At 48.5% G+C, this 71,348-nt stretch overlaps 1 protein-coding gene across 1 annotated transcript; it reads right to left on the bottom strand.

The window, feature by feature from the left end:
* Positions 1-15,896: 15,896 nt before the first annotated feature.
* On the bottom strand, positions 15,897-42,979 carry Lemd1 (LEM domain containing 1). Its single transcript, XM_051204037.1, has 6 exons — positions 42,885-42,979; positions 42,195-42,317; positions 39,103-39,173; positions 31,213-31,296; positions 17,497-17,573; positions 15,897-16,338 (listed from the first exon to the last, which is right to left on the bottom strand). Exons 1-6 carry the CDS (start codon positions 42,964-42,966, stop codon positions 16,131-16,133), a joined length of 645 nt encoding a protein of 214 aa, XP_051059994.1. The 5' UTR covers positions 42,967-42,979; the 3' UTR covers positions 15,897-16,130.
* Between the last annotated feature and the right edge of the window lie 28,369 nt (positions 42,980-71,348).

Below are 71,348 nucleotides of genomic sequence, written 5' to 3'. Positions count from 1 at the left end.
CATGCAAATGAGGGAGCGTATCAAAGGGTCACCGCTTTAGGGAGGTTGAGAACCACTGCTGTAGTCCCTGACAGGCATCTTTATTCTAATATGATAGAATATTAGTGGTGAAACAGGCCATCGGGAGCTGCTTTGCTAAACACATTTGTAACGTGTATGGTTTTTCCGCCCGCCGCCGCTGGTCTGGTCCCGCCGCCACGCCGCCAGCCCCAAATAATACACAGAGACTCTGTATTTGATACAATGCTGTTGGCCCGGTTACTTGTTTCTTATCGGCTAGCTCTGCCTTAATTATTAACCCATTTCTGCTGATCTATGTATTTCTCTTACCGGGGAGCCGGCGGCATACTGTTTTCTTCAGACTCTCCATCTTGACTCCTCCTTCCTACTTCCTATTTCCTCCTTGTCTCCTAGTCCCTCCTATCTTCCTTTCCTATTGGCCAACAGTGTTTTATTATTAACCAGTATGAGAAACATATACAGAATGACATCTCCCATCACACATTGGGCCCATAGATAACTCAAAGCAGGATGGAACCCTGGTGTCTGTGACAGCGGATGTGTGGGACCACACCTTGACCAAGACTGATCACTTATCCTGCCCTTACCTCTTGTCCCAATTTCCCTCCACTTAAGCCTAAAGCACCTAGTATTACCTCATTGAGTCCCCAGATTCCTTTATTTGTCCCTCTTCCCACATATGCATTAGACCTCCTTTCTCCACTTTCTACTCCTAAAACTCTTGCTATAGTAGCAGCTACTGCAATTACTGATCACTTTATGTGATGCTCTGGGCTGGGCACTCTATGTGATGCTCTGGGCTGGGCACTCTATGTGATGCTCTGGGCTGGGCACTCTATGTGATGCTCTGGGCTGGGCACTTTATGTGATGCTCTGGGCTGGGCACTCTATGTGATGCTCTGGGCTGGGTACTCTATGTGATGCTCTGGGCTGGGCAGTCTATGTGATGCTCTGGGCTAGGCACTCTATGTGATGCTCTGGGCTAGGCAGTCTATGTGATGCTCTGAGCTGGGCACTCTGTGATGCTCCAGGCCTGACGGCAGTGTGGGCATACTGGCTTCTCAGGAGCCTCAATAATAACACAGACATGTCTTCCCTGCTGCCAGCCTAGCCTGATGTTTTGTTTACTTGTTGGTTTTGTTTTTTCCAGTATCAAGCTGCGAGCTGGAGAGGGATAGATGCAACTGACCAGGAGTAGAAAGCAGCTCCCAACAGCTCAGGTCCTCTCTCAGGAGAGGAATGTTCCTGAGCCTTTTCCTGCCTGTCCCCACAGCAAAGGCAGGAGTATTGGCCCTGGCTGGGGATTCAGGCAAATCATCCAACAGCATACATTCAAACACTCTGGACAAGTTATAATCAACTTTTGTTATGGCTTGGGGCCTGTGCTTCTCCCCGGCTGGTGACTGATTTGGGAAGTTCTGACGCCTTAGAAGCAAGGCCTCTCTGAAGGAAGTACATCAGGGAGCAGGTTTATAGTTCAACCTCACTTCCTATCCTTTGTCCCGCCCCCACTTCCTGAACCCCTGAGATGTGAGGAGGAGAGGAGCCCTGTTTCAGGTTCCTGCCACCATGTTGGACCGTGTCTCCTCAACCACGCCTGAATCAAAGCCAGCCCTGCTGTTGTCTCTCGGATAGCTCTTCAGGTTATTTGGTCAGAATAACCAACACAAATGTTTGTGTCTCTGCTCCCCTCACCGTTTTCTGAGGCCCCAGAAGAAGCCATCGCTGGTCGTCATCCCTCCAACCTCCTAGCCACGCGTGGTACAGCAAGTCCTCCGTCAGTTGCCACAGGATGGAGTACAATTGAGGAAAATTGCTACAGCTTCTGAAGCAACCAACTGTACCTGTCAAAAAAGAAATTGCCAGCTGTATGAGGTGTCACCAGGTAAAAGGCCCACAGAGATGTAAGTTAGGACTGGATGAAAGCAGGCCACACCTCCCCATCACTGCAGGAGTGTGATGGTTTGAACGAAGATGCCCCCATAGGCCCATAGGGGGCACTGTTAGAGATAGTGTGGCCTGCTGCCTGTGGGTCAAGATGTGGAGCTCTGAGCCCCTTCTCCGGAATCATGTCTGCCTGCATGCCACCGTACTCCCTGACACGCAGATAATGGACTAAAGCTCTGAACCGTGTGCCAGACCCAATTAAATGTTTTCCTTTATAAGAGTTGCCATGGCAGGCTGGGCGGTGGTGGCACACTCCTTTAATCCCAGCACTCGGGAGGCAGAGGCAGGTGGATCTCTGTGAGTCTGAAGCCAGCCTGGCCTACAGAGTGAGTGAGTTCCAGGTCAGCTGGAGCTTTAACCCAGAGAAATGCTGTCTCAGAAAAAGAGTTGCCATGGCCATGGGGTCTCTTCGCAGCAATAGAAACCCTAAGACAAAAGATTACCCAAGAGGCAGATCTGTCCATCTGAGTAGCTGGGCCCCACGGGAGCACATTTAAAAGGAACCTTCTGGTGGCTTTTATGTGCTGTCACTGAAGAGTAAACGGAAGCCTAGCCTGGGAAAAATCTTCTTTCTGTTCTCTGGTTTGGGAAAACCTACAGCAGACTGATAGATGACTAAAGACATGTTCCCAACGCTGTTCCAAATGGCCTGCTTTCTCAAGTAATGTCCTTTTCCAGAAAGTTGCTAGCACATGCAGAATGCTACCCATGTCCTGTCACCAAACTGCAGTATCAGGTTTATGAGGGAAATACAATAGAGGCAACCTCTGGAATCTGCAGGGCTGCCACCACTCAATAAAAGGAACCCCCCCAACACACACACACACACACACACACACACACACACACACACACCGTGAGCTCGCCCAGTGAGATGTATTTATCACTCTTGTCAAAATCAAGAAAGAGATCATGTCTGACTTCTGAATTTAATAGTGAGGACAGACATGGGATACAGTGAGAAATGCAAACAATCAGAGGCATTGAATGTGATGAGTGACAGCAAAGGATTTCCTTGGGTCTCCATGAAGAAACCCTAGAAAAGAATGCTATTAGTAGAACTCTTGTGAAAATGAGTTTGGAACTAAAAAAAATGCACACAAGCACCTCAGGTCTCTGATGAGTTCTACTAGAACAAACCGTGCCGAGGCCACAGTGCCAAGTAAGTCAACCCTGACTGGTCTGGCACGTTCTGGTTGGACAGTGTAGAAAATAGAGGTGAGGGATTTATCCAGGTACAGTTTGTCTTGGCTACTGGATGCATGGGAGGAGTATGTAATGAGGGGCTGGCAGAGAAGGAAGAAATCTGATTGCTACCTATACAGAGATGGAAAACTTAGGGTCTATAAATAGAATCTAAACTGCAGGTGCATTTGTTTTATTTGTTTTTTCGTTTAGTTAGTTAGGTGCTGAGGATGAAATCCAAAACCCATGGCTGCGTGAATGATGCGTGTGGGATAAGTACTCTGCCAATGAACTGTATCCAACCTTCCCTTTAAAAAAAAAAAAAAGTTCATTTATTATGTATACAGTGCTCTGCCTGCATGTAAGCCTGCTGGCCAGCAGAGGGCACCAGATCTCATTGCAGGTGGTTGAGAGCCACCATGTGGTTGCTGGGAATTGAATTCTGGAAGAACAGCCAATGCTCTTAACCTTGGAGACATCTCTCCAGCCCTGCTTGTCTTTTTTTCCTTCCTTCCTCCCTCCCTCCCTCCCTCCCTTCCTTCCTTCCTTTCTTCTCTCTGTCTGTCTGTCTCCCCCCACCCCATCCTCTCTTGTAACCCAGGCTGCCCCCATATTTACTATGTAGCTGAGAGTGACCTCAAACCTCTGGCCCTCCTGCCTCTACCACCCAGGCACAGAGATCACATGTTTTTGTTTGAAGAATTAATACAGGTTTGCTGCTGTGTGATAGGGGCATGCGTGTCACGATCACAAATAGAAGTCAAGAGAGAACTTGTTTGTGGGAGTTGGTCCCCTCCTTCCACAGCGTGGGTGTTGGAAATTGAACTCGGGTGCTCAGGATTAGCAGCAAGCACCTTTACCCACTGAGCTATCTTTCTTGACCCCATTTTAGGCCATGCTGGGGGTCAAAGGTAGAGCTTTGTGGATACTAGACAAGTGTTCTTCTGACTGGGTCATAAATAACCCAACCTTCTTCTTAAAAAAAAATTTTTTTTTTATTTTATGTGCATGAGTGCCTTGCCTGGGTATATGTATGTGTACCACATGCCTGCCTGGTGCCCACAGAGTTCAGAAGAGAGCATCAGATCCCTGGAGACCGTAGTGGCTGTGAGTCATCACAGGGATGCTGGAAAACAAACCCAGGTCCTCTGGAAGAGCAGCCAGTGCTCTAAACTTCTGAGCCATCTCTCCAGCCCCTTCTTATTATCTTTTATTTTGAGACAGGATTTCACTCAATTGCCCAGGATGGCCCTAAACTTAAATTCTTCTGTCTCAAACCTCACAAGATTATGGGAGCTATGATTACAGGCTGGCACCACCAGGCTCAGAGTTTCTTTTTGGATTTTTAATTGTATCGATTCAAAAATATCAAATTTGAGAACTTGCATCTTATGTAAATACTCAGAAACTTCCTTTTTGTTTTTCAAGACAGGGTTTCTCTGTGTAGCCTTGGCTATCTTAGAACTCGCTCTTTAGACCAGGCTGACCTTAAACTCACAGAGATCTGCCTGCCTCTGCCTGGGATCAAAGGCATGTGCCTGGCCAGAAATTTCTTTTTCTCTTGAAAACCCTGTGTGTTCCTACACTGTTGAAGCTGGCCTTGCCACCTCCTCTAGAGTCAGTCACGTGGTGCACATTGGATTCGATCATTTATTCACACAACTTGCCCAGCTCCTGTTGGTGTTTGGGTCTGTACTGAAGCCCTCAATACTACATGAAAACACTATGAGCAGTTGTTTAGTTTCTTTTCTTAAAATGTACATAATATGCAATTTTCTGTTTTTCCATTTAAGAGTTTATTTCTGGAAGCTGAGCACACCACACCTCCATCCCTCAGTGTTCATCCTCTGAAACTGAAACTCTGCTCCTGGCAAACCACAATTCCCTAATCCATGCCAGCCCAACATCTCCGTGACTGGCACATTTCACTCTTCCTAACAGCCCCTGAGTTTATCGTGAGCTGGTGTCAACCCAGAGAAACCCTTCATTCTCACAGGGAGTGGCTATGGAGGATTGGAATCTGGGTCCTTAGATTTCCCCGCCCAGAGCACCCTGCCTTCCTCCACACCGCAAGAATGGCTTCCTTCCCTCTTCAGTAGGGTGAGGAGGAACAGAGTGCTCCTACCAGCAACAATACCATCATCCTCACTCGCAAACATGCTGAGTGCCCTTCTCCCTCTGAGCCCCTTTAAGGGGCTGCTCAACATCCTTCTTGGGAAAGGGAAAGGCGCTATCATCTAGTCAGAACAGTAACGGATATGATAAGCCATTTCTAACCCTCATTCCTTCTGTCCTCTCCCCACAGCGCTAGGTAACCTGTAACTCCAAAGACAATTTTAAGAACTGCTCTCTAGGAACGGAAACTGTCACGCTAACCCTTGTTGCCAGGCAATGGAGAGCAAAGCCCTCATCCGTGCCTATGCCTAAAATTCTTGCCCGTGGCTCTCTAGACATTGATGAGTTAGCTTGCTCTGCATTTAGGTGACCTCGTGTGCAGGAACAATTTTGGAAGCTGTCTTTTTGTCCTTTCTCCACAGAAGAGCAGCCCTGCGCCAGCCTCTTCACATCCTGCTTATGCACGCCTCTTTGCCCAAAAGGCCAAGAAGGAAGTTGTTGTGAGCCCAGCAGCAGGTCGCCCCAGATGACCTTCGCAGGTGCTTCTCTTGTGAGACAATGTTTACTCACACAAACTGGTGGTTTCCCTCTGAGTATCTGTAGGGGCCTTTCCTCCAAATCAGTCAGGGACTCGTGTGTGTGTGTGTGTGTGTGTGTGTGTGTGTGTGTGTGTGTAGGTGCATGAAGATGCCTTGGATATATTTCTGTGTCACTTCTCAATATTGTTTTTGAGTAGGGTCTCTCACCGAACCTGGATCTGTTTAGCCCAGACTGGCTGACCATTGAGCCCTCTGGAATCCTCCAATCTCCTCAGGCCCTTGGTCCTGGAGTTACAGCTGTACCCACCATACCCAGCTTCTTAGGTGGGTGCTGGGAGTTGGAATGCAGATCCTCAATGCTTGCACAGGAAGTACTTTACACTCCCACCCCAGGCCATCTCCCTACCCACCCCAAGCTAACTCCCTAACCCCCAAGCCAGCTCCCCATCGTGGTACTCTCTTATCTTAGTCTTGGGGTAATTTCTGGCTTCAGAAGAATAAGGTTTAATTTTACTTCTGTTCCTCGAATCAACAAGACTTTCCTTTTTTAGTTGTATTTTCTTTTCTTATAGTCGCAGGGATGGAAGCAAGGGCCTTATGCATGCTAAGCAACACTGAACCATATCCTAGCAGCTCAACAAGAATTCCCCTTAGGGGACTGTGGGGGTGGTAGGGAAGGAAGAAGAGGAAGATTTAAAATAAAGCAAACACAAATAACCTTACTGGGTGTTGAGGCTCACCAGCAGCCTCTATAGAATCTGGACAATGTGGTCTGACACTTCTCTATTTATGACCGGTAATGAAAATAACTTGGTTCTTAACCAATTATTTTAAAAGGTAGCATAGCATCTCTGTGAATGTCAAAAAAGAAAAGAGAGAAGGAGAAAACCAAACAAACAAAAATAGAGCCTTTAAGAATTTCTTCCATCTGCCAGCCTGCACATTGGCTGGATAAAGATGTAAACAGCACAGACATATAGCCCAGGCCTCATCGCCCTACACGGAGCCCACAGGCCCGGGCTCCTGTGTGCCTTGCAATGGGCTGGATTCGGCTGCTTTGGCCAGTAGTCCCCACACCCGCTCACCGTCAAGGCAATCCCTCTGACTGGGTGGCCCTGAGATTGGCAATAGCGGCGACCTTTACAGACATGAGCACAACCAAAGCCCTGGGGATGAGGGCCTGTTCCAAGCTGAGGATGCAGGGTGGAGGCCACCAGAATGTCTCGCAAGCCCTTTCTTTGTTTGAAGGCAAGATCCGGGTCGTAGTCTTGGTTTCTAAAGTCTGTTTGGGTTGGAAAGTGCTCAAAAGGGCTCTCTGGAGTGAGTGGGAGTTCAGCCTGACAGGAGAAACTGGTGAGACACAGTTCTGCACCCGGGAGCTCCAAGGTCTGCAAGGAGACAGAGGGGCAGTCGGGACTGGAGAAACCACCCTCTCACCCATGCCTAGGAGGCGGCCCTGAACAAGAAACTTCCTCCTATTGCTGAGAACCCAGAATTCTCAGTGCCAAGGCTTTCTTCAGGGTCACAGCTGAAGGTAAAATGGGGTTGGTCCTGTCTGGTACCCACCCGAACTCCAGGTGTGCAGCACGGAAGGGGACATAGTTAAAAACACGCACCGCCTAGGTTGGAAGCGGCAGGTGGCTTGGTGTTCTGTGTTGTTTGAGATGGGGCGGATGCCTCTTTCCTCTAGGGTTCCCCCGGGAGTCTGAGACAGTGTGCCCTGTGGGCATGGCAGTGCAGAATCATTCTGAAAGTAGTCCCCCAGGAGACCCTGAGATAGCGGGAGCGAGGCCAAGGCTGCTGCACATCTGGGAGGCCACCCTTTTGGCTGCACATCTGGGAGGCCACCCTTTTGGCTGCACATCTGGGAGGCCACCCTTTTGGCTGGGTTAGACTTTTTTTTTTTTTTTTTTCTGTCCTGGGCTTATTTAGCATCTAGTGTGTGGTTCTTCCCATCCCCTACACTTGACTTTTCAAAATATCAAAGAGATGAACAACATCCATGGGTGTAGCTAGTACCGTTACAGTGTGGGGAGTTTCTAGACCGGAGAGCAGCAGAGAAGGTGGTTTTCCCCTGCTTCACCCCGGGGCCAGCCAGGATGAAAAACATGGATTCTAGGGTATCAGTCAGTGCTGTGCCTGAGTATCTCTCAATCACAAGGGAGAACAGAGCCTGCAAAAGAGGGTTGTAAAAGACATGGGCGCTTAGTAAACATCCAAGGCACAAGGTCCAGGAGTGGGGGGGGGGTGGGCGAGATGACATTCTTAGAGTTCCCTGGACTGAAGGGTTATAGGTGCCTCCTCCCCACCTCCCTGGTCATCCAGTTTCATTGCAGCAACTTGTAGCTGCTTGCTGCTGGTCCCAGGGTCCCCTGGAGGGGGGGGGGGCTTCTTCCTGCTCGCTCACCAGCAGTTGTCACCACCACCCGGCAGGATCCCTTGAGGCCCTCTCTGCCCATGGTGGAGATGCTGCCTCTCCTGGATCCTGGCATTGCCAGAGCCCCACATTCTGAGAACTGACCCGCATCCCCCAGGCTTTCAGCTACAGCTCCTGGGGTTCCCTCTTGTGAGAATTCCCCCTGTCTAGGTGCCTCAGGGGTGGATGGAAATTGACATAAAGACAACCAGAGAGACATGGGTGGCTTAGGGTTCACAGCTTCTGGGTCCTCAGAATACAGCAGTGTGCTGCTGCACGTGGTACTGCTGATTCTAGAAAGTTCTTTGCCTATGCTTCGGCATGTTCCAGTTTACCCTGGTGCAGACCATGATGACCTTCAAGACTCCATGATCTGATTCTTACCTTCCTCCTTCCTTAGCGGCCACGCCTCACCACTCCTTCCGGTACAATCCCTCAGTCACCAGCGGCTGTGGTGTGTACTCTGCTGGGCTGACGTTTCTTTTAGCGGGTCCCACCCGCTTTCACCCCTTTCTCATCCCTCCACCCTAGCCATGGTTTCATTTTCTTCAAGAAGTTCCCACAAGCCGTGTCTGTCATGACTATAACCGGCTCTTCTCCATCCCAGCACCACTGTGTTCCTTGAGAGCAGGGTCTGTGTCTTGTTTTGTTTTGGCTTGTTTTTTTTTTTTTTTTTTTTTATGGTCACCTTATTACAAGCACACAGGATTGTAAATCAGTTATTGAATCTGTGTCTCTTGGGTGCCTCCCACAGACAGGCTCGTCCCCCTCTGGAAGCTAGTCTTGGCATACTCAGGCTTCTGAGAGACTTAGCCCTCTCCTCCCTCTATCCTGAGTCCTGTCAGCGTCTATTAGAGATGGGAAAACCCAAGGTGTTTTTACTGTCACAAACCATGCCTCTTCTGACGGCTGATAAATGAGTTTCCTCCCCGTGTGCCAAGCAATTCTGAAGCCCGGCAGACACCAGCTGATTGTCCTGATTCTGTCTGACACTATCTCCCTGGGGAGAGAGAAAGATTCCACAGGTGACAGCTCAGTGCAGGCCAACCTCTGTGCTTCTGCCCAGCTGGGCTCAGTAGCAAGGACTCACGGGCTGCTCACTTCTCACTTGGGCCTGCAGGTGGGCTATGGGGATCCAACCACAGGTTAAGAACTTGGCATCCCCCACTCCATTTTGCACCTTTCTTCCTTGCCCTGGGCACTTCTGTTCGTTCACCTTAGATTCCAGGGACAACAGATCTGCCTGGGAACATCTTGTGACCGGCGTGTCCTGGAGTGGAAGCTACCCACCCCCAGACAGCCACGGCTTTCTTCAACAAGGCCCACCTGAGCAATTCTGAGATAATAATCAACCAGTCCACAATGTGACTGAGGCTAATGAGGCATTTATGCCTTCTGTCCCCTTTCTGTCCGAGCCTCTGTGCAGACTCAAGTCCCTACCTGCTCACCATCACTGCCCGTTTGTTTTGTTGTTTGTTTGGTGTTGTTTCTTTAAAGATAGGGTTCCACTCTGTGGCCATGACTGGCTTGGAACTTGCTTTTGCTTTGTGCGCCAATTATTTAGCTTTTAGGCAAGTAGCTGAACCTGATGTTTTTGCTATGCACCCTCAGGCCAGCTGGGGCATCTCAAAAGAAACAGCACGCAGGTTGAGGGGAGAGGTCTGAGCTGCTGATGGCCAGTGAAGAAGCTCTAGAGTGACAAATCGTGAAACTAGGTTATGTGCACTTTCTTTAACTGGATTTCTTTCCAGGATTCTGACGTGTAAGAACCAACTGGTGCCTATGCAAATACGCATGCCCAAGCTCTGGCCCACATGTGTGCACCCATGCACATGCCAACACACACACACACACACACACACACACACGCCAGCTTGTTAGGGGTGTTTCCTTCATTCTATTTATTCCTTGTCCCCTACCCCTTATCTGTAATTCAGAGGGTGTTAAAGCCATAAGCTCTTTCCTCCGATCTTCCTCAATGCTCTGGATTAAATATAACACAGAACTGGTGATGAGCTGCAGATAATCCTTTGTGCCCCGCCTTAAATGCTGGTCTGTTAGCCTGAGCGGAATGCTGGGACATGCTGACCTGTTTAAATGTGCCTGAGAGGGGAAGTGTGGATTGAAGAAATAGACAAGAGACAGAAGATAGAGTCCAGAGGACATCCAGTGAATACTGTGATCAGCCCCAAATTTATTGCTCCAAGTTCTTATATACCCCAATCAAAAGGGGGAAGGCAAAAGACTCCCTTACCATGATACAAGGAACAAAGGAATGTAATTACTCCTTAATACCCAAAACATCAAGTAACTACACCCTAAGTCAAATATCCCGTTGTTTAGATAAGACATCCATTAGATACACCTTAGGCCAAGACATACAGCAGCCACACCTTAGGCCAAACATCCACCTTGAAGGAGCAGTAATAGGCTCAAACTCTCTGACCTTAAGTCAAGATGGGACAGAGCCACTCCTGTGGGCCTCCTCAGCAGAACTTGTTGCAACACTAGTAAGGTATCAGGCCAATGTCTATGAGCCAGCCTTCCTGCTCCTCTTCTTTTTTTCCAAGACAGGGTTTCTTTGGGGAGTCCTGGCTGTCCTGGAGCTCACTCAGTAGAATAGGCTGGCCTCAAACTCAGAGATCCTCTTCCTCTGCTGGGATTAAAGGCACATACTACCACTCCTGGCTTACATTTCTTTTTTTAAATTGTGTGTGTGTGTGTGCTGCCTGTATGTTTATCTGTTCATCATATGCATGTGGCACCTATGGAGACCAGAGAAACTGGAGCTGCAGACAGTTGTGAGCCACCATGTGGGTGCTGGGAGTCAAACCTAGGTTCTCTGGAAGAGCAGCCTGTGTTCTTAACCACTGAACCAACTCTTCAGCCTCTCTTTTATATTTCTTACTTCATGGTCATAGAATAGCAGCTACAAGCATCTCGTGTGTGTGTGTGTGTGTGTGTGTGTGTGTGTGTGTGTGTGTGTGTGTTGTCTGCATGAATGTCTGTGTACCGTGTGTGCAATACCTGTATTAAGAGGGCGTTGGCTCTCCTTGGGACTGGGGAATTGAACCTAAGTCTTCTGAAAGAGCAGTAAGTTCTCTTAATCACTGAACCATCTCTCCAGCCCCTCAAAGTTTCTTAATCGCAATGAGATGTGTCCCTGGGCACTGGGTGAGTATAAAGGACTTTGGAACATTATTAAAATTGCTATTATCATTAGTGATATGTCCTAAGAGTTTATTTTGTGATCACTCATATTCATTTTCTTGTAAGAAAGCGAGGTTGTTGGGGATGGGGCTATTTGAGTCATTAGCAGCTGACCTCTCCCTTATTGCCCAAGCTGTATTGAGCAAAGGGACTGTTTGTCTACCCAGACCACCCTTAAGCTAGCACCAGCCATCACTGCATAAATGCCTTCGGACAGCTATGCAAAAGACAGCTACTGAGAGGCAGAGCCTCAGTTTGTGTCAAACTTGTGCAATCACAAGCTGGAAGAACCATTTCTAACTTGGCCACAGGGGGCACATTCACCCAGTGGAGGGATTTCTCTGACTGATGGGAAGATCACGATTGGTCCCTTAAAGACTGATTAGTACCACACCAAGCTGTAACTGGTCTAAACCATCCACTCCTGGAAATGTAAGCAGACTCCTCAAGTTCACCTAGTGCACTGACTGGGAGACATTCCCATGTTACCTACCCTGATAGAGCAGTTTCCTGGGAATAAAACATCATCCTGGAGAGGGCTCCTTAAAACTCAGAAAGTCCTAAGTTGAAAGGTCCCTTTAGGAAGGAGCAGGGAGGCTCATATGAAACTCAGGAAGTATACAAACGTCACTGCACAAGATTCAAGATATACAAGCAGCAAACCGAGCTGGCAGGTGGTGGCCCATGCCTTTGATCTCAGCACTTGGGAGGATCTCTGTGAGTTCGAGGCCAGAGTGGTCTGCAGAGTGAATTCCAGGACAGCCAGGGCTACACAGAGAGACCCTGTTTGGAAAAGCAAGCAAGGAAAGAAGGAAAGACGGAAGGAAGGAAGAGAAAGAACGGGAAAGAAAGGAAGGGAGGGAGGGAGGAGGGGAGGAAGGCAAAAAGAGTAGGAAGGAAGATGATTAAAAAGAGGAGAAAGAGGAGGAGGAGACGAAGGAGAGGTAAACCATAGGTAGAGAGAGGGAGTCGAACTCCCTGGAAGACATTGACCCATCAGCTGTCTGGGCTCTGCTCAGAGTGCTCCAGGCTTGCAGCTTTCCTGGGTCTGTCTCTCTTGATGGGGTGGGCCACACCGGATACGAAGATGCAGCAGGGCACGGTGGCAGTAAGGACAGCAGCAGTCTGACAATGGAGGCGGCAGTGTGACAATAAGGAGCACTAGCCGCTCTTGGACAGTGGCTTGAAACCAAAGACTTCCCACCACCCCATGGCTTAAAAGCTGGAGATCTGCTGCCCTTGCCTGGGCAGCACAGTAGAGCAGACCCTGTTGACAGCCGCAAGGGGGAGCCTATGCGGAGAACAAGAGCATGGAGATCTGGCCCCGCCCCTCATCTGCTTACGGTGGGGGGCGTGGCAAGGGGGAGGTGCCTCCCCACCACCCCACCCTACCTCCACCATCCGCAGTCCCTCACTGCCTGTGGCTGTGGGAGAGCTGGTCCTGAGCTCCTAAGAGCTGTCCCTCTCTGGAGAGTGGCCCTTGTACCTCACCTGGGCAACACCTAAGTAGAGCTGGATCTGATGGTGTAGTTGAGGGAGAGCTGAGCCTCAGAGCATGAAGCTGGAGAACAGGTCCCACCCCTTGCTCGTCCTCTACTGCAAGGGGTGAACTAGCTGAGGCAATGCAGGAGGGCTCATCCTGGTTGTGAGAACAAGGGAGAGCTGGCAGGCTGAGCAGTCCAGCAACCACCGCGTCCAGACCCAGGGCTATGTGTTGGCCCACCCCATCTAAGATCTGCTGGGACATGAGAAGGGGCTGGTCTTACAGACCCGAAGCTGTAGGGTTTCCATGACACAGGACAACAACGGGGCATCCCAGAGGAGTCCCAGGGAGGGCCCGGCACTGAGAGCGTAGCGGAAACCACAAATGATCGTTGCAATAAACACTTGCAAGCAAAGATGTCCAGACTAAAGGGTACATTACAGCTTCCATAATGAGATGATTCTTTTTTCTTTTAAATTTCATTTTATCTTATCCTGGTGGGGAGGTTGCAAGGGCAGATACAAAAGGATGGGGAGATGAATGGGATCAAGATGCATGATGGGAATCCACAAAGAATTAAAAGTTAAATTAGGAAAAAAAAAAAAAAAAAAAAAAAAAAAAAGCTGATGCTCCATAAGGGGACTTGGACACTGCCTAGTACTGTGTGAGCCAATGGAACCTGGCACTGCCTCTGAGCTCCAGGCTCCCAGATACAGCGGCTGAACAGCTTGATGAAGTCTGCTAGCCTCAGAGGCAACCACAGTGGCTAGCCGCTGTCTCCCATACTGTCCGCTAGGCGTGGGAACAATGTGCTACCATGAGAACCTGTTTCTGGAGCTGGGACCTTGGCTTCACAGCCCAAAATGCGCCCACTTGATTGTGGAAGGGCTGGGGGAGGACTTGACAGGACCACTTGGCAGCTAAAATGGTGTTTGCCTGCAGAAGCCTGGGACCCATCTGACAGTGCTGGTAAGGTAATGCGGCCTGGAACCAACCGGCTGATCTACCCAGAGATCCTATCTGCTCATAAGCATCCCACCTCTGGGATGTCCAGGTCTACACCGAGGCCCAGCTGCCGAATGACCCTCTAGGTATTTGGCTACCAAATGCTTTCCTAACAAAGGCAGCCGCGGGCAACTGAAGGAGCTTCTGGAAGTTCGACAGTGGCCGAGTCTTAAAGTGGAAGAGAGACAAGAAAGTGGAGAGCCGATTAAAGCTGTGATGCAGCCCGAGAGGAGAACATGCAGGCTCCATCTGCAACAAGAGTCCCAGAGAGCTGTGAAGTCATCCGAGCTAAGAACCTCAGAATGTGCGGCGCTCAGCCGAGGGACCTGACACTTAGGCTAGCACATCAGCTGCTTCAGGAGACACAAGCTCCTAGAGGCCAGCACCTGCACAGCTTTCCTCCTCCCATCACCCACAATTCTTCTCTAGGCAGAGCAGAAGTTGCCAGCTAGGTGATAACAAGAGTATTTTCTAGAGCTGATTCCTTTGAGTAAGATCCTGTTTACTTATTTCCAATAATCTTACATATTTTAAACTCCAGACTTTTATGGCAAGAATAAAACTTTGTTTAAGCAAACTTTACTATAGAGTTTCATATTTCTTGCAATATACACAGTATATACAGTATGTAATTTTTTTGTGGGTCAGGCATTGGTGGCCCACGCCTTTAATCCCAGCACTTGGGAAGCAGAAGCAGGCAGCTCTCTGTGAGTTGGAGGCCAACCTGGTCTACAGAGTGAGTTCCAGGACAGGCTCCAAAGCTACACAGAGAAACCTTGTCTCAAAGAACAAAAAAAAAAAAAAAAAAAAAAAAAAAAAAGGAAATTTCAGTTAAGTGCCTTCTATGATAACCTGGGTGTTAATGTCTTAGATTATCCCTTCATCTCTAAAAGGCAGTATGTTGGTTTATTAAACTAGTCCCCGTTATTATCCATTTGTATAGGGTTTGCTTTAGCAGCCATAAAAACTGCTTTAGTACCTCTTCCTCTCTGACCCTGGCTGGAGTCCAGATGTCACTCACCGGGCTTGCTAGACCTCTTATCTGCAGCCCAACCATCCTCCCCTCTCCATGGCTGCTCCACCCCAACCGTGACTAAAATGTGATCTATGGCGTCCTCCAGCCCCACACCCACTTACCTCTGTCCCTTACTGTGTTCTCACAGATTTTGAGTGTCAAATTATTCCCGAACGAAAAACAATTGTGTAGCTACTTCTGCCTCCAGATAGAAACATTCCCTCCTGGAGGGACAGGAGGAAGGCTCATAAAACTCACAAGGCAATTTTAAAACTCACAGGAAACCTACAAGGCTGTGAGGACCCGCTCTGAACCAAGAAGCAGTAAACACTCGCTGCAGAGAGGAACCTCTCTGCTGGAGATGCCTGCACGCTCTACAGTGTGGTGATATTGGACTCCAGAAGCATGGCCTTCCTGAGCCCTCACCATGCTCCTGAGGAAGGCTTCACTCACGCACCTGTAATAATCACAATAAACTAGTTGGTCCCAAGCTAGACTGGATCCTCGGGTTTTTGTTTTTGGTTTTGTTTTGTTTTGTCTTGTCTTGTCTATCTTCTGTGTTCTAGCTGGGGCAAACAGACACTTACTTACATCTTCCCAGGAAAAGTCACAGAGAAAATGTCACCAACAGAAAACGGAAAAATCATCCTCTTCCCCAAAGGACTCTAATGAAAACCAGAGATGAAGTCAGGTGTAGTCAGTCACTGGGGGGGGGGGGGGGAGAACCCATCTGACGCTGACGGGTTGCAGCCGAGGAGGAACCGATTTGTGGTCTATCAAGGTCACTGTCATGGCTGTGCCAAACTGGAAATGTCACCACTGTCTGGATAGCTGGACACATTTTATTAAGAACGTAATTTTCTTTGTTTCTATGTTCTGTACTAGCAAGTGGTCCATTATAAGAATGGGAAGCCTCTTTTTTTGTGGGGGGAGGGGAGAAACAAGGGAGGGGGGAGGGGGCCCAGGCAGTTCCCTTTACAGAAGAGCCTCTGATGTGTTAGCACCTTTAATGATGGCTTACTTGACTCACAGACCATCATGTACCTAGCTGCCTGGTTCTGCCCTTGCTCCTCCACCTAGCTGAACCCAGATACAGCCCAGGAGAGCCAGTGTAGGGCGGGGAGTCTTCAGGGCAGGGGTTAGGGGGGGCTGCCTGGCTGTAGCCCTGGCCCTTCTGCTTTGCTCCTAAAGGGTTTAACTCAAGAACGGCTTCTTTTCTATAGTTATGTAGACGAACAATACAATGATGAAAATGCCCAGGATGGCCAGCTTCAAGCTCCATGGGAAGCTGTTGCCAGGGCTCTGGCACAGAAGGCTGCTCTCCGGGTTCTGGGTCTCTTGGCAGAAGTCCTCTTTGGTGACACACCTGTGACCACTCCTCGGAATGGGTCTTGCAGCACACCTGAGGGGACATTTCAGAGGCTCCTAAGATTGTAATCAGCTGCTTCCTGATCACTTCTTAGGGAAATGTGTGCAACCTGGTGCCCCATGGGAGCAGCCCTAGACCCGCTGAAAACCTGTGCTAAGATCCAAATCTATCAACCCATGTCAGCCCAAGGGATGGCTCTCAATACAGCAGAGCATTTCCTTCCACTGCTAACGGCCTTTGAAACACTCAGTGCTGGCAAAGTCTGCCTCCAGGGACCTTGGGTCTCTGGTTCCCCAATGGGAAGCTTTACACGTGACACAGAGTCTTAACAGGCCCTGTCTTCCTGTCTGCACAGACCCAGCAACACCATTCCAAGTAGACATAAAAGTGTCTACCATCTTCCTTAAAAATCAGCACTAGGTTTAGCACTAGGTACCCGCCTGTGTAACCTTTGACCTGAAGTTCTGGCTAATCTAATCCTGCAAGACTAATTAATGTCTCCTCAGAAGTTAGAGAACGTTAACCAGGGAAGGCAGAAGGGTCAGAAGTTAAAAGTCATCCTTAGCTAAAGAGCAAACTCAAAGCAGCTGCAATACGTGTGACCATGTCTTAAACACCCCCACCCCCCAAAGAAAATAGTTATGGAATTTTCTAGAACATAATGAGGGTTGTTGTTTGGTTGAGCCATTGGTTGGCATTTGGACCCAGGACCTCACGCTCTCCCACCGAACTACACCTTAGACCCCACTTCTGGCTAATAAACTCACCTATAGTCTAGCTTTTATCAGAGCCATGTTCCTTTTAAAATTCTAGCTCTTATCCAGTTTCCAAAACACAGCCAGATGACTACAAAGGACAGACTTGGGGTCTGGTCTATGTTCCTTGAGACTTTTGATACCCTGTCAACACCCTCCCTCTTCCAACACCGGTTATTTTAATCACCAAATATGAATGATGAGATACAGACTTTGGCTTTGAAATTATGCCTTTCACAAGTCTGTCTTCTTTCTCAGCCGGCTCTCCTTAGGTTCAAAACCTTCACAGGCATCTGTATAATGAATCCCACCTCCCAATAATACCTATGTCTTCTTATGTTACCAAAGGTGTTACCTGAGGCTGGGCATGCAGTTCAGGGTAGAGCTCTTGGCTAGCATGCCCAAGGCCCTAGGACACAGTAATATCAGGCTTTACCTGCCTCCCTTTGTGGGCTTCTGGCTCAGGTAGTAGATGTCTAAGACTCTTCTTTTATTAGTAGAAGCCTCGGGTCTCTGATATAAAAAGAAAATACCAACAATAATTTATTTGCAATGTCCTGTAACTTGGTTTTTATGTCGGAAAAAAAATCAATCTGAAAACTGGCCCAAGTTTAAATATTTGAGTTTGTCTTTCCTGGGTGGCCACCAAAAGCGCCATTTTACTTCAGTGACTCACAGGACAGTAGACACCTGGGTGACTTGGTCACGTGGTGAAAACACCATTCTGTTACTGAGCATTAAATCCATTTCCTGTCTTTCCTCTTCTTTTCTAAATTGTGGCTTGGAATTTTGTTTTTTGTTTTTTTTTTTCTTCCACTTAAACAAATAAGCATGTCATTTCTATGTAAATAATTGAAAATATGTTGTCTGTAAACAAATGCTAGAAAAACAACGTAGGAAATGAACCATTTCTCTTTAAGAGATTTTGCATAACTTGGAACAACTAAGTTTTCTTTTTACAAAGACTTACTTTCATTTCTGTGTGTGTGTATGTCTGTCTGTCTGTCTTATGTGTACAGGGGCCCAGGGAGGCCTGAAGAGGGTGTCAGATCCCCTGGAGCTGGAGTTATAGGTGGTTGTGAGCTGCCAGACATAGGGTTCTGGGTACCAAACTCAGGTCCTCTGCAAGGGCAAGATGTGCTCTTAAACACGGAGCAATCTTTCCAGCCCCTGTCTTTGTTTTTTAACAAAAAAAAAAAAAAAAAAAAAAAACCTTTGGGGACTAGAGAGATGGCTCAGCACTTAGGAGCACTTAACATGTGTCCTGTAGCTCTAACCTAAAATATGTTATAGTATACTTAGCCTGTGTTCTGTGGTTCTAACCGACACAGGTTATAGTGTACTTAACTCGTGCTCTGTGGCCTTAACATACATACATTGTAGTGTACTTAACCAGAATTTTTATTTATCTACTCAGAAAACATTTGTTGTGAGTTTTTTGGGGGGCATAATTTTTTATTTTATTAATTTATTTTTTACATTCCCATCCCAGTTCCCCCTCTCTCCTCTCCTCCCGCCCCCCCTCCCTCCACCGCCTATCTCCTCCTTGGAGAGGGTAAGGCCTCCCCTAGGAAGTCTACTAAGTCTGTCCCATCATCTCATTGAGGCAGGACCAAGGCTCCTCCCCACCCCCACACTCCTGTGTCCAGGCTGGGCAAGGCGTCTCTCCATACAGAATGGGCTCCACTAAGTCAGTCTGTGCATTAGTGTTAGGTCTTGGATCCACTGCCAGTGGCCTCACATACCATCCCAGTCACACCATTGTCACCTATATTAAGGGAGTCTAGTTCCGTCTTATGCAAGTTTCCCATTTGTCAGGCCTGAGTCAGTGATCTCTCACTAGCTCGGGTCAGCTGATTCTGTGGGTTTCCCCATCATGATCTTGACTCCTTTGTTCATATTATCGCTCCTCCCTCACTTAGATTGTACTCCGGGAGTTTGGCCCATTGGTTAATTATGGATTTCTGCATCTGCTTCCATCTGTTTCTTGAAGAGGGTTCTAGCTTCTCTGGAGTTATGGATTGTAGGCTGGGTATCTTTTGTTTTATATCCACTTTGAGTGAGTACATACCATATTTTTCTTTCTGGTTTTGGATTACCTCATTAAGATGGTTTATTCTAGTCCTGTTCATTTGTCTGAGCATTTTAGGATGTCATTGTTTCTTACTGCTGAGTAGTACTCCATTATATAAATATACCACATTTCTTTATCCATCCTCCAGTTGAGGGGCATCTAGGCTGTTTCCAAGATCTGACTATTCAAATAATGTTGCTAAGAACATAGTTGAGCAAATGTCCTTGTGATGTGAGTGTTCCTCCTTTGTGTATATGCTCACCAGTGATGTTGCAGGGTCTTGAGGTAGGTTGATCCCTAATTTTCAGAGAGGTCACCATACTGATTTCCACAGCAGATGTACAAGTTTGCACTCCCACCAGCAATGGAGGAGTGTTTGTCTTTCTCCACATCCTCTCCAGCATAAGCTATCACGGTGTTTTTTATTTTAGCCAATCTGATCAGTGGTTTTGATTTGCATTTCCTTGATGACAAGATGTTGAGCATTTCCTTAAGTGTCTTTCCACCATTTGAGATTGCTCTATTGAGAAGTCTCTGTTTAGAACTGTAACCCATTTTTTAATTGGATTATTTGGTAGTTTGATTTCTAGTTTCTTGAGTTCTTTGTATATTTTGGCGATCAGCCCTCTGTCAGATGTGGGGGTTGGTGAATATCTTTTCCCATTCTGTAGGGAGCCGTTGACCGTGTTCTTTGCTTTACAGAAGCTTCTCAGTTTCAGGAGGTCCCATTTATTAATTGTTGCTCTGAGTGTCTGTGCTACTGGTGTTTCATTTAGGAAGTGGTCTCCTGTACCTATGTGTTCAAATGTATTTCCCACTTTCTCTTCTATGAGGTTCAATGTGGATGAATTTTATTGAGGTCTTTGTTCCATTTGGACTTGAGTTTTGTGTGTGGCACTAGATATGGATCCATTTGCATTGCTGTGCTGTTAAAAATATTTATTTCCTTATCTTCTTATTCATTTAACATGTGTATATACATTCCTGAGTATGTGAATACACACCATGCTTGTGCCTTGCCCAAGGAGGCCAGAAGGTGTTGGGTTCTCTGGAACGAGAGACAGTTGTGAACCACCATGTGGGTGCTTGGGACTGAACCCAGGTCCCCTGGAAGGGAAGGAAGTGTTCTTAAGCACTGAGCTAGCTCTCCTTTTGGTGTGTTGTGTTTTACTGACATGTCAGGAGGTCTGTGGCTACTGAGACCACACACTATCCAAACCACAGTCATGGAAGATCCTGTGTAAGCACGCCATTGGTTAGATCTTGGTCAGCTGGCTATCACGGCGCTATGTCCTGTTCCTCTTGTCCCCCTAGAGCCCTGGGACTTGAGAAAGAATAGGCTTCCCACCACCGGTGCGCTGTCTGATGTACAGGACAAACAACCAATCACTGACCAAAAAGGAGGGCTGGCTACCCCAACAGAACAATAACCCAAGGCAAACCAAGGGGACCGTAAGACCAGAGAGGCTGGGCATGGGTGTGTGGCACAGGGGACAACAAAGGGGACAGTGGCATCTAGAGGTTCCCAGGGCAAAGCACCTTGGTCTCTGAATACTGTCAGGATGCTCACCGGCACGTCTAAAGTGGTGACTGGACTGTCACAGACCCATCTGCAGTTCCAAGGGCTTTGGCCTGGTAGGGCCAGGTGTAACGGCTCCACCTGGTTGTGAGCATGGGAAGGCTGCAGTCTTCGGCCCCTCCCTCCTCTGTCCTTCAAAGAGGGTCTCTCAGCAGGGGCCCGGATGCAGGGTCTGCCGCTGTGCTTCCGTCTGCTCATGGGACTGCTGGTCCTCCCCCCCCCCCCACCTCCTAAACACCGGTTCTCAGGCACGGTTCTCAGGCACAGTTCTCCTGCAAGGTCCCCCACACACAGCCACGTGTGCCCAGCAAGAGCTATCTTGCGCTGTTCCCGCGGGTACTGGAAAATCTTTTTGTTGAGCAAATTCCATTTTTAAAAGCCTTTGACTTTTAGGAAGAATTTAAACACACAGGAAAGTAGACAATCGTGTAGCGAGCCTCCACACGCCCGCCCGTCGCACACCACTTTTTTCTTGAAGATAGAAATAGGAAGTTTAAATAAAGCACTACGGATAGAAGTCTACTGCAAAATAAAATTACAGGATTTCACGGCTCTCAGGCAATCAGATACTCCCTCCTTTTTCTTCCTGTCCTAAGTAGTTTTAGCTCGTTTATTCCTTTCCTTCCCTTCTTGTTGAGATGACAACTTGCAATGTTGTCCAGAATGGCTGGATCCCTGGAGTCAAGCCATCTGACAAGCCGGGACTGCAGATGTGGATCAGACACTAGTCTATCCCAGTTTTAGTTTGTTTTGAGACAGGGTCTCTCTCTGCAGCCATGGCTGTCCTGGAACTGACCATGGCCGCGAACTCACAGAGATCGTCCTGCCTCTACCTCCTGAGTGCTGGTCTACCTTATTTTTAAATAAATTGATTTGATATGTAGTACATATACACACACATATGTGTATCCCATTCACATATAGGGTTCTGGTGATGTAAAGGGTAGACTTTTTTTTCCAATATAGAGTAATTATAGCCTGTCCACTTGAATGTGTAGCATCAGAACCACGACTGAACTACCAACAATGTTGTAAAGACTATCTCAGCAGAAGGGTCGCCAGTATGTCCACTGGCAAACAGTAGGAAATCTTTCACACACAGCAATGTCAGCTGTCCACACACTACATCCTCATACAAATACGCCTAGAAGAAAAGAACAAAAACAAAACAAAACCGAGCTTTGTAACAGTTGGTGTCTGTAGCTGATTTATATTTCCTCCCCCCACCCCCAGACAGAGTTTCTCTGTGTAGCCCTGGCTGTTCTGGGACTCACTCAGTAGATCAGACTGCCCTGCAAACTCAAGAGTTCCGCCTGCCTCTGCTTTCTGAGTGCTGGGATTAAAGGTGTGCGCCACCATGCCCAACCTATCCATGCTTCTTTTCCCCCCATGGAATCAATAAGGCAATCAGAGCCCAGTGCTGGCCTGGGCGTGGTGGTACACACCTGGAATGGTAGCACACCGGAGGCTGAGGTAAGATGATCAAGTTCAAGACCAGACTGGACTACAGACAAAACTTTTTTTTCCCTTTCTTTCTTTCTTTCTGATTTATTTATTTATTTATTTATTTTTGACAACAGGGCCTCTTTATATAGCCCTGACTGTCCTGGGACTTGGTCTGAGTTCCAGGCTGGCCTAAAACTCACAGGTATCCACCTGCCTCTGTCTCTGAAGTGCGGGCCACCTCTCTTGCTGGAGACTTAGCAAAACAACCATAAAAGAGGTGCAGAGCAGGGGGAGTGTGTGGTCTCCTTTGCTTCTCTGCTCTACGCCCCTGAATTCGAGTCAGAGAATCCTGCTTATCAGGAGCCCAGCGCTGGCCATGGCTGTCATAGTAAATACAAGACATCAGAGACGCGCTGATAAAATAAGCCATGCATTCCCTCTGTGATACTAGCTGCATAAATAAACTCAATCTCAAGGCTAGCCTATGAGGAAGGGGCTTCCACCAGGCTTGCCCACACACAGAGGAGGAAACGGAAGCATGTCAGCAGCTTGCTCTGGCTACATAGCTGGTGAGGTCATGGTACTGGGAAGCAGCCTCAGCCACACAGCCAAGTCCTTGCTCAGCATTACTGTACCAGACAGTAAGACCGTGTAGCTCCATTAGGCAGTTGAAAACAGTATGTTCTGAACAGCTATTATCTTCGGGATTCGGTGTCCCTCCCTTCTCTTATTCCTTCTAAGATCCCAGGAAGTAATTATGGACACTGTTTTGTAGATGAAGAAATAGAAACCCAAGACGTTAAATGATTTGCCCTAACACAATCAATAAAGGGCCTAGTTAGATCTTAAAACTTGGTTTTCTTCTTTCTTTGTTTCTTGTTGTTGCTTCTGTGGCACTAAGGACGGAAGCTGTAGGCTCAACTGTGGCACTAAGGATGGAAGCCATAGCTTCGAGCATGCTGGGGAAAAACGTTCTGACTGAACTCAGCAGCCGCTCTGATGTTCACATCTTAAACCCAGATATTTTAAGGCTTCAAACCTTTGAAGGCTGTTTTTTTCTACTAGAAAATTTGTCATTGAAAACACATCAGAACATTTCTTTAAACTTTCCATTAATTAATAAGTTACCACATCATTATTTTCCAGTGGGAGCAATATTTACAGCTATTAGTTCTGTTCCTAGGCATTTCTGAAATTTCTGAGAAATAGTCTTTTTCTCGAGACTTTCCCTGGCGAACTTCTGGCTAATTCTGGCCTACTTCAAGGATGTCATGTTGACTCTGAAATTGGATTGTATATGAGACACTGAATCACCCGGTGTTATTTTCTAATTGCAAAACACTGGGTCGGCAGAATGAACAATAATCTATTCTCATTAAGTCTTTTGCCCCGAGGGAGTCACATTTGGGGCTGGAGAAATGGCTTGGTGATCATGAGTAGGAACTGTTCTACCAGAGGGCCTGAGTTTGACTGCCAGCACCCATGTCCCAGCTATCAGTAACTCCAGATCAAAGTCTCTAGCCTCCATGGGCTCCAAGTGCATGACCCCCCTCACCCCAAGACACACAATTAAAAATAAAAATAACTCTTAAAACTTACACTTGTTTTTTGTTTGTTTGTTTTCTTGAGGCAGGGTTTCTCTGTGTATCCCTGGCCATCCTGGAACTTGTGCTGTAGATCAGGCTGGCCTCGAACTCACAGATCTCCCTGTCTCTGCCTCCTGAGTGCTGGGTTTAAAGGTATGGGACACCATACCCAGATTATGCCTTGATGTTTTGAAAACTGGTCTAACTTAACTAAAGCCACCACTAATTGTCCACAGAGAAGCACAAGGTTGCATTTTCAAATGCTTTTTAGACCTTGGACGCAAAGCTAGTCAAAAAGTTCATGGGCTGACACCTCCAATCACAGAAGTGAAGAAAGGAGCTGGACAAATTTCTGCCCTTCCTTGTTCCTGTTTTTCCAGGGACTTCTTGCCCTTATGCTTGGTTTAAGCTGCTCTAGGGCTTGGACATGGCAGTTGCTCCAACTGAAACATGACACAGTTCCTAGCCACTCTAGTTCATCAGTGCTCTGTTATGTACATGGTTTATAAGTAGAACTGGACATTTACACAGATGGTGTAGCAAACCTGAAGTTATGAGCAGTTCTCAGGAGGAACAACAACAAAATGTCCTTCTGATTTACAGCACTTTAAAGTTAGGTTAATGGCGTGCAGTGGTGGTGCACGCCTTTAATCCAAGCACCCAGGAGGCAGAAGCAGGAGGATCTCTGTGAGTCTGAGGCCAGCCTGATCTACAAAGAGAGTTCCAGGACAGCCAGAGCTACATCGTGAGACCCTGTCTCAAAATTATTGGATTAATCCCAAATCCCTCATTCACTAAAGAGATTATAGCCAACGTTCTCATAATAACACCCCACTTCTACTCGGCCATTTTTACCTGAATCTTGTTAAAATTAAGTTTCACGAAGAAGCTGAAGCCACATTTACAATGGCAGCATTCAGGAGTTCAAAGCCAGGGTGGGCTACATAGCAAGGCTGACACCACCCAGGGACTTCTGAATTAAGGTAAAAGCTTTAACAGTAACTGCAGTGGCTCAGCATGAAATGCATCATGACGTCAGCATTCAAAGTGATTCTGACCAGGGCTGCTTTGGCTTGGCCAAAGCTGTCTCCTAAAACACATGAAAACTAATGCTCCCAGGTGAAATAGGATTATCAGGGCCAAGGAGAAAGTGCTCACCGCCCTGTTCCTGTTCAATATTGTAACAAAGAAGTCTCAGCCAGTGCAGTGCAACAAAGAGAAACAGAAATTCAAGGTGCAGAATTGAATTACAATCTAATTCTATAGATTCTACAGGGGGGGGGGGGTTACAATTACGGGGCTGGAGAGACATCTTAGCAGCTAAGAGCACTGGCTGCTCTTCCAGAGGGCCCAGGTTCGATTCCTACTGCCTACACAGAGGCTCGCAATTTCCTGTAAATCCAGTTCCAGGGAATCCAACGCCCTCTTCTGGTTTGTGCAGGCATCAAGAATGTATATGGTGCAAATATACACATGCAGGCTGCCTTAGTTAGGGTTTCTATTGCTCTGGTAAAACATCAGGACCAAAAGCAACTTGAGAAGGAAAGAGGTTATTTCAGTTTAAACTTCCAGATAACAGGCCATGGCTGAGGGAAGTCAGGGCAGGAACCTGAGAGTCAGGAGCTGATGCAGAGGCCACGGAAGGGGTATTGTTTAGTGGCTTGCTCCTCAAAGCTTGGTCAGAGCTTTCTTATCAATCCGGGGTCCACCAGCCCAACGATGATACTACCCACAATGGGCTGGGTCCTCCCCCATCAGTCACTAATTAAGAAAATGCTCTACAGGCTTGCCTACAGCCCTATCTTATGGAGACATTTTTCTCAACTGAGGGTTCCTCCTCTCAGATGACTCTAGCTTGCGTTAAAGCTGACATAAAGCTAGTCAGCATGCAGCCAAGCACTCACACACATTTAACAATGAGACAATATTTTAAAATTTTAAATTATCAACTCAGTTTCACTTCTCTGCACCAGCAAGGAGCAATTCAAAACTCTTTTTCAAAACCATTGTTCCCAGCAAGGCCTAGCGACACAAGGCTGTCACTTTATCTGTGTTGAAGTCAGGATGGAGTCAGGAGCGTAGGAAGGCCCAAGCCTGAGTCGGCAAGATGGCATGCTGAGCCAAGGCCCTTGCTGCCAAGCCTGAGGACACAGTTCAATCTCCACTACCCACACAGTCAGGGACAATCAACTCCCACCCACAACTTGTCCTCTGATCTTCACATACACATCCAAACATGCACACACATAAATTAATTAAATAAAAGCATGTTCAAAATTAAAGGAAATCCAAAACCTGCCGGGACTATAGAGAAAGATCAGTGCCAGCCTGGGTACCTCGATGAGACCCAGTCTCAAAATAAAATTGAAATGAGTGGGTCAAGGTAGCTCAGTTGGTAGAAATTTGCCTAGAATGCATGGAGCCCTGAGTTCGAATGCCTGTAATCCCAGCAACTCGGCGGATGGAAGCAGGCGGGTCAGAAGTTAACAGCCATCCTTGGCTACACATTGGGTTCAAGTCCAGCCTGGATTAAACAAGACCTTGCTGCCTCACAACAACAACAATAGTACTACAAAATAAATAAATATAAGATGCTGTTTTCAATAGCAACAAAAGATTAAAAGTTAACCTAGCAATACATAATAAATAAATCTTTTTAAAAAAGCAATCAAACAAACAAGTGCATCTATGGAAAATCGGCACGCGACCGGCACACTACAGATGGAAAGGGATGGACTGTTCCATGGTAGAGTATATGGATGTCTTGGCCAGGGACAGGCCACACCCCCAGACATTATACATGAAACAGGCACACAAACGTCTTTGTGGAGAAAGCCATTGGAAGGCAGACCACAAGAGCAGAGCACTGACAGGTCTATGAACTATGTCTTCGCCTCACATATTCAGAATAGCATGCTGGAGAAGTTGTAACCTTGGAAATGCCCACTAATGCAGCCCTCCAAAGAGCTCTCAGAAAAGTCATGAAGAGACAACCTAGTAAGAAAGAAAACATTCTGGTAGAAATTGCCCCACCTCAGGCAAATAGCCCATCAGTCCCTGGAACTTCATGCCTGTGTGTGAGACCTTCTACACATATGCACGTGTGTACACACACACACACCAGGTGTTCCCAGTGGTTAATCTGGACTTTTACCTGAATCTGGCAGCCCAGACACCTCAGAGTCAGAGAGGTATGCCAAGCAGAAGGTTTATATGAGATTCAGAGTCAGCCGGCTCAGCAGGAGAACTCCAATTTCCTAGCCTGGGCTCCAGAACCCTGTAAACACGGACTAAATAGCCACCGGCACTGAGATGGTACAGACCCTGCAATTACCTCAGCAGGGGTCTAAAGCAACCATCAAACCGTGCTTCACTGAACATGTCTGAGACAAATAGAAAAAGATTCTCTACAGAGAAACAGAATGTATGGAAAACAGCCAAGTGGGAATTTTGGAAATGAATTAAAAGAAAAGAAAGCCTCGCTGCATGAATCCGTGAATTCCAAGACAGAGAAATAGAAATCACCAGAGAACAGAGAGAGCAGACCAAGAAACATTAGCTGGGTCTCAGAGTCATGGGGAGCCTTAAGAAAATGCCTAATGCTGCCTCTTCAGAATCTCTGAAAGGAAAGGGTGGAGGGAGCCTGGAAGGAGGCGCAAATAAATAATGTCTGGAAGTGGCCCAGGCTTGATAAAAGAGGAATCAGAGCGGAAAGGCCTGGAGAAATCCAGTCAAGAAACACCACGTGACCTCTGAAGCCTTCTGCACCACAGGGGTCATGGAGAAAGTGAGGGGTAGACAGGGTGAGGAAGACTGTTTAAAGTCATATTCTGACCAAAAAAAAAAAAAAAAAAATCACACTATGTAAAGAGTTTTGACATCCCAACAAACACAAGAATAAAATCCCCTTTTAAGGAAGCTGCATGGTGGGGGCATGTGCCTTTAATCCCAGCACTTGGGAGGCAGTGGCAGGTAGATCTCAAGTTCAAGGCCAGCCTGGATGACACAGTAAATTGTAGGCCAGCCAGGACTACACAAAGAAATCCTGTCTCAAAAAACAAAACAAAACAAAAAAACCAAAAAAACAAAACCAACCAATCAAAACAAGAACTAAACAAACCAAGAAGATGAGTAAAGGATTTGGAAACTGAGGCAAGCAAGAAAGCAACAAAAATACACTCATTGTTGTTGGGAATCTCCATTCCTGTTCTCACACCCCCCCCCAATTCCAAACCCTGCCCAATTGTTTAGCTTCCACCCCTCTCCTCTCTCTCTCTCTCTCTCTCTCTCTCTCTCTCCAGACCCCTCCTTCAGCAAGCAGCAGCTCCTCCCCTTAAGATGCTCAGGGCCATGCCCGCAGGGTGTTAAAGACCCAGTCCCCGGACTTGCCCTGTGATTTCCTTCCTGCCTCCCCTGAGATCACCCAGGTGGGAGTTTGCTCTGCTTATTAAACCAGGTCTCATTAGTTCTGCTGGATGTGGCTTATTGCATCGGCAGAGAAACGAACTCACTAACGGGAATTTTCAAAATATCAAAATATCACTAGTCACAGGAGGAATTCAAAGCAATCGACCTCACCACTAGGGGCTGTGTGTGTGTGTGTGTGTGTGTGTGTGTGTGTGTGTAAATGAGGGAGATGTAGAGTGTTTACCTAGAATACATAAAGGCAAGTTCAATCCAAAACCAGGCAGAAGGCACACATCTGTAATCCCAGCACAGAGGGGTAGAGGTAGGAGGGTCAGCAGTTCAAGGCCATCCTCAGCTACACAGCCAGTAAAAGGCCAGACTTAGCTACTTGGAACTCTGTCTTTAAAAGCAAACAAACAAAAACAGAAAACAAGACAAGAAAAGAGGAGGGGGCTGGAGAGACGGCTAAGCAGTTAAGAGCACTAACTGCTATTCCAGAGGTCCTGAGTTCAATTCCCAGCACCATATATGGTGGCTCACAACCACCTGTAATGAGATCTGGTGCCCTCTTCTGACATGCAGGCAGACAAAAAAAAAAGTCACACACCAAAGGGTTCGATTTATATGAACCGTCCAGAAGGGGTACAGCCACTGAATCAGAGGGCAGGTGAGCAGCTGCAGCATGGTCAGTCGGGGAAGAGACTGGGGAATGCAGGCTTCACTGCACAAAGGAGTTTTATTTTAGACCAAGGTTCTGGTTCCACATTCTGAATGCACTAACCTCCTGTGAACTGTGCAACGGTAAGGCGGTGTTTGGGTTTCCTCACAATCAAATGTTACTGTTTGGGGGCTGGAGGGATGCTCAGTGGGTGTCTTGGCGGCTTTTCTATTGCTGTGATAAGGCAGCTTATAGAAGCATTTATTTGTGGCTCACTGTCTCAGAGGGTTAGAGTTCATGACCATCATAGTGAGAGGGAGCAAGGCAGCGGGCAGGCAGGCACTGGAGCAGTAGCCGAGAGCTACATCCTTATCTACAAGCACAAGACGAAGAGAAAGACTAGGAATGGCATGAGCTCTTGAAACCTCAAAACCTGTCCCCAGTGGCAAGCTTCCCCCACAACAAGGCCACACCCCCTGGTCCTTCCAAACAGTCTTGCTAAGGGGGAACAAGTATTCAAATACATGAACCTCGTTCAAGTCACCACAGTGGGTAAAGTGCTCGTCATGCAAGCATGAGGACCTGCATTCAAGTCCCCAACATACATGTAAGAAGGCATGGCTCATCTGTAACCCCAGCACCGCAGGGACAGAGACACAAGCAGGTCCCTGCAGCTCTGTGGCAGCTGCCGTAGCCAAATGGCAAGCTCCAGGTTCAATGAGACCCTGTACCAAAAAAAAAAAAAAAAAAAAAAAAAAGGCCTGGAACAATTGAGAAAGACCCTCAACATCAACCTCTGGCTGCCCGGTGCTTGTTTACCACCCCCCACCACTGTCTCCCCCCCCCACACCACAAATAAACAAACAATGGGCAAATCTGGGTGACAGCCACATAGGTGCTCTTTTGGGGAACTTTCTATAAATTGAAGTAATTTCAAAATGAAGCTTTTTTTGTTTTTGTTTTGAAGACTCTGACTGTCCTGGAACCGATTTTGAAGACCAGGCTGGCCTCGAACCCACAGAGATACAACTGCCTCTGCCTCTGGGTACTGGGATTAAGTTTTTTGCTGTCAGCACTTGGTGTAAAAACAGGTTGAAAAGAGTGAAAAGACAAACCAAAAATGAGCAAAAGGTATGTGCTATACCCAGCACTAACAAGCAGCTGGTAAGCACAATATCTAAATCACACCTATAAGCCAATAAGGCACACAATCTAATAGAAATGAGCAAACGACATAAACAGCCATCTCTTACATGGGGAAAAAAGTGACCAATTAATATGAGAAAAGAAGTCCAATCTTATTAGAAATAAGAGAAATCCAGTTACAATCATGAATAACACATCCCACCACCACACTTAAATCTAGCAGCCAGGTGGTGGTGGCACACGCCTTTAATCACAGCACCCAGGAAGCAGAGGCAGGTGGATCTCTGTGAGTTCTCCAGGCCATTCTTGTCTACAGAGGGAGTTCCAGGACAGCCAGGGCCACACAGAGAAACCCTGTCTCAAAACCTAAAACTAAGGTCAAATTAAATCTAGCAATGCTAAATTTTGATGATTTAGAACAGTGTTGTTGATTCATTTTGAGACAAGGCCTCACTATGTAGCCCTGGCTGTCCTCAAACAACATGCATGGACCAGGCCTTCTCTGCCTTCCAAGAGCTGGGGCTGAAGGGTGTGCTATCATCACACCGATTAACAGAATATGTGGATGGAGGGTTTCTTTTCAAACCATAATATGTTTTATAAACAAGTATCAAAAGTACTAGACTCAGCTTTTTTACTCTCCACTTAGGAAAATTCCAGAAATTCATTTTCATAGATTAGTTGCTTCGACCTTGGTGTGTGATTGGAAGGGTCCACCAACTAGAGGAATCAATCATCAGAAAGAGGCCTTTGCTACCCAAGTCTTCTTTCAATACCTAAATGTAGACACCAGGGGGAGCACTTTCATCACTAAGGACACCTTTCCTCCTTGGTCACTTAGAACTGGATAGAAATTGGGAATAGAAATTTTATTTCCAGTTTTTCTTCTAGCTTCCTCTGTGTTCTTGGGTGTGTCATCTTCTTCCTGTACATTTCTCTAAAGAGAGCCAAGAAGCTTTTCATGGAGGAAATTCCACAATCAATAGTTATCTTCAATAAATCACACCTGGGCCCCGGAGTTAGGAGGAATGGTGTCCAGTGCCCATGGAGCTGCTGTCCTGAGTGCCCTATGGGAAGGGCACCAGGGAATCCCTTCTGATAAAATGAAGATAGATGTATGCTCTTGGAAAGGAAATGACAGTAAAGTCAGTATGGCTATAGTCCTAGAAGGAAGGGACAGGAAAGACACCCTAAGTCATGTGTTCCTAATAGTAGAGGACACTACTATTCAGTTTTAGGAACATAGATAGGTTTACCTTAATTAGCATCTTCCAGGATTTACAACCAGAGTTTGACTTTCCCGTGTTTGCCTGCTGCCATTTCAGTTCATTGACTGGTTTCTTTTACATAGAAAGGAATCAACAGGTTAGTGGGAAACTCACATAAAATCCCATTCCTGGAAAGCCGGTGTTTTTAAGGTAGGATGTTGAGGCTAAATTGCATTCCTTGCCAAGATGGCAGCTAGCTGCCATTAGCATATGTCAAGGGTGAGAAGAGAAGGCTTATTAAGTAGTTATAGAATATGCAATTTACACTTCACTTGAACCCAGCTAGAGTATACAGCTCCTATCGGGAATAAGAATGTTTTTCAGTTAATTAACAAACTATTACAGTGATGTTTAACATCGGTCTTCTAGAACACGCTACTTGATCCACACACTTAATTGAGGCCATTTACCACACATTCCCTTGTCTCACTGGGCCTTCTGACAGGAACATTTAACCCTGCACATGCTAATTGTAGGCCCACAAGGTATCTTATAAGGCAAAATAGACATTAAGACACAGAGAATTAAAATCCTATTGAAGTGTTAACATTTTTATATTGGCGTAACCTGGAAGATTTTTTTCCTCCCCTGGTTTCCCATGTGCCCTCTACACGGAGGGAGTAGACAGAGACACAGGAATGTGAGCAAAAGGACGGAACAGCAAGGCTGGGGGGAGGGTCCTGAGTGCCTGGGGAACTAGGTGTGGCGCACTCTGGAACCAAGGCCTGGGGAACTAGGTGTGGCGCACTCTGGAACCAAGGCAGGGCGGTGAGGGGAGGAGGGGAGGACCTCAGAGAGTGCTAGCATGAGCAGAGGTCAAGAAGGCAGCGAGCACAGCGCACAGCGAGGGAGTTATGCAGAGGAGGCAGCCACTGTGACCAGGAAGACACTTTACATAGGAAAAAAAATAGAAAATTGAGCAAAAATACGAGTATACGACCAGACAACTAGATGTGAGAGGTGTTTCTGGAATGACAGTAGACCAGAAAGCAAAGGGATGCTGTTGAGACAATAGTAAAAGCCTGGTAGGGTCTGTGCACTGGGAGGTGGGGTTGGCCCTAGGTGGATCTCCGGAGTGTCATAGGGGGGTTCCTTTGCGGTCACCAGATTGCCTACCCAAGGGCTGGAGGCTTCATGTCTACAGTTGGTTCTCAAGAGAGTTCAGAGACACAACCCAACACACAGCAAAAATGGTACTTAGTAACAACTGCAGCTCCAAAAGTGATACATAGTAACAACACAGTTCTTTATACTACTCTGTAACAACTCTGTAGCTGTAACATTATTACAAAGTAACAATTGTAAAGTGTTCAAAGAAATGGAAAAGGATGTAGTTACAAGATTAAGGCATTTGAACACCAGGGGGCACATAAGCCTTTTTTGGTTGTTCTTTTTTTTTTTTTTTTTTTTTTTTTGAGTCAGTGTCTTATTATGTAGCTTAGGCTAGCCTTGAATTTGGAGTGCTTCTGACTCAAGCTCTTAAGTGGTAGGTTCTGGGACAAAAGAAAACCAAATATCTAGGGACTTTTGTCAAAACTCTGTTATCTTCTCAAAATTCTACTTCTCTCCATACTTTTTTTTCTGTCTCTATGGAACCTTTTTTTGAATGCATATCTATCAAAAATTTAAACTTTCCATTTTGATATTAGTAATGTTTAAGTTTTGACAGTGAACAAGAAATTTTCTTAACATCAATCTCTAAGGTCTCCAGGAAGAGGATGGGGCCCCACAACAATGATTCTACCTGGTTCATAATAATGCCATCGAGCTGATAAATACCACTCAAGGATCAGCTTTGGACTAAAAGACAATTTCAAATTGCCCAGCTGAGATGGTCCACCTTCTTACAACACTGTAGCCAGAACTTCAGATAAACCTTACACAGAAACTGGCTACAAATGTTACAGCTCTTCCTCTTGAGCCTTTTTTTTTTTTTTTTTTTTTTTTTTTTTGAGACAGGGTTTTTCTGTGTAGCTTTGGAACCTATCCTGGCACTGAACTCACAGAGATCCGCTTGCCTCTGCCACCCCGAGTGCTGGGATTAAAGGTTCAGGCCACCACTGGTCTGTTCCTCTTGAGTCTTAACCATTGTTTTAGGTTTTTTGCTTGTTTTGTTTTTTTGTTTTGTTTTGTTTTTACAGGATCCCACTGAGATATTGTTTCCCCAAAAACAGTTGGGAAAACAAATGCTGTCCCCTCTTCCCAACAACTGAGAAGGATGGCTTTGGTTTTTCTCAGGGCTGGTTATAATTTATTATAGGGTTAGGGGCATAATGTTATTTGCCCCTATATATACCAAACAACATTTATATACCAAATGTTGTTTGGTACATAAAAAAGGGGGACTAGATAGATAACAAGGTAGATTAGTGTATCTACTTGTAAACTATTTTAGCAACTATTATTTATAGACAATTTACATTGTTATAGACTTGTATATTGATACATATGTAAAATTATTTTTAAATTTCTAAGATAATTTGCATATTGATACAAATTCAAAGTTATATTTGTTATATTGTATATGTTTCTATTTCTGTTTACAATGTTTTTGAACACAAATGTAAGATTATTTTTGTCATGCTGTATATATGTATGTCTCTGTATTTGCTTTAGATATTAGTATATTGATACAATTTAAGGATGTTTTTGTCATATTGAATTATACCTCTGATCATATATTATTACAATTTTGAGGTCATTGTCCTCATGCTGCACATCTGTTTAAAGACTTTATTTTTATAATGGGAAACTTTAGTCTGTAATTTATATCGGTTATAGTGACCTGTGTTTGTCATACTCATAGTATGACATATGCACAGACATGTACTCCGAATAGATAGGCTATCTTTAAACACTTCGGAGACCTACAGAATAAAGCATTTAAATGCTTCAATAATTTAGAGTTCTGTTGACATGAAACACAGCTGCTCCTGGCAGCACCAAGCCATTTCTGAGACATTCCACATGGAACTTTTCTTCTTGGCATAACTGGCCTTTTGGGCAAAGAACTGCCCTTACCTCAATTGCTGACAGTGTGCATGCTGCCCAAACTGGATAAGCAGCAGGATGTAAGGAAAAGTGACTGCTGAGTCTTGCCAAGACAGGTTAGGATAGTCTTGCTAATTTCCCTTCTTCTGAAAATGGCCTGTCAGATATTCTAAGCCTACAACCAAAGTTGGTTGCCCCAACATTGCTAAGAGACTTTGGGTGACTGTCCAGGTAGCCAGCTGTTTCTGTCTTTTTTTTTTTTTTTTTTTTTTTTTTTTTTTACACCTTTGGGGAATGGCTTTCTTGCACTTCCTGCTTACTTGGATAATATTATTTTCCTTCTCAGGTCTTTAATGGGGTTGAAGACTAGGTAGTCACAGTTACTATCCTCTCATATCTTAGTTGAGACATTTTAGGTACAAGACTTTGACTCCTCAGGACAGGACAGCTATTGGAATAATCTCTGCTATTTACCTATTACCCACAGCCTGAACATTTTTTAGTATGTGTTTGTGTTTCTTGCTTGATGTTTATAGTTCTATTTTTGTGTGTGTTATTATCCTTCCTTTCTCTTGGACAATACTTGATGTTTGTTCTTAATATACATAGTTTTGTATTAGGTTTAGAACCTTATTTAGACAAAAGGGGGAAGTATGGGAATTCGTTAGCCAATAGTTTTGGGGTACCAGACTTAGGGAGTGGCTTCTGTGTACAGATGTGATCTCTTATAAGGAAGAATGATTTCTCTCACTCTCCTGGGAGGTTGGAGCAGAAGCAAGCCTTGTGGTTGTTCACATCTCCCCTGGGTGGGAAGGCTGGACATGGCAGCTGGACCCACAGTGGCCTCCATCTTGCCCTGTATTCACGAGTCTGTTGAATTCCCACAATAGAGACTTTTGTAAATTCTCTAATTAGTAGGGTTTTTGGTGTGTGCCACCATGCCTTGCTTATATACACTAGACTTTTCTGTCTGGCTCCCTTGCATACAGAAAGCAGTCTTTAATCATGCCTGATTATTTACTTATATAAATATTCCTCTAGGCACTTTGATAAGTCATATTCTGCAGCATTCTGAGCTCCGTGCTGAAGATCTTATTTCCCTTAACTTATTTTTTTTTCCACTGTGTTATTGTGTATTGAAGCTAATTAAATAGTGTGCTTTTTATAGACCAATCCTGCTAACAAAAACAATAGCCTTCATTTGTAGCTAAGTATCTTTTATTAGATGGCATAACTACTCTGCTACAAGCTATACCCCCAGTCGGATTTATATGCTTGAACTCCACCTCCACAAGGCATTACAAGGCAGAAATCATTATTAGCCTACTTACAGGTGGTGAGCTCACACACAACAGGGCTGGGGGTTTAGCCAAGTGAGTGGCAGAGCTGAGGTTGAGCCCTGGCAGTCTGTCTCTAGTGCCCATAGTTTTTTATATGACTTTTTTGCATCTAGAGCACATTTTAAAGTTTATTCAGAGCTGGGCATGGTGGCAAACACCCTTAATCCCAGCACTTCAGGCAAAGGCAAGTGGATCTCTGTGAATTCAAGGCCAGCCTAATCCACACAGCTAATTCCAGTCAACCAGGGCCGTATAGTGAGATGCTGTCTCAAAAACAAAAAGGTTTCTTCAGCATAGAAACTTTGCCTCTCTTGCTGGGCAATGGTAGCACACTCCTTTAATCCCAGCACTCGGGAGGATCTCTGTGAGTTCGAGGACAGCCTGGCTTACAGAGTAAGTTCCAGGACAGCTAAGACTGTTACACAGGGAAAACCTGTCTTGAAAAAAAAAATGCAACTTTCTCTCTCTCTCTCTCCTCTCTCCCCTCTCTTCCCTTCCCGTATTCCCTTTCATTCCCCCAATAAACTTCCTACACAAAAAAGAACACAACACACCCTTGTATCATTAAACAAATGTTCTACAGCATAAACAAATGTAACACATCTTAAATTAATATTCCACAAGGCCCTACCGGTTTGCCCCTGCCCTTGGCTTTTGGCTACAGCATCCCTCTCGAGGTGAGGTGTACACACATAAGTCCTTGGAACTACCTCCAGGTGACCATGTAAGACTCCGCCTTACTCTCCTGACTAGTACCCAAATTCTCTCTTCATCCTGTTTGGGGTGATGAATCACACAGGCAGGCACCTTTCTCACATCCCACCCTATACAAGCTGCCAGTGAAGCCTGTTAGCTCTGTCACAGTCAACCATAAACCCTTCTGAAGGAGGAGACAGGGAGCCCGAGTTGCACATGCAAACCTAGCTCTCACCCCAGCACTAGAAAGATGTCTGGTTCCTGTCTGATGAAAGGGCTACCAACTTCTACACGGGGACCTTGCTCGCTGGTCTTCTTTGCTAGACATGTGCTTTATCACTGGACTGCGCCCTAGCCCTGATCTGGCTTTCTGGGTCATCTTAATGGCCAAATCTGCAGGCTATGTAAGTGGTTTGACGAAATATATGTTCACTATGTTTTAAGCAGGCCGTTGCAACTGTCATAATCCAAATCTCAAGATGGCTGTACTTCACTGGGGACCTACTAAAATGAAAGGACAAACCATCCCTTATTATGCACTGACAAGATTATTTGGTGAAGACCACTGCTCCAAATAATTCATACAAGAACCCCTAAATGCGTGTTTGCATTTACTTCCAGATATAAAGTGGGGCAGATGTCATGGAGGCCTTCTGAAGCATCAAAACAGCTTACATAAATCCTTCCCATGAAAAGATTCTGTGCCATCATCAACTTTCCATTTAATTCTATTTCCAGTTGAAAATATCGATGCGGCTTTGTCTCGGGTTTATGTAAAGCAAAGACCACAGGCCGCTGTTTGCTCTCTTAGGTGTTTCAAGTAAGAAGGTGGCTTTTTCCACCGTAACCATCTTTGTAAGACCTAGACAAAAGGGTTTTCTCAGGAACTGGGGTTTTAGTGAATAGAAAAGGTTCCTTTAGTGAGCCATTTAGTAGACTTTTTAAAAACCCTTTCAGAAAATGCTACGCTCGCTCAGAATCACTTCTTCAAATCGGAACTGTTTCTGAATGGGAGGCTGCCGCTCCAGCCCTGATTACCCGGGGTTTCTTTTCATGCATTTAAATTCTGCAGGTAGTTTAAATCCCAGAATCCAATTGCAACTAACCTATTTGTTGCTAAAACTGTGTGATAGGCTTGGTGAGTACATTTTAGGCTCCTGTCAGGTGCAAGACCCTGTGAGGGCTCAGCTAATGAATGGGATAGAGTGTCATTTCAAAGGGATTCACACGAGTGGCCTCTGAAGCAGCTCTTACAAAATCACAGGATCTTAACAGGGAGAAAAAGAGCAGGGTATGAGAAGAATGGCAAGGACCCCAGCTTCAAGGACCAGCTGGCGTGGAGATGCTGTAGGGAACACACCAGGTGCATCCCCTGGGTGAGGAGGGATAAAAGCGACAGGAAGTACCTCAGTGTCTCTGAGGGGCAGAACAGGTAAGTGGGGTTACTAAGCCTCTGATGGTAGATCTACACTGGAACTGGGGGAAGTCAGGGGCAGAACCCGCTTTGAGAGATTTCACAATTGTTCAAATAAACTGGTAACAATACAGGTGGAGGTTAGGGTAGTGGTAAGAAGAGGATTTCTTTTCAGTGGGGTGGAGGCCTGGGGTGGAACCCAGGGCTTGTATATTCTAGTCAGTGTTTACTGCTGAGTTGCATGGGCAATCCCAGGTTTCTTGCTTGGCTGGCTGGCTGGCTGGCTGGCTGGCTGGCTGGCTGGTTGGTATTTTTTGAGATAGGGTCTTGCCATGTAGCCCAGGCTAGCTCACTGTTCTCCCATTTCGGTTTCCTGTGTGCTGATAGCAAAGATAGGAAACATCTGGCCCTGAACTCTTAAGCCTGGGCAGTGATGACGAGCAGTAAGCAGAGACCTCCTGTGCAGCTGGATAGGAGTGGGAATGTGTTTGCTCCTCACATCTATCCTGTACAGTAGCAGGGGAGTGGTCATGTGGCCAGGTACGAAGACATCCCTCCAACCTGCAAAATATTCATGATTGTGAGGGATTGCTTGTTGACTGGGCACAGGGAGGAAGGAAGTTTAGAGACTGTATAAACCCTGCCTGTCACAGGCCCGTGCCTGAGAAGGTCTTGGAGGAGTTATCACAGGAGCAGGTGTCAAGGGAAGCCCAAAAGGTAGGAAAGGGCCAGAGCTGAAGACCTCAAGCATGACATCTAGAGAGCAAGCTGATAGGAAGGAACCCTCAGAGTGGCGAGGCTGAGAAGCAGAGGAACCTGGCAGCCCTTGAAATAGTTAGGGACAAAGAGCATCAGAAGAAGCAAATGCGAGAATTCCTCAGGGAATGCTGTTCTATGCCACGCTAGATGCTGATGGCCTGCCTTCTCATGACAAACCCCAGGCAGGCAGGATCTGTTGGATGCAGCTAACTGGTTTCCCCAAAGTGTGCCCAAGCCGACGGTGGCCAGGGCCCCTAAACCAGCCAGGTCTCTCCTGAGGGACCACACACACACACACACACACACACACACACACACACACACACACACACGCTTGACCTCCAGCCACATCCCAACATCTGGCTGTCCAAGAGAGGAGACTAGAGACTCATTTATCCTGTGCTCACAGTGGACCTAGAACCCAGTTCTGTTCATAAATGTTGAGGGAACAGTGTGAGGCTTGAAGGGTAGGACCCGTGTGACTACGGGGCAACAGAAACAATGATACTCTGGGTTTTGGCTAGAACACAAATATCATTTCAAAAGGCAAGATTTTTTCACTAAGAGATCAGCTTTAGACTAGGACCTCAGGACTCTTAACAAATTAGAGTGGACGACTTCATATCTGAAAAGGCAAATTCTACACATATGTAGAAGTGTTCACGCATTAGTACATACTTTTTTGCATTCTTTGACTTTGTCCTTTGAGAATTTGATATTTCCTTTCAAAACGATATTTACTGCTGGATCTGGGGATACAAACAGAGAAAATAGGCCATGCGAACATACAGGATAGCAGAAGAAATAAACACTGCTTTTTATTTTGTTTCTCAGCCACAGTGTGCATTCATGAGGGGAAGAAATTCACAGTGCCCTCCCTTCCTTTATGGAGAAAAGAGTCTTCCTCCAGAGCTGCAGGAGCTGAGGGAAACTCAGGCCTCCTGGGGGACTCTGCTGGCTGTCCTGTTTGCATGCCTCTGAGAGACATAAGCTAGCAGGCTGCTCTCTGGGCAGCTGTTTTCAGTCTAGCATATTCACTGCAAACCAGCTGTGAGCCTTGTGTGTCCCTGAATGCCAGGAGAGGAAGGACTTTCTGCCTCCTATCTAAAACAGCACCCTGAAGAAGAGGAAGCCAGTGGCTTTCTGAGTAGTGGGACAGCCAGCAGCAGAAAGCAGCCCATAAGGACACTGGGGGATGTAAAGGAGGGTGCCATGCTGACGTGCACTCAGCCGTGCGATTCACAGAGGCATTTTATTTTTCATTTGCTGTTTTGAAGCAGGATTACACCATTTATTCCAGGCTCCGAGTCCCTGCTGAGGCCCGCCTGTCTCGGCCTCCACAGAGATAGGGTTACAGACGTGCTCCTGCAGATCAGGGTAATGAATACGTATCAAGCGAGACATCTAACAAGCTTGAGAAGAGGTTGGTGGCCATTACACACCTGTAATCCCATCAGTAGTGAGGCTGAGGCAGGAGGATCACTGCAAGCCCAAAATCATCCTGGTCGATATAGTGAGTTCCAGACCTTGGGCTACTACACAGTCAAATCCAGTCTCCCATCTGCCCCCTCAGAAAAACAAAAGAGGCCGAAGAATTAAAGCTAAGTCCACCCACTGATCAAGACAATGGGTGAAAATAAGAAGAATCCTGTCATTGCTGTCCTACCCCTCACCCCAGCAGGCACTTTTGTGACCTAGGTCCAAGCTGAGACAGATGTAGGATCATTTCCTACATAAACTCAAATTCATTCCAATGGCACTGGGAAGCTTCTGGTGACAAACTTGACCTTAAAAACACAATTCGGGCCTTCTGTGGGGGATAGTTTTGTGATTGGAGCAAGCATTGGTGGCTGACAACCCGGGACTTCATGACAAGTAGAATCTCCCTCCCACCTGGAATCTGACATCTGGTAGACCCAGCTGAAAATAGTCAAGCTCGCCAAAGGAATGCAAGTTTCTTCAGTCCCAGCAGAAACTCACATGTCCTGGGAACTGCAGGGGTAGGGGGAAGGGGGCCCCTGGCTTGAACTAGCTTGAGCTGGCCATAGCTTTGACTTCATGGGCAGCCCTTAACAGTTTCTATGGATGAACTAGCTCCCTCAGCTTCTTCTGAGGGCAGGAATCAGAGAAGACCCCAGTCTGAGACAGCTACTTTTCCTACTGTTACTTGTACCCTGGCCTACCTACTGGCCAGTGGGGTCTATCCCTAAATCCCATGGTCTTTTCCAAATGAGCTGGCTGTGCCTATTGAAGAAATCTGTGTCCATCCAATGTCAACATTTTTTTTTTTCCAGAGAGCACTTGCACTATTTAATTTGAGCTGATAGTAAGTAGGGAAAATTATCCTTTTGTATAGATCACACATGCTCCAAAATGCAATCTGTTCATCAAGTATAGGCCATCAGGTAAAAAGCACAATTTTAAAGGGCAGTCCTGAGTTCAAGTCCCAGCTCTGTCACTGTGTGTGTGTGTGTGTGTGTGTGTGTGTGTGTGTGTGTGTATGTGTACACATGTCTGTGAGTCCAGGTGGTTCTTAGGGCCTTGCACACCTGAGGCAAGTGCCCTACATTGAGCTATACCTCCAACACAGGTAGTTCTGGCTTTTTTTTTTTTTTTTTATCCTAACCCTATACATTGAATTCTTGCTATGTGAGGCTAGACAGAGAGTGGTGGTCAATCTAGGTAGTCTGGCTCTTCGTGTCATATCCAATCTATGTTCATCTCCTAGGGCCACTCCTCAGTGATACGATTTGGGGCTGGTCTCTTGTCTTAGTCACTGTTCTATTGCTGGTAGGACATGATGACATGCAGACGGACATGTTGCTGGAGAAGGAGCTGAGAGTTCTATATCTTAACCTTCAGGCAACAGGAAGTAAACTGTATCACTAGACATAGCCTGAGCATAGGAGACCTCAAAGCCCACCCCTACAGTGACACACTTCCTCAACAAGGCCATACCTTCTAATAGTGCCACATCCTTGGGAACCACTTATTTCCAAACCACCACATCACTCTAGCTTTCTGACTTTGGCTAAGTGTTGTGAGGATTAAAAGGCTTGATGTATATCCTGTCCAAAAGACATGGGTGGCCACATTAGGAGCTGTTTCCCTGGGCTCACAGGGGACTCCTAGGAAATGTTTGCGGGATATATAATGGGGACCTCCAAGGCCATCCTCTGAGAAACCTGGAGACAGAAACTACTGTGGGCGTTTGATTTATGCTACATTACATAGTGTGCTTCCTGAGGCCGAGGCCACTGGAGGCAAAGGAAAGGGATTCCAGGGACCACAGCTTCCTACCCACGCACTCAGTCTCCAAAACTACTGTCAGCAGTTTGTATGTGAGAAGTTCAGAGAAGTACAAGCTGATCCGTTCTTCTTTTGGGGCATGAAATCACCTAATCCAAAGAAAATCATAGTGAAACGTATCAGTTTCAGACCTCCCAGGAGGCTGGAACCCTGCCTATAGGAGCTGAGTTTAAGGGATCCACACACAAAAGCCGAGTCTAGTTAGGTAAAGGATGAGCACACTGGTTAGTCCTGCCCCCAACATCTCATCCAGCCGTGTCTTCCCTGTGAAAACACACTGCTGTTCAGATTCTTCTGCAGCCCGGGGAGGGGGGGGCTTATTTTGTAGGCTCTGTGCAAAAAAGAGGCCACACAGCTATTTCACAGGTCAGCATGCACACCGTTTACAGTGCGTAAGCCATGCTGGACAGGGCATTAATAAATGTGAAGCTGCCATCTGGCAGCACTGCAGACAATGGTACCTTCGTTGTCATCGCTGTCCTCAGGTCCATGCAGCTTTTGAAGTCTCTTCGTGACAGGCAGTTCACAGGGAGGTGAGACCAACAATTGCACTAACTTTTTTTCATACATTTTTCTTGTGGAAGCTGAGAAACAACATGGAGAGTTAAATTATTCCTTGTTGTCTACACAGGGTTCAGAAGTCATTTTGTAACACGGACCTTTTCTTCTAGGACCTTACGTTACTGTCTAATTATGGCTTTTTAACAGTGAGGCGGACCCCACGGCTACCCAGATCACTCTTACTATTATAGGATCAGGGGATGCCTACAGATTATCAATAACCAGGTCCTGGATACATCTGAGAGCAAGTGGGACATGGTTGTCTATGACAATAGAGATAATGAAAACATAGGGCACATCCAAAAAGTCAAGATGACCAATGTAATAATTGGGTTTTCAGCGTTGAAACAAAATAAGACAACAAAACAAACAAAAATACCCATCTCCCTCCCAATCTGTAAGGATGGGGGTGGGGAGGATGGAGGGGGTGTCTTTTACATCTTCCCTCCATATGGCTTCTGTTTTCCTCTTTATATTTTTAGTGGCTTTTACTGCATATGTTCCTTCTACCTGTACTGCTCTGATTTGAACTTTGGAAGTAGTTTGTAAGCAACAAATGGACACCCCCTAATATTTAACTGTGAACATACGTATTATTGGGCCAGGTGCAAATCCAAGCTTCTTAAGGTGCTTGCGCAATTCATTGTCACTCAGACACTGCACATCGACCATACTGATAGAAATGTGGCCCTCTTCTCCAACAGTGGACTCCTTGAAGCAGGAAAATATTAAATTCATTAAGACAACTTTACAAATAGATTCTACGGCACAGACACTAAGGCACAGTATTACCACTTCCGTTTGCTGCCAGAGTCCTGCGGGGAGTGGTAGCCTTCAGGCAAAACTTGGATCAGTGATTTCTAACTTTTCTACTCAACTACTGTAAGAAAACTTACCTGGGTAAAATGAGCAGACTATTTCCGTGACTGCTCTGGGATGCTACTCAGGACTCTAGCACCCCGGAAGACAAGCCGTTAATTAAATATGAAAGAGTTGAGAGAGATTTGTTTTCATTGAGCTAGAAAAGTTATTTCTCTCTGCTCTCCTTTTCCTGAGGCTACAGGGAGCTTGGGGCTCAGAGATTTGTGAGCTGTAGTGGTTTTCGAATGTGCAGTTTAACCCTGAGCACAATGAGATGCAGTTTTTCAAGGCTTTAAAATGTGCATATGCACTTGGGAAGATGGGTGGGTACCACAGCACATGTCCGTCTATAGGTCAGAGGACAACTTGTTAATCAGTTCTCTTCCTCCACCATGTGTGTCGGCAGACAAGGCTCCTCACCTACTGAGCTAACAGTGTGCAGTCAGGCTAGCAGTGGGTTTTTTAATTAGGCACTAGGAAACACTGTGGTTGATGGACTGGCACTTGGAAAAAGCCAATGCTTAATTCTCCTCGCAGACTGGGCTACATTGGTTTGGGAAATCTTGATCTGTCTAAACCTGTACAGCCTCCAGTCAATTATTTCTATAACCTTTATCTTTTTATTCCCACCCCCAAACTGGACCCCATCACCCACTGAATGTGGTGGAGAAAGGCACCTCGTTTCTAACAGGTTTCAAGGATTTTAATATTGCAGGGAAAATAAGCTAAGCGCTCAGCCTGGGAAGATAGAGTCCCATTTTAAGAAATGACTTTGCTTTTATTGGTGCTCTGTCAATGTCCAATTAGGAAGCGCATCGTAAACAAGCTAGAAAAAGCCAGAGAATTGTGTGACCTATGACAGAGCACTCAGAAACGCTTACTTGGGCTACTTGGTTCATCAGACTATGCTTCTTCTTTGCAAACGTGGTCTTGGTTAACATTAGTTTCCACCTTCCCATGTCTTGGGGGAGCTGGATGAACCTTTCCAGAAATAAGTCTAATGATGGAAAGGGCAGACACTGTGTCTCAGCAGCTCAGATTTTTGTTATTTATTTATTTATTTGGTACTGAAGGCACACTTAGGCAGATCCGGCGACATTTGTTCCAGAGAACAGCTGTCTCTTGTTTCTCTGACTTCCCAAAAATAACCTTCCAAAGAGCTCTCATCAATTTCAAGTGACTTTCGACAATTGCCTAGAGGGAAGACACATATGGCAGACACATATTCAAATGAAACCCAACTGGATGATTAATCCACTCACCCCTTCACATGGTTGTCTGAAGTCTATACAGTCAGGCTGGTTACCTCAGCTGGGTGAGTCTCACCCAAGGGTTGCCATGAACAACTGTGCCTTCTTTGCCTGTTAGATGTGGTGATAATCACAATACTGACAATGTGACATCAGTGGCATACCTCCAGCCCAGCACCTTTGATGGACTGAAGCTAAGTTCAAGCAGAAGGAGGCACTGGCCAGCTTCAGAGGCGGAGTGCCGTGGTGAATATTTGAAGAGGCTACAAGTTACCATCGTGAACAGGGAGAAAGGAGCCGCCTGGAACTAAACGGTGCCAAGCAATGTGGAGGAGAAACGAGAAATGCCAGCATCCCTGCCACCACCAAAAGTCACAGGGAGACAGGAAAGTGGAAGGGACTTGGATCCATTGAAGGATTTTTCAGTTAAGAAAACTTGAGCTGGTATAGTGGCGAATGCCTTTAATCCCAGCACTCGGGAGGCAGAGGTAGGTGGAACTCTGTAAGTTCGAGGGTCTACAAAGCAAGGTCCAGGACAGCCAAAGCAGTTACATAGAAAAACTCTGTCTCAACACCCTCCCCCCCCCACCCCCCGCCGCCAAAAAAAAAGAGGAGGAGGAGAGATGGCTCAGCAATGAGCAAAGAGCAAGAGCAGTGACTGCTCTTCCGGAGGTCCTGAGTTCAATTCCCAGCAACCACATGGGGGCTCACAAGCATCTACAGTGGGATCTTCTGGTATGCAAGCATACATACAGACAGAGCCTTCATACATTAAAATAAATAATAAATAAATAAATGTAAAAAGAAAGAAAAAAGAAGAATCCAGGGCTGGCAAGATGGCTCATTGGGAAAAGACATTTGCCACTAGGCCTGACAGTTTGAGTTCCATTCCTAGGACTCACAAGGAAAGGACAGCTGAAAGTTATCCAAACCTCCCCACCCCCCCATACACACGTACACACACACACACACACACACACACACTGTGGCACGCAAGTGTCCAAACATGTCACACACATATATGCAATAGATGGTTTTGTTTTGTCTTTTAATTAAAAGAATAATCGGGACCGAGGGTATGTTCTGACCATATGGAAGTCTCATGGCTTGGGCCTCTTTAAAACACGTTCATGTCTCATTCCAGTCTATGGATACCCGCAAGGCAGCTGAGACATACATTATCGTTACATTGCAAAACGTACATCTTATTGTTGCTTTATTTTAGGGAAAGAGCCCTCTTTCAAGAAAACCGTGTGGTTTTCAAAACAGTTATGCGAGACAAAATGTAACTGTGAGAAAACACAGTGTGTTCATTAAACACCAGGAGAAATGGAACCATCTGAAAGGGTTTAAAGGAGACTGAGGAGCTGCCCTGCCTGGAGTGAAACCCCGGTCCATCTCTTACCACCTGCAGAAGACTGAGTCCTCCCTCATCTACAGTGACAGCTGGCATTCTCCCCGTGAGACTGACATAGGCCCCTGTGAATTAAAATACATGAAGAGCTTGGCACCCAGTAAGTCCTACACATTTTCAGTATTTCACTTATTCGTGAGCCCTGGTCTCGGGGATTCTGTATCCAGACCCCTCCTCCTGGAGCCTCCATCCCCTTTACCCTTCTTATGTACCCAGCCTTTTCCAGGCCTGGGGAAGAGCGGAGCATCTTGGGGCGGGTGGCTAGGAAGTCTGAGTGCTCCCAGACTGTGACTCCAAAGTTCTGACTAGAGCACCAGTTTCCAAACATATGATGTGATCATTTATCAGCATCCAAACACTGAATTCACCAGACAAAGACTTAGAAAATTGACACATTTGTTTCAATCAAAGCAAATAAATGATAGGCTTGCCTTATTAGGATGCAGAAACATTTTGTTTACATGGCCCAGAATTGCTTTCAACAAAAATCAGCCAGCAGGTGGAATCTCTTCCGTTTCCAGCAGTGAGACCGTTGGAAAGAGGCAGTCATTTTTGAGATATTTTCTTGGTCAAACCCCTGGAATTTGAAACCATCAGGGGCTAAACTCAGCTGACTTCAAACATCTCTGGGTTGAGCTCCCTAGCCTGTATGTTTGTCTTCAGACCATCCTCTCCAGCTCCCCTCATGCATATTCATGGCGATATTGTCAACGTTGTTACATCTGAGGATTCCTGTGCCCTGTGAAATCCTGAAATGTATGTTGTCAATGTGCACACCATTCCTGTCAGTCTTATCCGAGTGGTTCTGGGCATTGGGTTGCTCTTTTTATTCTCTCCGGAGCTGTGAAGACATGTTATCCCAGTTTTGAGGCCAGTTTAATTGCCAATCGACTAGGTATTCAATGTGATAAGGTATCTAAATCCTGAGTTTCCTCCTTTCATTAAAATGTAGATCCAATTTTCTTTTTCCTTAATGCCACATGCTGTTACCAAACCAAAATAATGGAAATAGTAAAAGCCAGATGTCACTTCAGTCTCAGATTTGATATGGGGCACAATTTCCTCTCCTCAAGCCTAATCTGCCAGTTATTTACTAACCCCATCCTCGGGAAGAATACACAATTTAAATGTAAATGCAATTTACATAGGGGAGCAGCTAGTAGATTTGCAGTTTCAATTGCCAATAACCATTTGCAAAGGGGGAAATCAGCCAAAGCAGAGATCAGCAGCTGTCAGTCTCAGGCTGAGTCATTCACCATCTCAGCTCTGTTCCCGTAGCCACCTGCCTCAGAGCCTCAGCTACAAGGCAAAGGGGTTACAACAGCCATGACCTCAGGTATTCGGCTCGGGATTCACCACTCCTCCAGGGAGGCTGGGTGAGCTTGCGTTTCCATGAGCAAAGCCCGCCGCCATCACCTTTGACAGCCAGCACTGACAAATTTCTCTCAACAAGTATCGACCATCTCTTAGAGCAGAGCCCAGCAGGCAGGATGTTTGGCTTAAGTCAAGGAAAGGGAAAGGAGATTTAAAAAAAAAAAAAAAATCAAGTATCATCGAAGAGCTCAGCGTCTGTGTTACGAGAAAAGAATACAGATCATTAAAAGAAAATAAGGTAAGTGTTAACAGGGAAGCCCTCAAAGTGTCATTCAGCCCGAGGCTTCCAGAAACAGCGAGCTTTGTAACAAGGAGCCTGGGTGACAGCCAGGAGGGTGGTGAGAAGCAAAAACAGTCAGGCCGTGTGGGCCCAACTGTGGGGGAGCTTGTGGAATACATTACAGAGCTTGGCCTTTCCTTTCAGGCACGTTTAGAAGTTTCTAAGTGGGATGTGGCTCCGATGCCCCATTTAGATTAAACGGGATGACAATGAATCAAGGGTACAAACAATGTCTAGAAGCTACTTGAGGGGCTCCCACAGCAGCCTGGGAAGAACCCTCCTGGACAGGACACAGGCATGGATGTCTCTTCGGGGCTCTGAGTCTCTCGCCCATCCCTGTCCCTCGTCTACACAGCCCTACACTTGAAAAGTGAGTCTGCCCAAGTCTACTCAGCCTTGGCTATGCCCCTTCTCAAAGACTGCAGCAACACAGATAATCCACACCCTTTTGTTTGACTCTGGGATTAATTACACCTTTAAAAATGTTGCCTTCCTAATTAACCTTTCTTAGGCTAATACCAAACTTAAGTAACAATCTTGGAGCCCCTGCCAACTGGGCAGGGGAGGAGGCAGAGGAGGATGGGGTGGGGTGGAGGTTGATGGCACTGAAATTCACCTTGAATCAACCCAGGATACTGTGTGCAGGTGACTGTGTGCTGGCTGGCAGGGGGCTCTGTGGTTACAGACTTCTGCCACCAGGCGATGGTGACGGAAGCTCCTGGCACCTCTGGTGAGATGGGAAGCAAGGTAGAGTCTCTGCTCCCAGGGAAACAGAGACATTGGGGGTGGGGTGGGAATCCCAGTAAATGTTTGTGAAACAAAAGAGAAAGTCACTTAATGGCCACCGTAGAAACACAACAGCAAAGGTGCTTCTAACAAAGCTCACTGGAAAGCCAGGTGCACGCCTTTGATCCCAGCACTGGGGAGGCAGAAGCAGGAGGATCTCTGTGAGTTCGAAGCCAGCCTGGTCTACAGAGCGAGTTCCAGGACAGCCAGGGCTACACAGAGAAACCCTGTCTCATGAAAACAAAACAAAAACCAAAAACCAAACCAAACCAAAACACAAACACAAACAAAAAAGCACGCAGGAGCTACCGAGCCTGCTGGCCGGGTAATAATAGCACTAGTTGCTCTTACACAGAACTGCGTTTTCCCCCAACACCCACCCACATGGAGACTCAAAAGCATCTGCAACTACAGTCCCAGAGGATTCCATGCTCTCTTCTCACCTCTGAGGGCACCAGGCAGAACACACAGACATAAAAACAAATCATTTCTTTTAAAGCAATGTGTGCTTCCTTACTGATTTTGTTGTGGTGGTTGACAGGATTTCTCTGTGTAGCCCTGGCTGTCCTAGAACTCAGAGGGGCACCTGCTCCAGCCTCCCGAGCACTGGGATTACAGGAGTGTGCCACCACACCCGGCTTTTTCCTAGTGGTTTTCAAGTGAGGGTTCACTAAGGTGATTTAATGGCCCAAGGGGCACAAGGGGCAGTCTGCCCTAACAACTGCCCTGCCTGTGGCTGAGCACTCCAGAGACAGTTCCTACACTCTGATGAGTTGTGAGTTTCTGCATTTACCACCATCCGCTGCACACCCAAACTTCATCGATGCCTGACAGCCGCACTAATCTGTGACTATAGAGGGGAATTTGGAGGGCAGCTTGATTCTGTGTCCATTTAGTAAAATAATAGCAGTAGGTTCACCCTGAGGCCCATGTGCTCCCAAGCTTGGTCTATTACAGTACCAATCGTTGAGTTTCCGCTTGTGGCGAGGCTCTTAACATCCAATCAGAAGGCATCTGGTTATTCCCATAACACTCATGGCTCGGTTGCACCAACCAGGTCTGTGTTGTTGTTCACAGGATGCACAATCGAATAAGACTGACAATTACCATCCCCCCTCCCTGCCCTTCCCCCCATCCCACCCCAGGAACCTGCACAGTGCCTTCCAGTTTGTTGGAAGCTTGACAAAAGGCTTCCCAGTCAACACCAGCTTGATTTCTCCATGTCCTGAGACCAAAGCAGATGGTGCCTTCAGCAACTGGGCCTTTCCGTCAAGTTCTGGTGAACAATCAAGAGTGATGGCAGTAGCCTACATTGCTGGGGAAGTTTACAGGAAACCCTGAAAACAGCGGAAGGTTTCACTGCTACAGAAAGATAGGAAGCCACGCGTGTTCCCTGCTCTCCAAGCTGTTGCTTAAAACTGAAATGGTTCCTGCCTCCTGGCCTGTCGAAAAGACAAGCAAGGCAAGACTCTAATGTGATAAGAGATCGTCTTAGAGGCTCACAGCCCACAGCCAGAGATTTTGGGCACAAAGCTACATGCAAGAAGTTTCAGGTAAGGTCTGGAGAGATGTCTCAGAGGTTAAGACCACTGACTGCTCTTCTACAGGTTCGGATTTCAATTCCCAGCAACCACATGGTGGCTCTCAGCCATCTGTAATGAGATCTGGCGCCCTCTTCTGGCCTGCAGGGACACTATGTTTACATAACAAATAAAAATCTTCAAAAACAAGGGAAGTTTCTGTGTCTATTTTCTGTTATGGGCCCTGCTACTGCTGATGGGAAGCACCTGGAGTTGAGCAGAGGGCACTGGCGGGGACAGCTAGACAGCAAGACCAGTGATGCAATATACAGCAGGACAGAACAGACAGGAAGAGAGAGGGACATTTACGGTCTCTCCCCCTCATCTCCGTGGACAGTAGTGGAGGAACTGCAAAAGGGCTCTGGACTGCCAGGGTCTCCTTTGCTGCGTTGGGGAGCACCACAGAACCCTAGGACACAGCTTTGGAGAGGTTGGGTACTCAGGCTCGGGTGACGCGGTCTCACAGCCTGGACATCCTGTAGCCTTGCCTCCGTTTGTATCAATCTCCCACCCTGTCACTCAGGGCCAAGCACATTCCACAAGGAGATAACACATCCCAGGTGCTTGCCACACTACAGGAAGTGCTTACAGTGGGAGGAAGGCACCTCACCACACCGTGACGACATTAGCTGCTTGGTAGAGGTGACGCCACTTCCCTCTCCTCTACCTAGGAAATTCAAAGTTGCTCTTCCTCATAAAAGCCAGCCCAGCCAGGGAGACGCTTTCCCTGAGTGACATCGGAGAGAGAACACACTGGAGGAATGGGTTTATATCCCCCAGAATTGCTTGGGAAAGACAACACCTTTTGGTAAGAAACAGACCGAGGTAGTGATGGCATTGCGGGACATCTACTCCTGTCTTTTAAACTGCAAGGGGACTTAACGTGAGAATTGTCTTAGCCATAGAAAGACAGTAACAGCAGAAGCAAAAGAAACCAGAAAGTAAGCTGGTGGTGGCGCATGCCTTTAATCCCAGCACTCGGGAGGCAGAGGCAGGCGGATCTCTGTGAGTTCAAGGCCAGTGTGGTCTATGGTGCCGGGACAGCCTCCAAAGCTACACAGAGAAATCATGTCTTGAAAAACCAACCAAACAAACAAAAACCCCAGAAAGTAGCAGCAAGGGACAGAGGAGATATGAGATCTATGCACCTAGAATAACTTGAGGAGGGGCTTCAGTTGGACACTGCTCTTTAGAAGCACACAAGCACCCTAGCCAGGTCTGTGCTCACAAAGCGAACAGAAGCATGGATGCCGGGGAATCCTAACTGCCCCTGGAACACAGAAGCGTGGGCGTTTCCTGAGCACTGCAAGGCAGAAGGTGCTTGGATGGCCAGCAAGGCTGATTGGTAGGGGTCAGTTTGTAAAAGGCCCGAGAAGCACACCTGAGAGTTCTGTCACTTTGTTCTGAGACGGTGAAAGCCACCACAAGTTTTATGAAGGGCTTTTGTTTGTTCCCAGGATTTCAAAACAACTCCTGCACTTTCGGGGATGTAAATGCCACTGGCATGTAAGGAAGCCACAAGCAGCCCCTGCGTTGCTTCAATAGGCACCAATGTCTTGTCACCAGAGTACGGCACAATGACAGTTGCATTTGAGGGCACCTTGATGTTCTGGAGATGATGATTAGGGTACTGTAGAACCGGGTGTCATTAAATTACAGCTATTCATTCGTGCTTTTGCCCGATACATATTTCTTGCGTTTTACTACATGCACGCTGCTGTTCTTGTTGCTACGGATTCAAAGTGTAAATAAAGTCTGATGTTCCGGCCCCCCTTGGAGTTTTTGGCTTAGGAGGAGAAAGCAGGCCATCAAGCAGACGGAGTAAACTAGGTTTCATAGAGCAGTATGGAGACGGCATCGGAGAGGAAGGGGTGGGCTGGGAGGATGATGTCTGTGGTCCAGGGTCAACGGGAAAGTTGGGGTGCGTAGAGCAGCACGCAGAGGGTGTGAGGGGTAGAGGGGCCTGGAGAGGTCAGGAACCCTGGTTTTTCCAGCTCCCTGCTTTGGTGTTTAGAGACAGGGTATTACTATGTAGCCCAGGCTGGCCTGCTCCTCTTTATCATCTTGGTCAGCCTTCTGGGTGTTTTGACTGGAGTCAAATGTCAGCATGCTGGTCAGCCTGCCTTCCTCCCTCCCTCCCTTCCTTCTTAATATTTTTCTTTTTTATGGTCATTGGTGTTTTGCCTGTATGAGTGCCTGTGTGAGGGGGGGGTGTTGGATCCCCTGGAACTGGAGTTACGAACAAGCCATGAGCGGCCATGTGGGTGCTGGGAACTGAACCAGGGTCCTCTGAAAAAGCAGCCGGTGCTCTTAATTGCCGAGCCATCTATCTCTCCAGTGCCCATGCTGGGTTTTTTTTTTTTTTTTTTTTTTTTTTAAGGACGTATTTTAAGAGGAAAGGGGTCCTCTGAAGCCATGTCGATGTCTCCTGCCATTCTGTGGCACTGCTCATGTTGCTGTCCCATTGTGAGCGAGGACTGGAGTGCCAAGAATCGAGGGGTTATAAGCCTGGGCTGGAGAGAAGTCTAGAGTCAGAATATGTTCTCATCTCATGCTGTGACTTGTGTAGCTGACAGATTCATTAGAAGAGGCAAAAAAAAAAAAAAAAAAAGTGACCTGTGATGACAGCTGGGACGGACGATAAGGAGGCAGAGACCCCACAACCCAGCCCAAACGGGAGATCGGTGGCAAGGAAAGGCGTCTGCCCCAGGAACCAGCTCTCCTGTGTTCTGTAGCCTGTTTGCAGCTATTAACTGTCCTTGCCGCCGCCGCTGCACCTTGTTCTTAAAGGACATTTCTCTCAGCTGTCTATTTTGGTGTTTGTTGGGGGAGGGGGCATTTGGGGTCATTGTCTGCAAATGAATCCTGGACAGCAGGAGTCTGCTGCTTCTGCTCCTCTGCCTATCATCTGTCACCCAGCCAGAGCAGCCGGCAGCTAGGCCTCGGACTGCCTAATGAAGACAGAGAGGTGGTTCTGGCTGTGCACAGGTGTCGCTTGCCCATTAATGGAGGTGACATTCCGAAGCACTACTCATTACAGAGCAGACATTGGACAGGGGCTGGGACACATATTGATGGCAGCAGGGCGAGCCAGCGTCTGTCTCAAATCCCATTGCCCCTGAGCAGTGAGCAAGAGAGACAGAGGCATCCTGAGTGTCAAATCTGCGGGTCCCTCCCTTTGCAGAGAAAAATGAAGTCTCGACAGGCCTGACACTGAGGAACAAGGCCGCTACCTGCTTACCCAAAGGGTCCTTAGTTAGCTTCAGGCTCAGCCCATATATATAGAATTCGCGTAGAGGAGCTTTGCCCTCCGAGGAGGGGCCAATGGGGCCAGTGTTGTGGAGCATGTCTGGTCCTCAACTTCAGGCTTCAATACAGAGGCCCTGATGGCTTTCTAGGAGATGAAAACCTTGTGGGCCACATGGACAAGCTCAGAAGAAGTGAAAACTCAGTTTCTTCTTTTCCTTGCAGAGTGCATGGTTGGTTCCTTTGGGACAAGAGTGACCCGCTCATCCATCGTCTCGGAAACACAGGAACTGAGTGGAAGGTCTAAGGTGCCCTAAGAAGAGCTGCTACATGCATGCACACACCCCTCCAAAGCCTGGGTGCCACCCCCCCCCCTTGTCCCAGGCTTTGCGCACGCGCATTAGGCCTCCCCCGCACAGCTTGGTTTTAAACTCGCAGCAGACGGAACTCGACTTAAAAATAACTATTTTGACAGTTGCGATGTAAATATGTGAGTGACGCGTGGGGCTGTTTTTCCTTCGTGCTTCCCCCATCCCCCGTGCCAATCCTAGCCCGGGGTTCCGCTGAGGCTGAGACGACGAGAGCGCCTCTTGCAGGATACGAGGAGCACTGCAGCAGAAGGGTCCCTTTTCAACGTAACACACTGCACCACCTTGCTGTTGGGGACAAATGCATTTATAAACTATGTCTTGTCCGTTACCTGAAAAACGAGGCTGTCTAGCTACTCCTGTTTGTGTTGTTGTTTTGAGACAGATCTTGCTAGCTACCACCGGCCGCCCTTGAATTCACAACCCCTGTGTGTCAGCCTTCCCAGAGCTGGCGTTAGCAGGCATGCACAGTTATCGGAACATCCCCATCCGTTCGGACTTGTCTTCAGTGTAGTTTGACCTGTATTTACGGAGACTTTCCCTCTGCCCCTAGCACCGTGAAAGCTGCAGCGGAACAAGTAAGAGGCACTGGCCATTTGTAACGCTTCCAACCGAGCATCTCGCTTGCTGCACCTACCTGCCCAGGGCCGGGCACTACGCTAGGAGAGTACCTGAGCGTGTTACCTGATGACCCTCACAAAAACTCAAGGGGCTGGTGTTACCGTCTGCATTCTACAGCTGGGTAGCGGAGGTAGGTGTGGGACAGGAAGAGACTTCAGTCGGCTACCGCAATGAGTAGAACGCTGTCTAGTCCTCACCAACCTCATGAAGGGAAGAGAAGCAGCCACTCTCTCTAGAGGTGGGGAATAGGACGGACAACATCAAGGTCTGTCTATCCGGCCACTAAGATAAGGCAGGACCATCAAGGACACTTTGAGTGTGCCAACCTGCTTTGGTCTTTGTCCCTCTCTTGTCACCGACAATAGAGGAAAAGGAGGGGAGATAGCATGGCGATGTCCTTGACAGTTCCAAACCACCTGTTTCAAAGAAGGGTGATCGAAGAAAGGGAGCAAGGCGGGCTAGAGATTGCACAAGTGCATATCCGGATGCCCTTGGCCCAGCAAGGTACAATTCTCAGACAGCATGTTCACGCTCAAGCCAAACCGGCTTGTCTGTGCCCCCTCCCCTGTCCACACAGCGTCCCCTGTCCATTGATGCTCTCAGGAACTTTATGAACACCATGCGCGTGCATGTCCTTGAGGACGTTAGAGGGTGTTGGATCCCCTGGACATTACAAGCTGTCTCCTATAGGGGCTGGGAACTGAACCCAGGCCCCTCTGCGAGAGAGGGCAGCAAAGAGTGCTCTTAACCACCAAGCCACTCCCCCGGCCCCCTCCTCTCAGCTAGTCTCTACCCTAGCAAACCTGTCCCAGGAGAACCTCTGATGCAGTCACCAAGCCTGGGGATTAAATGTCCCTTAGCCGCTCACCATTCGCCGCCTCCATCCTGGATTCTAACCCTGTGGGGGTCAAAGCACTAATGAGATGCCAGGGCTCAGACTTTGAAGAGAAGAGGAACTCAGGAACAATAGGACCCACTTGTGACATAAGATGTTCCCACAGCGCCTGAAGGCAAGATCACGCTGGATTTTGCATTGTCCATCTAGCCTCCGAGGCTGGGCTCCATCCATCTCCTCGGAGAGGCCTTTCTGGCTCTCAAGCCCCAAAGCACTTTGCTTGAACTCTACCAGGAGGGCCTTGCATTCCTCAAGCCTCTGTGTTGCTTTTTGTCATGTTGTGAGTTTTTAAGGCGTGGGGGCACTGGCTGACTTCCTGTTTTTCCTGCTGCAGCTTTCTTGGCGCTCTGCTTATGGTCAGGACTCCACACTGACTTAATGAATTCGGTGGACAATAGCACACATTTCCTCAGGGTAAAAGCTGAGGTGCAGATAGCAGAGGGGCTGGGCGGTCATGCAAGATGACCCCTAGGCCAAAAGCACAGGGTGTAGTCCTGCCCCAGGCAAGCCTGTGAACACTTCATGAAATCCTGGTGCATTAAGGAAGTTGAGCCAGGAGAAGAGCACCACCCTCGCCATGAACAGTCACTGCCTACGAAAACTGCACATCACCTGGGACCCCCAATATGGTAACTCAGGAAGCTCAACCAGGAGGATCCAGTGTTTGAGGCCAGCCAAGGTAACAGAGCGAGTCCCCAGGCCAGCCTGGCCAATAGAGAAAGATCGTGTCTTGAGACCTGAGTGAATCAATTAACCCACAGCTGGCCCTTCCTTACAGGAGACTGGCTTTGAGGTTAGGGCCGGCGGCCAGGCTCTCGGTCCCTTCTTGGGGACCCACTTCTTCACAGTAGTAGAATCTCTGCACTGACCCCTCAATCTATAGCAGAGTCTCGATACGATCATTCCTTTTTAGAATTATACCACCTGGTAACCTTTGCTATGAATGCTGAAATGCCTGCATCCCTCCTTCCTTGCAGGGCTGACGATAGCTCTGAGGAGCACAAGTGAAGATCTTTATTTTATATTGAAGTAGCTGTAAGCCACGAGACCATAGTGCAACTCTAAACCCCAGCCCTTTGTCCACCCTTTCCAGCACCAGTCAGTTTCACCCACTAGTTCCCTGAGATGCTAGGAGGCAGGAGGCTGGCCGTCCCTCAGTTTACAGATGGTAAACGTGAGGCTGAGTTGCAAGGCCCCAGATACCGCCCCCCCATGCTCCCCAAGGCCTCATCATCTGTGAACACACTCCTGACTTTGCTGCCCAGATCCATCCTCCTCCCTCCTTTCAGATCAGTGGAAACACATTTGACTTCTGCTGCTGTGTATTACAGTGTGAAATCAACACGGATGCCCCGCATGCCTTGACAACACAATTCACTTGCTGCAAAGGGACGTTATAAAGTGTGTTTATTACAGCAATTATCGGAGCAGAATCTACCAGCACGCTTTTCAGTGGCAACCAAAAAAAGTGCTTACTCCAGATGCATAGATTTCGGAAACCGCGCAACTAGGGCCAAAATGAAACCAAGGAGGCTTAGTAAATGGGTCTCGGTCACGCTAAGAAAAAGAACCGCTCAGGAGTCAACTCAACCGGAGCAGAAGTTAACGAGATATAGATTACTGTCCGCTGGGTTAAGATCTGGACCTGTTTCCAGGGTCAAGGTGTTGGGGACATAACATAGAATGCACCCCATAACCCAGCCACCCCCACATGCCGAGTTCACACCTCACTGATTGGTATAAGAGCCTATAGCCGGAAACCATTAGCACCACAATGATTCTCAGGGAGTCCCTGCCACTGTGGTGGAATTTGGGACACGGGAAGACAATTAAAGACTGGGCCTTGGAGGAGAGGCAGAAGGAAGAGCTAAGGAAGCCTTTCACTAAATGCTGCCTTGAAGAGAATCATTCCGCTACAGGCTAGGGGCGCAGCTCAGCTGGGGAACATTTGTCTAGTAGTTCTGAGGCCTTGGGCTTCATCCCCAGAACCTTGCAAGGGCATGGAGGTGGGACCTCAATCTCCTAAAGGGAATATGGCTAAATTAGAGGGAGTCTGCTTTCTAGCCTGGGGATATATGCTGTCTTGCTTTGGGTACAATGCAATACAAAGCCATAAATGCATTTGTCCTAGCTCTTTGGTAGAGGGACAGAGGGGAAGTCATTGAAATTCCACAGCAACATCAAGTTATCTGACTGCTGTAACCAGTCAAGCAGGGTTCTTTATATATTGCATATGCCAACAGGACTCTCCTCAGAACTCTGGGCATCCCCAATATTGGCAGCAGCGAATGTCTTGGCTCACTGAGAAGACACCCTGACAGTGGTCACCCAGACTGATCATAGTCTGACCTCTCAGGAAACACAAAGCTGGTTGGTTATTTAAACCAGCAAACCAAATATGTCCCCTTGGTTAAGGGGTGAATTAAATGTGTCCCCATTTCCCAGCACTCCTTTCCATCCTGGGGCCTCTGCGAGAAGGTGCTGGGCTAGGGGTGAGGGCAGAAGGCAGCTGGGCTCTCTGGAACCGAGAAAGTCAGAGCTCTGAGCATCATGAACAACAGGATAAAAATAGCAGCGTTGCCATGGCGAGGGAGGCTGGGAGAGTCCTGAGGATGTGTCTAGGTCCTGCCATCTCCCCGGCTGGCGGTCCTCCCGCCGCTCAGACAGAATATTGGAGTGAACTGATGGAGGAGAGAGGCTGCCCCAGCAGGGGAGGAGCTGATCGGAAGCCCACCTGAGAAAAACCCTTGAACTTCAGACCTGGCCTGCTTCTACTAGGCCCCAGACTGTCCAGGTCACAGGGCCCCTGGCTTCTGAAATGTCTTCTTTGGTGTAAGCTTTGAGTAACTCCTAGTTCGCCCTCCCTGGGGATTCCGTGTGAGGTTCTGACCTATACCGCAACACTAGCATGGTGGGCTCTACCTACTCCAGAACTGGCCTGGGGAGGGGGGGCAGAGGAAGCCAGGCAGCCCGGTCCTGGATTACATAGCAACATTGAAGCTTTTAGGATCAGGTGGTGGTAATAACGACTGCTCTTCCTGTGTCATTCCCAGGGAAGACTCTAGTTCTTGGTTCCTGGGGAGAGAGTGGGGGTCTGTCAGTCCGATCGTTGGCCAGGCACCTTCAGGATGAGTGACCCACTTCCTAGAACAGCAGCTGGGAGTCCGCTGAATGCAGTCCCCCGGGGAAGCCTGTCTCTGGGGGACCAAGGGTCCATCTCCAAATTTCAGCCATGTCAGGTGCTCTTCCCGCCGGGTAGGGAAGGCAGGTGTGGGACTCATCCGTGGAAGAGAGGAAGGAGGAACCCCAGGGGAAAATTCTGTACCTCCCTACACAGACAGCACCAGTGCCTCCTGCCCACTGCAGTACAAATCCCACCCGAGAGATGAGGGGGGGGGTGGCCACACCATCTCAGGGATGGGCAGCACGCAGCTACACAGTGAACCCAAGCAGAAGTTAGGCCCTTCTGAATCTGCGCTGTAAGAGCACAAAGATGGCAACAGACATGGCCTAGACAGGGCCTGGGGTCAGAGTGCAGGCCACAGAGTACTCCCATTAGTCTAGCTGTATGAGGGAGGACAGGAGTCTCAGCTCTCATTGGTGGAACATTCTAGAACGTCTAGGGCTTTTCTTCACACTCCACCACTTCTCAGGTCTGCCTGTTACACCACCCTGTCCTCAGAACACATCCCCTGGGGCATAGGACACCTGACACCCCACAAAGCCTGGGACTCAGAGCACACGAGTGCCATCCATCCCTTTTATCATCGAAGAAACCAGTCCCAGAAATAAGGCCTGACTCATCCGGGCCTCACAGGATCACTGGTGCTCAAGTAAGGCCAGAACCCAGGAGACCTGCTCTTGGCTCAGAGCTCTTCGCGTCTCGTATGTCTATTTCAGTTAAATTATTGCTTTTTATTTCCCCCTGAAATTAACAATTCCTCTATATATGTCCATGAATCCATATACTACATTCAAAATGCCTTCCTCCCTTAGGAGCAGAGAAAGGAAATAACATTTTAATCAACTATTTGACCCTAAGACAAGAAGCACTTGGGGATCCTGGGTCAGGGTCTTAGAGGACATTCAGGTCCCAAGAACCCCAACGGCCATGTATACATTACGCTCTGTTGACTAGTTCCATAGCTTGAGAGGCGGAATCTGTGTTCAAGTCTGGGACGCAGAGCCCACCCCCTAGGAAAGATCCATGAAAGGTGTGTGTACCTGCCTCACCCTAAGAGCAGAGGGCCACCTCAGTAGAGTTTAAAAAGACCCATGGGCTGAACTTTCCTCAGGCAGAGTGAAGGGAACTTTAAGCAGAAAACACAAATGGACTGAACCCAGGCAGAAGCTGAATTGGGAGCAGGTTTCCAGCGGCTGCTTCCCAGATGTTGGGAGGAACAGAGTCCCCATCTCCCTGAGAACACAGCCAAACTAGCAAGTGCACATTTGCTAGACTCGTCTACTGCCTCCTGCTCAGGCCGCATCTGCTGCGGAGTGGGCACACCTCACCCAGGCGAAGGGAGAAAGGGCAGCTATCTGCAAGCAGGGGTGGGGGGTGGCGTACCAAGAACCTTGAACCTCCCAGGTCCCTAAGGAAAGGGCTTGAGCTGTCCAATCTCTCCCACATCAAGAGCACTCTTGTGGGGAAAGCAGCTCTCTGACAACCCCTTGGGTTTGCCTCCCTGCAAGGGCTGTGAAGTGAGCACCAGAGAGCTGCCCCCCCATTACCCTTCCCAGTCGTAAGGTCTCCATTCTCTGACCTGCCCTCTGGGTGAGCCTATGTGGTTGGGACATGACACCCAACGGCTCTTAGTGTTGGGGATATGATTTCATCCTCCAGTTGCAGAGAGACTTCTCTGATTGCAGCCTGGAACAGGCCACACAGCTAGCCACCCCCAGGGAGGGATCTCTAGCTTCAGTAGTGAAGTACATCCCCAAAAACTTTTCTACCAGTCTCTGCCTCACCCAAGGACGCCACTGTCTAAGAGGAAACTGGACAGCTTGCTTTGTTCCTCCTTATGACCCAGCTGGCCTTTGCTGCAGATGCTTGCTGTTTTCCCTGAGAGAAGGATTTCTTTAGGATTCTTTGAATATAAAAGAAAATAGCAGACAGTAGGTGGCTCAGGTGGGAAGGAAGAAACCAACGGCCAATGGAGACCAGAGAAGCCTCTTGGCTGCACTCAGGCTCTAAGGAGACCAACTCGATCCCAGTAATTATGCCCAAAGACCAGGAAACACCCCTTATGGGAGTGTCCCTTGCTCGGAGAGGCCCTCACTGAGTTCAGGCCTTCTTTCATCTTGGACCCTGACCCTCCAGCCAGGCCTGTTCTGTCCCGGCTGGTGGTGGGACAGTGACTCCTTTCCGTGCAGTTGTTGTGAGGGGAGCTGCGAGTCAGCAGATGAGAGGCTGTGTAAACTCTCTCTATGTTAGAGTTCCCTCTTAATCCCCCAGCACCCACCGGAGAGGTCCGGGCACAATGAAAAGGCCAGGGGAGGAAGGAGAGAGAGGACAGGAAATGCCTTTTCTTTTGCTTCTGAACTCCTAGAATTGGGTGTGGGGCGCAAGACCCTGAAGCAGGAGGTTGACAGTGGATGGAGAAGATGAGGGGAAAAGTCAAGAACAGACCTAGGGTTCCCCGACCCAAGAGTTCTCTGAAGGTGTTGGGCACCAATGTCATACCCTCTCCAGCTTCCCACAGAGTGGAGAGGAGGAGCAGGAGATGGATGAACAAAACGGGGGCAGTGGTTCGGCCTAGATGCGGGGGGGGGGGGGGGGGCAGTGCCTGAGGGGCTTAGTGCCTGTGGTGGAAAGGCCTCCCTGCACCTGGGTGCTGCCAAAGGCGTGAGGAACTGGTGGGCAGAGCCAGAACTGAGGTTAGACAGACCTGTGACACACAGAAGAGTTGCCTACGGCCTGGCCCCTCAAATGTCTAACCCTGGCCTCCAACCTCAGGACTGGCCCACCTGGTCCAAGAGGATGCAGAGAGGGGACCAAGACCCTGGGGCCCCAGACAGACTCCATCTTGTTCTTGGAGGTAGTGTCTCATACATCACACCCTCCAAGGTTCGCAAGAACAGCTACTTTCCTGGCCCAAGACCCACATTAGCTTCATGGGAGGAGTAACCCTGAGAGGAGCCTGGGAGCCTCATTCCTCGGTCCCAGGATGCCCACTGTGGTGAAGGCAAGTGGCAGGTCCTGGAAAGCCCCTTGTGTAGCTGAGGCCTCTCTCCAGGAGCACAGAAGATTGGAAACCAATAGAGGCGGGCATAAGACGGCCCACGCAAGAGGCAGATGCCCTCACGTTAGTCAGATGTTGGTTAAGTGAAGCCGGAAGGCACATTCCCTCTCTGCACAGCGGAGAGCAGCCTCGGCCTGGGTCCACTGGGAGCTGACAAGGGTGGAGGCCCTGGTTCCGCTCACACTGCCGTTTCCCGCTCTCTGTGAACATCTTCCTTCCTCCTCTTCATCTTGCAGAAGCCGTGAAGACCACAGAAACAGGCGAAAGTGAACTGGGGCATGCCCTGGGCCGGGCGGGGGGTGTTCACCAGGTATCTGTAGGGAAAGGCAGGGTAGACGAGTGTGGAGAGAAAGCAAGAAGAGAGAGAAGCAAGCGGGAGTTATCATTCCCAGACCCCGCAGGCCTTCCCTTTCCGGGGTTGCTGCCTGCCCTACCATCAAGGAAAGGAGTTCCGGCTTTCTCGTCTCCTGCTACTGACGTCACCCTGAGGAGGCCCAGCTGCTACCTGTGTTGTTCCCAGCCTTCTGCCTCGCCTCATCCCCACACAGCTGTAGCTGGGAAACAGGAGTCGGGCAGGCTCCAAGCAGCCTCTGGACATGCCATTTCATGCGGGTTCCAGGATCACAAGTGTGTAGATGAGAGTGGAGTTTCCACTTGACTCTGGAGGTCACACACACCCAGCACACCAGACGAGGGAGTTTACAGACCCAAGAAGCCTCTAGTTCAGACATCTAGAATGGAGTCTCAGATTCTGTCCTTCCCCCTTCCCGGACAATCCCAAATTGTCTGAAACGCTTGGGGGAACTCCAAAAGGGACACGAGGCGACACATACTCCCTCTAAATGCTGTCGTGTGGAAAACGGACAGCGAAGGGTCTTCAGGCAACAGACATTGTGTTTAGTTCCCGCACTGCAGAAAGGGCTGGAAGGTACACCTCTTCTTCTGCAGGCTGAGGTCAAACACAGGAGTCTGGCCAGGGTTATGGGCTCAGGCTAGGGGAGCATAGCCTTTACTCATTTCTATTGTCCTTATGTTACTCATCTGCATGGTTGTGTTGTGTGTCACCGTAGTCCCCTGGTTGTGCCCCACCCCACCCCCACCCCGACTTCACGTCTCTGTTCATCCTGAACATAAACACTGCTGCTGTAAGGGTGCCTTCCAGCCAGCTTCAGCAGGGCGGCTTAGAAGAGGAAGGCAGGCACCCTACCCAGAGGCGCCTGGTGGGAATGGCTTCTCTTTCTAGGAAGAACTCCGGGGAGAAAGCCAGTGAGCAAAACCCAGTGGGAGAAGGAAGGGGTTTGGCTTAGGGCAAAGGGTTTGGAATGAGGAAGTACAAGGCAACCCTCCATCTCCAGCAGAGATGGCACAGTTGGTGGCATACTCCACTCAAGGCACACCCGCGAAGCGCCTCTCCTGTTTCTTGACGAACCTGGCACCACCCATGTAGCAACTGTCTGGACAGTTCCTGGGGAATTCCTTCAGGACACACTTCCAACGCGCTTGTCCTGCACAGCCAAATGCCACTATGGAGCTGGCCCTGTCAGGGTCCACCCCCCCCCCCCAGTCCCTGGTAATACATCCAATCACTGTAATTAATAGAGGTACTGCATTTCCAGTGACCAGCTGGGTGGGCAGGAGGCCCAGCTTGAGTCAGCACGGGTAGGAAGGCAAGCTGCTATTTAATAACCCGCTTTCCAGCAGCACTTACCTACCCACTCTAGCGGAGTATATATAGTGAGCAGAGAGCAGTCTCTAGGATATATATAGACAGAACCGAGACACAACTACTATATTTCTAGAGCTAATCTACTGCAACAATCTCTGGATCCCTCTCATGATAGACCAGGAGTGTGGGGGGGGGGGGGGGGCTGTCCATGCTAGGTCCTAGGCTTGACTCTCAGGTTGGCATATTGTCACCCTGGGAAGTAGCTGAATCTCTCTGGGTCTTCAGTCCCCAGACTTGACATTGAGAGCCCAAACCTAAGGGAATACGTGGGCACCGGGAGTCCTAGTTAAATCTGGAAGAGACACAGCCGGTGGGGTCCCTTGTCATCCGTAACTGTCACGCACACACGCCACACCGGGTGCACGTACAGGGTACTATCCAGAAAGTACTCTCGCGTCATCAGAAGATAAAAACAGCAACGGACACGCAACGAAGGATACCACAAGGCTGCGTAGGAAGAGACCAGCTCTTGCAACGCTTTCCGCCACCCCAGCCCCACAGCAGGTCTAGAGTCTCTCGGGCTCTAGGTCACAGCAGCATCCTCTTTTCCTCCTGGCCTTCGAAGGAAGGTGCCTGCTCCTGCCCAGAGTCCTTCCGGGATGATGCAAACACTGAGTTGTTGTCCAGCCCCCGTGGAGAAAGTTGGGGCAGGTGGACATAGGATGGACAGGGATAGTTTCTGGGGCACAGGAAGAGGGCACTGGCCTAAGTCTCTCAGGAGCTGGGCTGCTACATGGCCGCTCGGGGGGATTCCTGGGTTCTCTGCTCCCAAAGGCAACAAGAATAAGGCAGAGTCAAGCTGTTGTGCCCGAATCTCGGCCCTCAAGCCCTCAGGCTTCTTCTTGTCACCCTTGCTAGGAGTCTCATACACGGACACAACCTCAAGCCCCAGAAGTCTGTGCACAAAGGCCACTGGACCGAGTCCCCGAGGTGGGAAAGGCATAGGGAGAAAATTCCACATCATTTCTTCTCCCCAGAGGCCCCCCCCAGCAGGGACCTGAGAGCCCAGTGCCAAATATCTGCACCAGGGCTCTGCCCCAACCAGCGTGCCCTCCCTTCCCCGCCTGAGCCGTCCACACTTGGCAGTAAGCTTTACTTTCCAACACGGCTGGAGACCTCCTGCAGAAGTCAAATCCCATGACCACCGGGTCATATCGATCCTGGAATAACCCCCTTCACCAGTGCTCCAGGGGGAACCCCCAACTCTGTTCTCACATGAGTAAGGAAGGGACAAAGGGCCGCCGAAAACTCCAAAAGAGGGGGCTGACCCTGTCCCAAGCTCCTGTTGCCCATCCCCGCCACCCTGCACCCGGCTTTCAGCTCAGCTCAGGATGGTCTGGGGTCTAATGGCCAAGTCGTCCCTCTGCCAAGCTTGCTTTGTAGGAGCCGACCAGAAGAGATGCCAAGTCACAAATCACCCATCCTCCCAAACCACCTATATGTAGGTCCCTTGCCTGCCCTTAGCCTTCACCCCATTCTCTTTTAGCCACGCCCTCCTCTGACCCTCACACTTCACGGGAAAGTGGGGGAACCCGAAGAATCTGAACACGTGGAGGAACCATGGGGCAAGAAAGCTCAACTCTTAATGGGGAGGAAGCCCGGGCTTCAGGCTGGCAGACCTAGAATTTCTCCATGTCTCTAGAATTTTGGCAATGTCCTCCATCAAAGTGGGCCTAAGGGGGTATGTGACACTTGAGTGTTGGGACAAGCCAGGAACCCCTGACCATTGTTTCCACCACCCCAACCCCCTCATCTCCCGAGGCAGGAGCGAAGACTCTTCCAGCAGGACCCACCCCAGGTAACAGTGAGGAGGGGGTGCACTAAGCCCCGGGGAAAACAATCAGAACCCTCTCCCCCCCCTCCCCTGCGCCCTCCGCACCCGAGCCTCAGTAATTAAAATATGAATTCACCTTCCCTCCCAGAGCCATTCATCCCTGCAAGGGAAGCAGCTGCAGCTTAGGAGACCGGATTTGGGGATTAGCTCGGGCGGTACAGCAGACACACCAGGAGAAAGAATTCTAAAGGAAGGGGGTGAATTGGGTTTTCCCCCCTCCTCCTCCCCCTCCTCTCCCTAGCCCTCCATCTCCGTGCCTCACACCCACCCCTTCCCCCAAAGCCTGGCCTCCAGGTTTCTGGGAACTGTAGTCTGCAAGGCAGTGTTTGATAAACAGGCAGACCCAGGGTGGGTGGTGGCACAAACTACAGATCCCAGGACCTCTTCCCAGGGCAGCTATCCGCCAAGCTGGGCACAGGGCACTCAACTGGAGAAGTCTGTGTTCTCCTTGGAAGTTAACCCCTTCTTGGACTGTTAAGAGAAGGAGCTCCAGGGACCTCTCTACCTTCCACAGCCTGCAGAGGCCGCACTACCTGGCCTGCAGGGACAACACTCCCTTCTAAGTTTCTTGCTTGTGTACTTATAGAAAAATAAAATACCCCTCCTCAAGACTACAAAGACAGCCAAGGATTTTACAGTGGTTCTGAATGACTCAGAGGGCACAATAGCTGGGAGCAAGGGTCAGGAAAACAATACTCTTCAGTAACAACGTCTTTACGCCCTGTGTAAGGGGCTCGGCAGCTTACCAGCTGACTCCCGGCAGGGGAGGAGGAGCCAGGCACCTGACGCAGACCACTCCCACCAGAAGGTGTTTTCCCTGAGAAAGAGGGAGCCAGCAGCCTCCCCAATCCTCTTTGCGTTTAGAAGTGAAGCTTAGCAATCCAACTCCTTTTCCACCAGAAACGAACCACCACCACCAGGGAAATGTGCCTGGCTCGCAGTGTAGTTAAACACGGACCTGCCTCCCTGGGGAAGCCTCATGCCGGGTCCAGCTGATGACTGTAGGAGACTTAGATTGCTCAGTTATGATATTTTTGGTTTCAGCTGTCTGCAGGCAGGGGCAGGACAGACGCAGAGCTGCTCTGTGAATCCTCAGGGAAAGAGGGCATGGGGCCAGCTTGCCTATTCAGAGGATCTCAACAATTACAGGAGATGCGCCATTGCGGATCTTCTCCAAGCCAGCCCCACCCAGAGTGGCAAGGCACAAAGGCTTTATGCAAAGGGGGCCCAAGGTTGTTATCCCAGGGCAGCCCCAACCCCCAGCCCCAGGCTCGTGGGGCGATGGGGGCTGCCTCTCACCTTTTCCCCTAGCTCGCCCCTAGCTTCCCATTAATGTTTCTTGTACAGTCCTACTGTGTGCCTTGCTAGAGCTTCACAGGAGGTAGAATCTTAAGCCGTTCACTTGTCCAGTGTCTGGGTACTGGGGATTCGTCGCAGGCCCAGAGGCAGAGCGCAGAGGTGACTGCCGCTCACTTCCCAGTTAGTAAACTGGTAACAAGAGAAGCAAGTCAAGGGGTTCCTGGAGCTGAACAACAACAAAAAACCCGAACCAACTCGGGAGTCAGGGCAGCAACTCTGGGGGACAGTGTCAGGGGCTAGCCACCCCTGTGTCCTTCCACTAAGCCTAGCAAAGAAGGCAAATAGCCTGATTCAGCCACAGCAAAACTCCAGCCGGGTTGGGCTTTCGCCTGGCTTCTCTGTGCCCACAATGAATAAAGAAAATCAGTGGCAGCTATCGAGTCATGGAACTGGGTAAAATTCAAGGCCATGCATCTCCTAGAGACCTTCAGAGAAGAGGTGCCCGGTAGCACCCAGACTCGGGCTATTATCCCCAGCACACTAGTTTGACTGCCACAAAGCCCCAGCAAGGGTAAGATCGTGGTTCTGGCACCCCACAGTATGGGTTCAATTCCCAGCTCTGTTCCTTACTAGCAGTATGCCCTGGGCCAGTTTGCCCAGCTCCCTTATGCTTTAGATGTCTCAGAAATAACATGGGCTAATAATAAACAGGGCTGTCTTGAAGACCAAACAGGCTAATACCCGTAAGTCAGCTAGAACTGTGGCAACTTGGTAAATGCTGACTGGGGAATTGAAGGCTCTAACCAAGACACGGCAAACGACCTGCCTTCTGACTGTGAGCACACTTGAGCGGTCTATGTTACGCTGGAATGAGGAGTCCAGAGTAGGAGGTGGGGTGATTTCCTTGCCATTGCAGCCAGACTGACTGTTTCAACCCCATTTGTGTATGTCCCCAGGATAGCAGGGATGGAGTCAGGCAGTTCTCAGAGTGGGAACAGAACTGAGTTGGTGGAGGAAAGGCAGGGTCCTCCAGGAACCTAGCAGAGGGGCAAGGTAAGGACCAGAAGCCGGGGGACTCTGGGTCCCAGCGTGGTACCCCGGGGAGCCATGCCCTCCCCAGTTTTATTCTGGAACATGCTGCTGCCACCACCACCAGGGTAGTTTTCTCCCGTTTCAGCCTCAAAAAAGTCCTGAGTGTCCGGACAGAGCAGCTCAGGTTTTCAAGCTGGGAGCAGCTCAGGCTTTCAAGCTGGGCAGAGGGAGGAAGACTAAAAGGCCAAGACTGAGAAGGTGAAGCCAGCCCCCACATCTCCACTAACCCAGGCTTCAGTAGCTCAGCAAGTGGGAATAAAGCCCTCAGTAAGACCGTAGTGCATGTGCACCCCGCAGCCTTCTTCCTCGCAGCCTAACCGTTCACAGGGAAGGCACCAGATCCAGAGACAGGAAGTGACGTGGCCGAGATCACATAGCTTATCCCCAAACCCAGAGTCACCAGATGTGCCAGCCCCTCCCTCTGTGGCTGGTCCTTAGGGAGTGTGGTGGTGCAGGAGGAGCTTGACCCTCACTGTAGCCCATGGCTTTTAGCCCTACATGAGTTCGGAACAGCAATCACATAGGAATGAAAAGCCATAGGCCACAGCAGAGCTGGAATCTCAGAAAAGCAGGAAGCTGGGGGATCTCACACCTCCCCCCCTCCCCACCTTGCCTCCCTGGGAGCCCAAGCCCCCTCCCCCCATTGCATTCTCTCACCACCCCCCACCACCTGGTGGGCCCCAAGAATACTAAAGCTATGGCAATAAAGAGTTTCCAGTCAGGCCCTTCAAAGGCCCCACACAATGGTCCTCGTGGTGGGTAAGGGGAGGTGCGGCTTCCTGGCCATAAAGGACCTCCTCAGATGCCTCTAATTAGCATCCAGCCCCCTCCCGGTCCCTAACTACCCTCTCCCCTCACAAACAAGGGCAATCTTTTCAAGAAGTCCAGGCTCCATAGCGGGCTCATTTTTCTTTTTGGGTTAGGCTTAATTAACCCTTTCCAGTACAGCAGTGTGCTTTGTTTAGGGGGGGGGGACCAAGCATTGAGCTTCCCCCTCCCCAGTTTTGGGTGAACTGGGATTTGCACCATTCTCTAATAGTGGCTTAACCTTCCTGGTGCTTCAACCTTTTAATACAATTCCTCACACTGAGGTGACCCCCAGCCATAAAATTATTTTGCTGCTACTTTATAACTGTAATTCTGCTGTCATTATGAATCGTAATATAAATAAATATCTCATTTGGCAGCTCCCAAAGGGGTCGAGACCCACAGGTTGAGAACTGCTGTACAGCTGAGAACTACACTCAGAGGAGAGAAAGGGCCTGGGCTGTGATGCCCAGCAGCCGAGGGCAGCCAGCGGTTCCTCTGCTGAGTTGGAGGGAGAGGCATCGTCAAGGTCTCGGGACCCTGGGAAAAGTATGTCCTAAACACAGGTTAATTTCCTCTCCTCTCTGAAGTGTGGGCCAGCTTCAGGCATCTGCCATAAAAGAGTGGGCCCCCATCTAAAAGCAGTTAAGTCTCAGGGGACTCAGACCTCCAGACTCAGATTGGAGCTCTCCTAGGGACTCTCAACAAGGGGGTGATCTGGATCAAGAAGTAGCTTGCTCCCTTCTTTAGCCCTACCCCCAACCTGTGCCAGGGCCAGCTCTGCAGGAGGCATGGGGAAGCAATCCTCTTAACTGAACTCCCAGCATGCACCACACACACACACACACACACACACACACACACACACCCTACCTTAATGAATCATCAGTCAGCCCTCACACTCGAAGTCACCAGTCCTCAGCTCTGTCCGTAGCCTCTCTCATCTCTGTCCTTCCCACTGACCCCCAGAGTCCCAGCCCTGAAACCTACAGGAAGCTGTGTGCTGCAGGCCAAATGTCCCTCCAAGGGACAGTGGTTAGGGGCTGGGATGGCAGGTTCACCAGGTGGCCCCCCGCAGGTCCCTTTATAATTCCAGAAGAGCCACTTCCTGCCTCCCAGGCAGCCACTCACTCACTCCCTCGGTTCACCCCAAGCTCCACGCCTGGCCCAGGCCTCCTCCCTCCTCCACCCACTCTTAGCCAGGCCGAGCCGTGCCCAACTTGCCTTGACTCTCCGGTGACCTGCCTCTCCCCCTACCAGACTGGTGGGGGCGGGCGGTCAGTGGGCGGGTAGTCAGGTATTTCTTCCATTCTGACTTGGGCCTGGGTTAACAAAGGTCTCATTGAGCCTCTGGCTGTCTGGTCGCTGAAGCACAAACCTCTTGTATCTACTCGCTTTTGATCTCACTCCCTCTGAACCAGCCGAGTATTACTCACATCCCCTGCCGGGCTATTGGTGTGGAGGGGGCTGTTTGGTCCCCTCCCCTCTCCCCCTTCTCTCCTTTCCCTGGCGCTCCCCTCCAGCTTTGTTTTTTTGTTTTTAATGGTTTAATTTTTGGCAGGAGATGAGGCAGCTCCCTGCAGGGATCTCTCCTCTTTCCGCTCCTGTTACTTACCACTACTCCCCTGCCTCAGAAAACCAAGGTCAGCGCTGGTCAACACTGGCCCTTCTTCACACAGTTCAAGTGTGGCCTCCAAATCCTGGCCATAGCAATGTCCTGACTGTCAGACCCAGCACATCCAACAAGCCCCAAGAAAGCTCTGGAATGGGGTGACCCCAGCAGCTATTTCTAGGCTCAAAGGCCTGGTGGGGCTGGAGGTGGTAGTGGGAGCCATTTGGTCTCGGGTTAAGGCCTGGCTGGACCTCACTCGAATCCAGGAAGGCAAAGCAGGTCAAGTGGGCCCCACCTCCTTTTGCCAAGAAAAGCCTGGCTCCTCACTCAGGTCTGCTTTCTCTGTCCCCAAGGCAGTACAAGGCCACAGTTCCGTGAGAACACAAGGGCTCAGCCTTTCCCACTATCCCTAACCCTCTGCTAGCGGTGGGAGCCTGAGCCCAGGTAGCCAAAGGTATATTCTTGGTACACAGGGTCCTCTGTACAGGGTCACTGCAGCTCCTCCCAGTCCCATCCCACCCTCAGGTCTGTCTCTTCAAAGTCCTAAGAAATTTCAGGGGAAAATGACTCAAGAGCCCAAGCCAGGGTTGGTGAGAATGCTCAAAAGTTACAGCTGTTTGTCACAAGTCCGATGTCCAGAGTTTTGTCTCCAGGCTGTCTGCCACGTGTATGCTCCGGGTCACAGGCCCACACACAAACATGCTCACAAAATAAATAAATGTAATTCTTAAAGAGCTCTCCCCATACCCTGTCTCCATCACCTACCACCCTGGCAGAGAGCACCCACTCTGAGGAGCCTGCAGGTGTGCCCTTCAGGTAAGCGCTGGATTTGGGAAATTTGTTCCAACAGAGGTCCCATTCTTCCCTGCTGCTGGCTCTCCATTGTCCCTCGTGACTCCACACATTCTTGGGCCTCCTACGATAAGCTGAGACTGCCATCGGCTTTGCCCTGCCCTTGTCAGTATGTGCCCTGTGGCAGGTGCTGCGGGAGGATGGGCAGGGGCCAAAGGAAGGGGGTAAAGAAAAAGTAGCCCTGCCCTGGGAGCTAAGGGCAGCAGGCAGGTAGGTGAGCGGTAGAGGCAGACCGGAGACACCCGGAAGGGATGGATGGAGATGAAGGTACGCAGAAGTGTTAGAACATCTTCCACAAGTAAAAGGGACTTAACTCTTTTGAGTGGAGACTCCTGCACGTACCTGCCGTCTATTAATTATGTCCGGTGATGTTAACACTATCATTACAGCGAAGAGAACTGGGGCTTTCTTTGGAGTTTGTTTTTCCTCTTGCTGGAGGGAGGGCTGTGTGATGGGGAAAGGGGGAGGGGATAGGATAGGGGGAGAGGGAAAGTGTGGGGTACTGACAAGCTAAGGGCTGAGGAGCATTCAGGCCTAAAGTGTCCCTGACCTCCAACCACTCCCTCAGGAGCCCACTGCATGCTGGGAAAGCAGACACTGGGAGCCGCTGAGTAGCCCTTTCCTGGTGAGCTCTGCACAAGCTGGAGAACCCAGGTCAGGCTAGAATGGAAGCCTGTTTCACTGGGGAAATGCTAGCTTTTAAGGGATTCTCTCTCATAACATTTCCCTCATAGAGCTACTTCTGGGATAATGGTTTCAGCTAAAGATAAGCCAAGGAGAGCAGGCTTCTCAAAGGAGAGGAGTAGGGACATGCCATGTCAGCTCTCCACAAGAGAGAAGGCTCAGGGACAGACTGGGCTTAGCCCGAGGATAGTAGAATGCCAGCCACCCTTTCCACAGGGGGCAGGGCTCCAT

This window comes from Phodopus roborovskii, unplaced genomic scaffold (assembly GCF_943737965.1).
Source record: "Phodopus roborovskii unplaced genomic scaffold, PHOROB, whole genome shotgun sequence".
Classification (NCBI taxonomy): Eukaryota; Metazoa; Chordata; class Mammalia; order Rodentia; family Cricetidae; genus Phodopus; species Phodopus roborovskii.
Note: the sequence above shows the minus strand (reverse complement) of the source record. Positions and strands in the feature narration are given on the sequence as shown.

Coding starts and splice junctions, on each gene's coding strand:
- Lemd1 (XM_051204037.1), bottom strand. CDS start 42,966: ATGGTCGATGTGCAGTGTCTGAGTGACAATGAATTGCGCAAGCACCTT. Junction 39,174..42,194: donor GGACAGCGATGACAACGAAG/GTACCATTGTCT, acceptor TTGTATCCCCAG/ATCCAGCAGTAAATATCGTT. Junction 16,339..17,496: donor AAGCCCACAAAGGGAGGCAG/GTAAAGCCTGAT, acceptor ATGTCCCCTCAG/GTGTGCTGCAAGACCCATTC.